Source organism: Triticum urartu, chromosome 6A (assembly GCF_056163025.1).
Source record: "Triticum urartu cultivar PI428250 chromosome 6A, HENAU_Tu73, whole genome shotgun sequence".
NCBI lineage: Eukaryota > Viridiplantae > Streptophyta > Magnoliopsida > Poales > Poaceae > Triticum > Triticum urartu.
The window spans coordinates 593004824-593076912 of record NC_141878.1 but is presented as its reverse complement, the minus strand read 5'-3'; the positions used below and the strand labels follow the sequence as shown (position 1 = coordinate 593076912).

The 72089-nt window shown below is 43.3% G+C and overlaps 1 protein-coding gene, 1 long non-coding RNA gene and 2 pseudogenes across 8 annotated transcripts; 2 read left to right on the top strand and 2 right to left on the bottom strand.

Moving 5' to 3' along the window:
- Window positions 1–25588: 25588 nt before the first annotated feature.
- LOC125528115 (uncharacterized) lies at window positions 25589–28293 on the bottom strand. 4 transcript variants are annotated; one of them, XR_015607867.1, is made up of 5 exons: window positions 27852–28293; window positions 27243–27355; window positions 27042–27149; window positions 26336–26946; window positions 25589–26225 (listed from the first exon to the last, which is right to left on the bottom strand). It is a non-coding gene; the product is annotated as an uncharacterized LOC125528115 (long non-coding RNA). The 4 variants fall into 4 exon arrangements; XR_015607865.1 differs by having other exon boundaries at window positions 25590–26225; window positions 27715–28293; XR_015607866.1 differs by having other exon boundaries at window positions 25591–26225; window positions 26336–26604; window positions 26690–26946; window positions 27243–28293.
- Window positions 28294–31317: 3024 nt separating this feature from the next.
- Window positions 31318–32094, bottom strand: LOC147966898 (receptor-like protein EIX1; annotated as a pseudogene).
- Window positions 32095–32958: 864 nt separating this feature from the next.
- On the top strand, window positions 32959–35139 carry LOC125528114 (uncharacterized; annotated as a pseudogene). Its single transcript, XR_015609090.1, has 2 exons — window positions 32959–33126; window positions 33826–35139. The product of XR_015609090.1 is annotated as an uncharacterized LOC125528114 (transcript).
- Window positions 35140–41670: 6531 nt separating this feature from the next.
- Window positions 41671–44731, top strand: LOC125528113 (uncharacterized). Of its 3 annotated transcripts, XM_087529144.1 has the most exons (3): window positions 41671–41806; window positions 43193–43909; window positions 43994–44731. In XM_087529144.1, the coding sequence occupies exons 2-3, from the start codon at window positions 43198–43200 to the stop codon at window positions 44290–44292; spliced, it is 1011 nt and encodes a 336-aa protein (XP_087385270.1). In that variant the 5' UTR covers window positions 41671–41806; window positions 43193–43197; the 3' UTR covers window positions 44293–44731. The 3 variants fall into 3 exon arrangements, with proteins under 3 accessions (XP_087385270.1, XP_048548583.2, XP_048548584.2); XM_048692626.2 differs by having other exon boundaries at window positions 43193–44731; XM_048692627.2 differs by having other exon boundaries at window positions 41707–41834; window positions 43193–44731.
- The last annotated feature ends 27358 nt before the right edge of the window (window positions 44732–72089 follow it).

Sequence of the window (72089 nt, the reverse complement as noted above, 5' to 3'; positions counted from 1 at the left end):
TCGGCATGATTGGTTGGAAGCCGAAAGTTGAGAACCCCCTATTTGACACCCATGGGTTTCACTGTAGTGGTCCAAACTGTAGCATCCGGTTTACTATATCGGATCAGTTTTTGGTTAGTTTATTAATTTTGAACATTTTAAAGTACACATTGAATTTGTTTTTTCATCCGATGAACATTCTAATAATGTATGACGAACTTTTTTGTATTATACGATAAACTTTTTTAATATGTGATAAACTATTTTGAAAAAAAAGAATATATACGTTGAACATTTTTAATACACGTGGAATATTTTGTAACATACGTTGAATAATTTTTTAATACACATTGAACATTTGTGTAGTATAGGCTGAATAAATTTCAAAAACAAAGTAAACATTTGTATATTCATTGAACAATTTCTAATATACGATGAACATTTTAATAATTCATAATGAACATTTTGTAGTATATTGTGAATATTTTCTTAATATACGATGAACATTTTTGGAAGACGCAATGAATTTTGTATAATAGACAAAGAAAAGGGAAAATAAAAGAAATAGAAAAAGAAAAAAAAGGAAAAAACATCGAAGCAACCGTGGGCGGCCCAAACTGCGGCGTCGGGAGGCCGCGCTTCAGCGAAGCCACACCCGCTTGACGTTCACGGACCTCATATAGGAATCACCCCAAAAATTGGCTAGACAATATTTTGGCGTGCCAAAATATTGCAACTCCCAAGATTTGCCAATTTTTGGCAAATTTTGTGAGATGGTCAAAGTAAGTTGGTGGCTAACCAATTGGTAGCCAAATTTTTGTCTTGCCAAAATGTTGGTTAGCCAATTTTCAGTAAGCAACTAATCATGCTCTTAGCTTCTCCCTCAAAACATAGCCCAAGAAAAAGCATCTACAATTAGGCCCCTTATATTGGCCATATATGTCCGGTCACTAACTGGTCAACAATTCGCGACCAAGCCGCCCCCCTCAAATTGGTCATAGACATCCGAGCTAATCGGCACCCCTCGTATCCATCTCATATCTAGGGCAGATATGACGAGGCCCAGACGCGCGCAGGTGCGTCCATCAATCCCCCCGACCAATATGACCTACGCTTTTCCTCTTCTCTCATCTCCCTCGTCCGCGTTCACCCTCCCCTAGCTTCGCCGCCACCTTAGCTTCATCGCCGTCCAAACCCCACAATGCCGCTAGCACTGCCACAAAAATCCTCCCCACCATTCTCGCCGCCCTGGACATGGTCACGGCCCATACGTCGCAGTGGTATGTCCTTCTCTTCCCGTCATACACCTTGCCTTCTATGTGTTCGACAAAATGTCTGAGTAGTTTTTTGGATTCTGTTGTAGACAAAAAGATGGATTCGTCGGGTTCATCAGATGATGAGTATCAAGACAAAGAGCTTGATGAATTCATTCAAAAAGTGTTCATTGATTCCTCGTATTGGACGGCCAAGATGCTGAGTTGATGATGATGATCAACATCCAGGATGAAATGGAGGGGAGTGGAGCCCATTCTGAACTTCAAGGGCTCGATCAGAGGAAGGAGAATTCGAAACCGGGATAGGGTTGCTGACGCATGACTTTTAATTAATCATGTCCCGTTGCTAGAGGCTCTAAGCCTCACAAATCTCGCCCTTAGTTACAACAGGATGGTTGAGTTAAGTGAGTTTCTTAGCGGTACCTCTATACGAAATCTGAAGTTGGGATTTAATTATGAAAAGGCACGTCAAGATTGTTGCTTTGCGAGCTGTGGCTTCACTTCTTCTCTGCCCATCTCACCATATGCTTATTCGTTGCAAATTTGGGTGTAGCCAGAATGTCTGATGCAATGCATGGCATCTGTCTTCTGCCAACTAAGATTTGTTAATCTAGCTAATCTTCCTAAAGGGTATGATCTCACTTGGACAATGTTTATTCTTGAAGCTACACCCTTACTGAAGGAGCTATACATGACGGTACGTGCTTACCTAAAGATCTCTTTTTCCCCACACAGGCTTAAGACTTAAGGTTTTGCAAGATTTTCTCACCAGATACAAAAGATGTCTGTTGTATTGATAACTCACTTTTTATCTCTTTCCTAATTTCTGGCATGCAGGTATGGGAATGGGATCATGCGTGTTTAACAAAAAGGGATGAGGAGAAGAGGAAAGAAGAATCATATAGTGAACAAGGGTGTAGAGTGGGACTTGGCCGCAGCAGAATTCCAACACCACAGTTTGGTCACACCCTCCAGCATTGGCTTCAATGTTTTAAATAGCGGGCTATATCAAATAGCGGCGGCCCTTCAAATCAGCTATAGTCTACTATTTCACAAGTTTAGCGGGCTATATGGCACGTAGCGGCACCTGCTCAAACCGCCATAGCTGGCTATAGCCGGCTTTTAAAACTTTGATTGGCTTTGAATCTAAAGACTACTTTGTGAGTTATTATGTCGGCCGCATTATGGTGGGGCGGTCAATCTAGCAAACATGTTTCTTTGTTTGCGGGGTAAAGGGAGATTTCTATTACTCAAGGAGGAAAATCAGCCAGAACCAAGTTTACAATGTCACGCATACCCGAACCCAACCATACTGCAATATGGGGGGTACTCCTACCGTAAGTAGCAAGAGCATGGCTAACTTTATTTGCGAACGACTAATAGAAGTAATAGAGATCTCCCTAGTTTCGGCACCCTTCATCCTCTTGATCTCCTCAACGAGCACGCGGTACCTCGAACAATTCCTTATCGGAGGGTTCAGCATGTTCACAGATTCCACACTATCCATCTTGATGAGAATGGGCCAATTAGTACGGTGCAGGGCCAGTTCGAGCCCCTCCCTACACGCCGTGCCAACTTGGCTTCCAGACCATTATTGCATGTGCGATTTCCCTGCAGGCACTGAAAATGAGGCATCGATCCTTTGTTTGACGCAAGACCATGCCCCCTCCAGCTGCTCCTGTTGCCAGTACGTAGTTAGCAGACGTGTTCCTATATAGTAGGTTGGAGTGCGGCAACCGCAAGCACTAGTAGAAAAAGGGCCATTTGTCCCGGTTCATAAGGCCCATCTGTCCCGGTTGGGGAACCAGGACTAAAGGGTCGTTACTAATGCCCTAGACCTTTAGTCCCGGTTCTTATACTAACCGGGACAGATGGGCCTCCACGTGGCCGCTCCGGCGAGCCCAGGCATGAGGGCCTTTGGTCCCGGTTGGTAGCACCAACCGGGACCAATAAGCTTCCACGCGTCAGCATTTCAGGGGCTGTTTGTTTTGAAAGGAGGTGGTTTAGGGGTTTTGGGGGTTAATTTAGGTTGGTATAGGTAGCTAATAGAGAGATGTGTCTTCTCTTATCTTCGTTCTACTGCTATTGCTATGCCTAAACATGACTTAGACTGAAGTGAGGCAACATGTGGTGCATGTCGAAAGTAATACTAATCCTAACTTGATCAAGTTTGGATTGTACTACTTTCGACATGCACCACATGCATGTTGCCTTCACTTCAATCCAATCCATGTTCATTTCACCCGCTGATATATAATAACTCTTCAGGCTCGCATCATGCATCATCATATATAATAACAAGTCTACTAATCATCATCATACAACTTCTACTTGTTATTAATAACAAGTCATACGATCATCATCCTCATAGTCATCGAACCAACCCTACTTAATTGTTCTTAGCACATGATCATCAGTATTAGGTAGGACCTAAATACCCTATTTAAGGTAAAATAGCATAAAACAATATAGACCCTGACTCTCCATTATGGAGAATGGAGATCATCCTGTCTCCAATTCTTGCACTTCGCTTCCTTTTGCTTCCAAGAACCTCCTTACGACTGTCCATACATTTTTTCCATCCTTTGATTTGCATGTCTCCATTCCTTTTAGAAATCTGGTATGGACAGTTGAGATTCGTAGGATGACCTGGCTGTATGTTCAAAACATTAAGGCTACCTTTCTGATACATCAAATGAGGCACACAATTCTCTGGGATTATCTGTTGAAAAACATAGTAATAACTTTATAGTTAGCAATGATGTACTAGTTTTAAAAGTATGCAAAAGATGCACGGATGTCATAATAGTAAAAAATCTTACCAGGGTATCTCCATGGTAGTTACCGTAGTTCAACACTTGCACTAGTGGCACGTATTGACCATAATGTTGAGGAGTTTGATTGTAGATATTGTAATTCTCAATGTCAGTACAAAATCCGACCAAATGATTTTTCTCCTTGTAAGTTAATTCGGAGCCATCGGTGTAGTGGGTTTTGTCTACCATCTCCCGCACATTCTTTGAAGAATGAAAATAAGCTGTCAATGGAAATAAGTTGTCAACTATTTTGAAATAAACAATATAAATTAGCTAATAACTATGTTTGAGAAACTAAACTCACATAGCGGTAGAATTGGAGGCGTATCAACAAGGACCCAAATGTCCATATTGTCTTGCTCGATTTCAGGATCACCAAGATCCATGGTGACAAGCATACCCTCATCAAAACCATACATCTTGCAAAGTGCTTTCCATTTTTTGCAACCAATGAGTTACGCTCTCAGAATTGTATAGCTCTACTTCAATATCCACATCATGATGAGCCCTTAGCTGAATTTTCTTTGTTTCAAAACTTTCATGGGTCTTTAAAACCCATCCTCTCCAAGATATAGTGCCTTGCATGGCATGGTATAAGCTACTCGAATTGTAAAAGATGAAAATTACGCATTGAAATAGTTGTAGTCATGATTAATTACGAAAAAAAACACTTGTCGTCATTGCGTACCATTTCAACATCGAAGGTCTCCTCGAGCTTAATGCTGAAGCGCCGATCATCGTCCAGGTGAGGCATGTCGCACAGACCTCGATCGTCGTGGCACCAGCTGCACTCCCCCGGGAGACTTTCGTCGTCTGATGACGACATTTACTACGTTCATAATTCAAAGATTAAACTTGTACAATTAAATATATGTACTACAAAAACTAAATTAGATCATTATTATTCATCACGGCTTGACTATCGGTTTGTCGAGTCTTTTCTTGAAAACTCTCAGCTCACGTGGTGTATATATCTGACTCTCGGTGATGGTCGCTCCTCACTTTGTCCCCGAGTGCATTACACCAAAATGTCTAGCACACGGGAATGAAGGAGAAGCGACCCCCACGACAACAGTCGGGATTCTTCGTCCTCTCATATATATATGGTGGAACTCTCCCTCACTGATTCCTCTCTGACATTTATGACCGTCGGTGATGGTCGTTACTCCTTCTTCCCCTAGTGCATAACAAAGGTCTAGCACCCGGCGAAGAAGGAGAAACGACCCCCACGACAACAGTCGGGCTTCTTCATCCTCTCATATATGGTGGAGACTCGAGGGACTTAAAGTTAACCCAAAATATCGTTTAATTATCTTTCTAGAAAAGGATTTGGCTGGTCTCACCTCGAGGTCGGAGGGGGTCGGTGACGGGGACGACGGCGGAGATGATGGAGGGGGGCTCCTAGATTTCTGCGAAAACAAAAACCCTATAAGCTATCAACTAATCATATGCATACGCCTTGCATAGTGCTCTCCAATTTTAGCATTCAAAGTAGGAGTAGTTTTCCAATTTGAGCATTCAATAAGCAAAATCAAATCGCAAAATAAAGTAGTATTAAAATTAGGATGCATTCAATTATAAGCAAAACTACATCATCTCTTGCGTCCGCACATCGTCGAATATTATCACTAATACACCTCGAATACTATCATACATATAACATCGCTAGTACAGCTAGAACCGTAGCGCCGGACGGGTATCGGCACGGGCGGTGGACACCCAAAGAGAAGGAACCATCACATGATCGCTCCAGTCAGATCCCTGAAGAACCTGCCAGGTATTGTCGAACCTGCCCTCCAACGCAACCATGTAGCGACGGACGTGCTCGTCCTCCTCGCTGACACGGTGACGTACCACCTCCGCGGTGTCTGGAAGCCTCGGCACCATCACTGGCCCACGCGGCCGCCACCAAACAAGGATCGGGTCAACGACGGGCTGGCTCCTCACCAACCTACGCCCCCCGGAAGGTAGCACATCACAAAACCATCCCGGCGGAGCCCAGTCCCGGACATGGCCCCTCTGATCAAGCCGGCCTCCTCCGCCAAGTCGACGACGAGGATGCGAGATAGGCATCGTCGACGTCGATGAGGGAATAATTGCTTTAACTAAAAAAATAAACTAATTCTATTAATTTTCTTGCTAAAAATAAACTACTTCTATAGTAAAATAAACTAGTTTTATTAAATCAAATAGTTCAACTACTAAGCACTTACTATAAATAGAATAAAGTAGTACTTACTAAAAATAAACTACTTCTATATATAGTAAAATAAAGTAGTTTTATTAAATCAACTAGTTCAACTACTAATTAATTAAGCACTTTCTAAGTAGTACTTACTAAAAGTTATCTGGGAGTGGGGGGTATATCGACAATGACATACCCGATAAAAAAATAAGAAGAGGAAGAAGAAGAGAAAAAAGAGGAGAAAAAGAAAGGAATAGAGGAGGAGATCGAAGAAAAAAAAGAAAAAAAGAGGAGAAGAAGAAGGAATAGAGGAGAAGAAGAAGAAATAGAAATTCTCCTCTTTTTTTCTTCTTTTTCACCTTCTTATTTATTTCTCCTCTTCTTCCTCTCCTCTTCTTCTTCTTCTTCTTCTTCTTCTTCTTCTTCTTCTTCTCCTTCTTCCTCTTCCTATTTTCCATTTTCTCTCATTTTTCTTCTAAATATGAACATATACATAAATGACTTTGATCATACACAATTTTCCTATACATACACAATATGAACATATACATAAATTGACAAAGAAAATTCTATGAACAAAAAAATCATAAAAAATTTATAAAAAAAAATACAACAGAAAAAATCATAAAAATTCTATGAACAAAATTACAATAGAAAAAATCATAAAAATTATATGAAAATTGACATATTCTTTGCATATGAACATACAAACATTTGCATATTCAACAATAATATCACCAAAAAAATCTAAACTACACATCTAAATTAATACAACTAAATTACAACAACTAAATTAACTACACATCTAAACTACACATCCAAATTAATACAACTAAATTAAAACATCTATATATAGGGGGGCGGCGGCGCGGCGGCGGCGGCCATTACAGGGAGGAGGAGGAGGGGATCGGCGAGCAGCGCTCATAGGGTGCACGGCGACGGCGACGAGGAGGCAGGTCCGGTGGCGTCGGGGCAGGGGTGGCGCGGGGCGGCGACGGCGTCGGTCTGGGGCGGGACGGCGTCGAGGTGGCGCGTCGGAGGCAGGGGCGACGACGAGATAGGGGGCAGCCTCGCAGCTTCGCGGCGGGGGAATGAGGACACTAGTAGAAAAAGGGCCTGCAGTCCCGGTTCATAAGGGCCTTTAGTCCCGGTTCTTGAACCGGGACTAAAGGGTCGGTACTAATGCCCTGACTCTTTAGTCCCGGTTCAAACCAGAACCGGGACTAAAGGCCCTCCACGTGGCCGCTGCCTGGAGGTCCACCTTTAGTCCCGGTTGGTAACACCAACCGGTACTAAAGGTAATTTTCTGAAAAAAAATTTGAAATTTTTTTGAAACTTTTTTATTTTCAAATTTCTGATTTATTTTAACCTCTAATCTCTAATCACCCCTCTCATCACTGCTCAATTTAATCTCTAATCACCCCTCATCATTCCAAATCATCTAACTTCCCGGACGGTCACCCATCCTCCCACTCCCCCAGCCTGAGCATGCTTAATTTCCAGGTTCTATTCTCCCTCGTTTCCAAGTCTACACTCGTTGTTTTCCTGACAATAGTAAGATGTTAATCCTATTAACCCTCAGGATTTTAGCTTGAGCATGAAGTCACACATTTCACTGTTTGAGTTTGAAACTATTGTTCTAAAAAACAATAATTATTTAGTAACACTAATATTTCTTGAATAAGTAGTTTGACCATTGTTTGACCACAGTTTGACCATAGTTTGACCAGATTTGACCAAAATTCAAAAAAATGAAATAATTATTTAATAACACTAATATTCTTGAATAATTATTTAGTAACACTAATACTTCTTGAATAAGTAGTTTGACCATAGTTTGACCAGATTTAATGAAAATTTAAAAAAAACTGAAATTTGAGCATAACTTTTTTTCCTTTTGGAATTTGAGGATTCTACAAATTTGCAAACAGGTCGTAGGCGGTCTCCATCGGATGTAACTTTTCAAGTAGATGATTTTTCATATAAAAAACTTTTTAATCCGAGTTCGTATGCAAAAGTTATGCCCATTTTACAAATTCCAGAGAGATTTTGTAAATAAAGTCGAAATTCATATTTGTAAATTTTCCCAACAACTAGACCACATATCACATGGGAAACTTATTTTTTTGACATTTCCATCATTTTCTTTTGTTTTTTCTAAAACTGAAAAGGCGGTCCATGGGGGGGGAGAGTTTGAAAATTGGATCTTTAGTACCGGTTCGTGCCATGAACCGGTACTAATGCCTCAAAGGCCATTAGTCCCGGTTGGTGGCACCAACTGGTACTAAAGGTTAGACCTTTAGTCCCAGTTGGTGCCACCAACCGGGACTAATGGGCATTGCACCCTTTAGTCCCGGTTCGTGGCATGAACCGGGACTAAAGGGCCCAGGTTAACCGAGACTAATGCCTTAGCCGCACGAACCAGGACTAATGCACCCATTGGTCCCGGTTCTGGACTGAACCGGGACTAATGGGGTTACCCGGCCTGGACCAAAGCCCCCCTTTTCTACTAGTGGGAACTGAATGAAAAATTTACAAGTCCTGCTTATATAGACGAGGCATTGGTCCCGGTTTGTGGCGAATGCTCCCTTTAGTCCCAGTTGGTGCCACCAGCCGGGACCAAAGGTCAGTTTTCGGCAGCACAAAAGGCGGGAAGCGGCTGCCTTTGGTCCCGGTTCGTGGCACCAACCGGTACCAAAGGGGGGCATTCATACCGGTTGGTGCCACGAACCGGTTCCAATGTCTCCCTTTAGTCCCGGTTGGTGGCACCAACTGGGACCAAAGGCCTCGTTCTGCCCGTGCCCAAATGTTTAGTCCCACCTCGCTAGCTGAGAGGGGCGCGCAGTGGTTTATAAGCCCCACTGTCGCACCCCTCTCGAGCTCCTGTCCATTGCAGGCTTTCGGGCCTAATTGTCACTGGTATGCCCGATGGGCCTATTGGGCCTTCTGCGGGCCTGAATCCTGGCCCATGGATGGGTTTCTAGTCATATTCAGGCCGTGGAGGCCCAATAGGTGTCATATTTTTATTTTTCCCTGTTTTTTGTTTTCTTTTTTCTTTATTTATTTTGTTTTGTTTCTACTTACAACAAAAAACTTATTTTATTTTATTTTGCTATTAAAGTTCTAACAAAAAAAGTTCTTTATGAAAATTCTTTTTGCTTTTAATGATTTTGAACAGAAAATACTTTGATATTTTTAGTTGCATCAATTTTATATGTAACTTTAGTTTCAATAATACTAGAGGTTGCTTATAATGTTTTGAACAGAAAATACTTTGATAATTTTAGTTTCATAAATTTTATTTATGTTATTAAAGTTTATTTTATTTTATTTTATTTTGTTTCTACTTATATATTTTATTAAAGTTTATATTGTTTTGTTTCTAATTACTTATTTAATTTATTTTATGATAATTCTTTTTGCTATTAAAGTTTGTAACAAAAAAGTTCTTTATGAAAATTCTATATAATTTTAGTTGCATAAATTCTATATAATTTTAGTTTCAATAATACTAGAGGTTTATAAAATGCAACATTCAAAGCATTTCAACAACACATTCAAAGCATTTCAACAAAACGGACAATCTTTTTCGAGATATCAGGGGTAAATACGGAAACTCGTCTGTTACAACATGCATTTCAAATGAACTAGGAAAATGTTGAAAGTTGACATGGTATCATCATAATAGTTATGGACAGAAAGTCTTCACTTTTTCTTCGATTGTGTGCTTTGCTTATTGCGCCGTAACCATGGATAATCTTCATCGTTTATCAGGATGCTTGGGTCAGCCTTGACTTTGAACGGGGGAATTTCATGAAACTTTTCATAATCTTCGGACATGTCTGTCTTGCCCTCCACTCCCACAATGTCCCTTTTTCCTGAAAGAATTATGTGGCGCTTTGGCTCATCGTATGATGTATTCGCTTCCTTATCTTTTTTTTCTCGGTTTAGTAGACATGTCCTTCACATAGATAACCTGTGCCATATCATTGGCTAGGACGAACGGTTCGCCAGTGTACCCAAGGTTGTTCAAATCCACTGTTGTCATTCCGTACTGTGGGTCTACCTGTACCCCGCCTCCTGACAGATTGACCCATTTGCACTTAAACAAAGGGACCATAAAATCATGTCTGTAGTCAAGTTCCCATATGTCCATTATGTAGCCATAATATGTGTCATTTCCCCTCTCGGTTGCTGCATCAAAGCGGACACCGCTGTTTTGGTTGGTGCTCTTTTGATCTTGGGCAATCGTGTAAAATATATTCCCATTTATCTCGTATCCTTTATAAGTCAATACAGTCGAAGATGGTCCCCTAAACAACGAGTACAACTCATCACAAACAGTGTTGTCACCTCTGAGATGTGTTTCCAACCAACTGCTGAAAGTCATGATGTGTTCACATGTAATCCAGTCGTCACACTGCTCCGGGTGTTTGGAGCACAGACTGTTCTTGTGTTCATCAATATACGGGGTCACCAAGGTAGAGTTCTGTAGAACTGTGTAGTGTGCTTGAGACCAAGAATGCCCGTCCCTGCATATTATTGAGTCCGCTCCTAGCGTGCCTTTTCCAGTCAGTCTCCCATCATACCGCGATTTAGGGAGACATATCTTATTAAGGCCAGGAATGAAGTCAAGACAAAACCCAATGACATCCTCTGTTTGATGGCCCATGGAGATGCTTCCTTCTGGCCTAGCACGGTTACAGACATATTTCTTTAGGACTCCCATGAACCTCTCAAAGGGGAACATATTGTGTAGAAATACGGGGCCCAGAATGACAATCTCGTCGACTAGATGAACTAGGACGTGTGTCATGATATTGAAGAAGGATGGTGGGAACACCAGCTCAAAACTGACAAGACATTGCGCCACATCACTCTTTAGCCTTTGTATGATATCTGGATCGATCACCTTCTGAGAGATTGCATTGAGGAATGCACATAGCTTCACAATGGCTAATCGAACGTTTTCCGGTAGAAGCCCCCTCAATGCAACCGGAAGCAGTTGCGTCATAATCACGTGGCAGTCATGAGACTTTAGGTTCTGGAACTTTTTATCTGGAATATTTATTATTCCCTTTATATTCGACGAGAAGCCAGTCGGGACCTTCATACTGAGCAGGCATTCAAAAAAGATTTCCTTCTTTTCTTTGGTAAGAGCGTAGCTGGCAGGACCTTCATACTGCTTTGGAGGCATGCCGTCTTTTTCGTGCAAATGTTGCAGGTCCTTCCGTGCCTCAGGTGTATCTTTTGTCTTCTCATACACACCCAAGAAGTCTAACAGGTTCACGCAAAGGTTCTTCGTCACGTGCATCACGTCGATTGAAGAGCGTACCTCTAGCTCTTTCCAGTAGGGTAGGCCCCAAAATATAGATTTCTTCTTCCACATGGGTGCGCGTCCCTCATCGTCATTTGGAACAGCTAGTCCGCCGGGACCCTTTCCAAATATTACGTGTAAATCAGAGACCATATCAAGTACGTCATCACCGGTACGCATGGCGGGCTTCTTCCGGTGATCTGCCTCGCCTTTGAAATGCTTGCCTTTCTTTCGACATTGATGGTTGGTCGGGAGAAATCGACGATGGCCCAGATACACATTCTTCCTGCATTTGTCCAGGTATATACTTTCGGTGTCAGCTAAACAGTGCGTGCATGCGTGATATCCCTTATTTGTCTGTCCTGAAAGGTTACTGAGAGCGGGCCAATCGTTGATGGTTACAAACAGCAATGCATGCAGGTTAAATTCCACATGTTTGTTCTCATCCCACGCACGTACACCGTTTCCATTCCATAGCCGTAAAAGTTCTTCAACTAATGGTCTTAGGTACACATCAATGTCGTTGCCGGGTTGCTTAGGGCCTTGGATGAGAATTGGCATCATAATGAACTCCCGCTTCATGCACATCCAAGGAGGAAGGTTATACATACATAGAGTCACGGGCCAGGTGCTGTGATTGCTGCTCTGCTCCCCGAAAAGATTAATGCCATCCGCGCTTAAACCAAACCATACGTTCCTTGGGTCACCTGCAAACTGAGCCCAGTACTTTCTCTCGATTTTTCTCCACTGCGATCCGTCAGCGGGTGCTCTCAAATTCCCGTCTTTCTTACGGTCCTCACTGTGCCATCGCATCAACTTTGCATGCTCTTCGTTTCTGAACAGTCGTTTCAACCGTGGTATTATAGGAGCATACCACATCACCTTCGTAGGAACCCTCTTCCTCTGGGGCTCTCCCTCAACATCACCAGGGTCATCTCGTTTGATCTTATACCGCAATGCACCGCATACCGGGCATGCGTTCAAATCCTTGTACGCACCGTGGTAGAGGATGCAGTCATTAGGGCATGCATGTATCTTCTCCACCTCCAATCCTAGAGGGCATACGGCCTTCTTTGCTACCTACGTACTGTCGGGCAATTCGTTATCCTTTGGAAGCTTCTTCTTCAATATTTTCAGTAGCTTCTCAAATCCTTTGTCAAGCACAACATTCTCTGCCTTCAACTGCAGCAATTCCAGTACGGTACCGAGCTTTGTGTTGCCATCTTCGCAATTGGGGTACAACCCTTTTTTGTGATCCTCTAACATGCGATCGAACTTCAGCTTCTCCTTTTCACTTTCGCACTTTTCCCTTGCATCAACAATGACCAGGCGGAGATCATCATCTGGTTCCTCTTGATCTTCAGCTTCCTCTTGATCTTCAGCTTCCCCCGTTGCAGCATCACTGTATTCAGGGGGCACATAGTTGTCATCGTCCTCTTCTTCTTCGTTGTCTTCTATCATAACCCCTATTTCTCTGTGCTTCGTCCAAACATTATAGTGTGGCATAAAACCCTTGTAAAGCAGGTGGGTGTGAAGGATTTTCTTGTCAGAGTAAGACCTCGTATTCCCACAATCAGGGCATGGACAACACATAAAACCATTCTGCTTGCTTGCCTCAGCCACTTCGAGAATTTACGCACGCCCTTAATGTACTCGGAGGTGTGTCTGTCACTGTACATCCATTGCCAGTTCATCTGCGTGCATTATATATAATTATGTGTGTCAAAAGCAAGAAAATTAGACAAGTATCTATCTAAAGTAAGATTTTTTTCTTTCAGAAAGAAGATACGAACAAGAGGCTCACCATGGTGGTGCCGGCGACGAGATCGGCGTGGGCGATCGACGGCGTGAAGACGAGGACGGGGCGTGACGGACCGCTAAACCTAGACAAATCTCGGAAAAAATGGAGCTCCGAGGTCGAGCTTCGAGAGGAGAAAGCTTAACTAATGTGGCTCGGGCATTTCATCGAACACCTCACATGCATAAGAGGTGAGCTAGAGCACCCAAATGCCCTTCCTCGCCAGCCAGCAAAAAACAGAGCACTGTGGAGTGCTCTGCTCGCCGGCGGTGGGGTATATATAGGAAACTCATTGGTCCCGGTTTGTGGCTGGAACCGGGACTAAAGCCCAGCCTTCTGTCCCGGTTCGTGCCAAAAACCGGGACCTATGTTCGTGGGCCAGGAGCGAGGCCCATTGGTCCCGGTTCGTGTCAAGAACCAGGACAAATGGGCCCAGACGAACCGGGACCAATGCCCACGAGGCCCCGGCCGGCCCCCTGGGCTCACGAACCGGGACGAATGCATCCATTGGTCCCGGTTTATGGCAGAACCGGGACTAATGGGCTGACCAGGCTCGAACGAAAGCCTCTTTTTCTATTAGTGGAGGAGAAGCCTAACAGGTACCCCTAGACTAAAAGACAGAGGGTCTCGTTGAAGAGGAGATTCATAGCTGGGATTGAGTCGTTTGCCATATTTCACTTTGGTGCGATGAGGGCTGGCCATGTAGCAAAAATGGAGTACCCACAGTGCTCACTGCTTGAGGCAAAAAGATCTTTTACGTGAGGCAAAAAAAGGTGGTTGATTTCAGAGTGCTCACTGCTGTGTTAGAAGTGTTGTTACTTTGGTCGAGAGTTGTTTCAGTCTTTTCATATATTTTGACCGCAAACTGTATTTATTATGTTTTTTCAGGTTCAGTGCATTATTATACTGTAGTGCCGATTGTTCTCGTAATGAGTTTAGAATTAGAAATGTGGTTCTGCCATAAAATCTGGCATAAAATTATACGTAACAGATAAAATTCTGAACATCACAATGTACACATCAGTTGGTATCTACTGTAAAAAGTGGTATCTGTTTGGTACCACAGAGTTGCAGAGCAATTGTTCAGCGTTGTTGAATGTGGTTACTTCCTTTGATTCATCAATCCGTGTTAACTCTTCTATTCAGCATCACACTTGACCACTACGTGTATTTGCAAAGAATCAGTGGTTCTGTTCTGTTCGCATGGTTCTTTACTGTTGCTGTGGGAAATAATTCACACAAGTTCGGTCCATTTTTTTAATTTTTTTTGCTGCATGTGGTTCTTAACCTGCAAACAGATAAATAAATTCCAGGAAAAAAATTCTGATCTAGTCATGGCAGTACAACAAACACTGGAAGTAAAAATTACTTCCAGGTCTGCAAACCACCTAGCGATGACTACAAGCACTCGAGCGAGCCGAAAGTGTGTCACCATCACCGCCCCTCCTTCACCGGATCCGAGCAAACCCTGTTGTAGTAGTTAGTCAGGAAATCGTTGTGCTAAGGCCCTGCAGGACCCGCGCACTAGAGACAACAATTGTCGTCGATGAAAAAAACATAAATCAAAAGGGGTTAGGGTTCTAGCACGGGTAGGACAACAACTGTCCGCACACTCGCGCGGTTGCGCCACCCCCTTCCCAGTCGCTACTCTCTCTCACCCTTCCCTTTACGTTGCCGTCCTGCTTAGGTACCTAGCTGCTGCTTGATCCTCGCCTACCTATGTCATCGCTGCTCCTCGGCACTCAACAGTGGAGGCACAACCATCGCTACCACCATGCAGGCCGGCGACATGGTTCAGTTCATTGCACCGGCATGCAATGGCTGTAGAATGTTACTTAGTTTCCATGTATGTACAATGTTTGATGCCCCAAACGAGGTACATGATTTGTTATTTATGCTTGTTTATCAACCTTTTTTTTCTTGGTGGCAACGGGACTCGGTATAGATTGAATTTATCATGATTTTAAGTAGCGAATATGATGCAAGGAATTTGAAGTACACTGGGTTGGTTAGAGTGAAACAGCTTAATAGCCAAGATGATGGAAGCAACCTATAGGGAGATAGGAATGGTCAAAAAAAATTAGGTACATCTGGTCTAGTTAGAGTGAAGTAGTTTAATAGCCAAGATGAATGGAAGCAACATATATTCTGGCCAAAGTTAGTTCATTAAGGTTTAATTAACTAAGAATGTCGCAAAACTTGAACCATGAGGTTAATTATTTTGGTAAATGGAATCTCTTTCCTGGCAGGGCAATGCCTCAATGATTTCGCTAAATTTTAAACCAGAGTAATAAGCTCTTGGAAATGAAGCCCATTAAATGACGTACCCGAGCCACTCAATTCCCTTTCCTGTGAATGAAAGCAATGAATGTGTGTCTAGGGATGCCCATCAACCAGCCAGGGAGGAAGAGTGTGACTTGCTCCACCTCATTGATCTGCGACACGCGATGAACCACTCAGCTGACTGCACCCCTCCTTGTTCTCTCCACCATGCCGCCACCTTCTCTATATACTAGTGGTTGGGGCGCCCCCTTGTGGCGCCTCATGGGCGGAAGTTGGGGAGGTGCCAGGTGGGAGGCGCTCCTTCTACTCTCCTATTTATATTGTAACAATCATAACTGGTATAAAGATTCAGCCAAGCGATTCAATGAATTTTCACAAAATATTCAAAGCTGATTCAACATTGATCGTTCACTGGTTCAGTAAAGAAATTATACTTTCTAATTAAAATACAACATCTTTTACTAATATTAGGAGCAACTTTAGCACTGATGAATCACTAGCTCAGGAAAAGAACTCTCATTGCTATTTAAACTACTATTGTAAAGAGATTCAAAACTCTACATTTAGTCAACTCTCACCATAGTGCCTCTTTTTTCCTTCCAGTAAGAACATGCAAATTCCTTCGAATCACAACAGCAGGTAGCACACAAACAAGCTTCTAGCATCACCTCCTAATGTTCTCTTCAGCTATTTCAGTTCTTCACTGCCCCACAACGAACCTACAGGAACCCAAAAGAGCAAGCTAGGTGGAGGTGGGCCAAATCAAGAATGGAAGGGAGATAAAAAGAAGTATGGGTTTACTGGTTTGAATGAATGTGTGGTCACCTGAAGATCTGATTCGTTCCCCGCAACAGAAATTCTCCTCACTCAAGGAACTGTGTTCAAGAAACAACTCAATATAAAAAAAGTGCATTACCCTACAGTTTTTACTCCCAAGCAAATCGACCGTCCTTCAGTTTCAATGAAACAATCTAATTTGAGTCTTCTGAGATACCCCAAGTACGATTTTAAATGGATAAACATATATGAACACAAACACGTTGTAGACACTATTTTCTACCGAGTGACAAAGTTAGGAAAATAGTAAATATTACTCTGCATAGTAACATTTCACTTTGAAATTAATACTACCCCATCCTGCAAACAGTTCAGGAAGGCTATTAAGATGAAATAGCTTTACAAAAACAGTTTAATTCTGCTAGAGAATACACACGGAAAGTAACAGTAAGATAGCTACTAAGAAACTGAAGTACCACAATGAATAAATGGGCAGAGGATTGTCCAAACGAAAAGTACAAAAGGACAAATAAAGATATACATATGTATGTATGCATTCGATTATCATTGTCTAAGAGATATGCACTGCGACATGTTAGCTTTGGACAATTAGAACACGAGTAACCTCGTGTCCTCATCAAGCAATAATAGTCAGTTTGTCACCTGTCCTCATCAAGCAATAACAAGCAATAATGGTTAGTTTGTCACCTTATGAAAGCATATTTTAATCAGTAATTATCACTACAATTACCAGCAAAAAGCATATAATCATCCTAGAGAAATAACATGGACCAACCCTTTCAATTGCAGGAAGGTCCCAATTTCTGGCGGTAAAAAACAATTGGCATTGTTAGATGATTGCAACACTGAATCAAGTTGTCCATGTGTTTTGCACAAGTGCAAATGATATATTTTCTTGTTGTCTTTCTGAACCTATACTCAAAGAATTAAGAATCCCTTTTGTTAAATCTACAAATATTACTTTGTCTGCGCTGAATACAAATTTATGAGTACAAAACATTGTTTCCTAGTTGCACAGAACTAAGCTCACTAATTTTCCTAACAACCCTTCCTGGAAGAATTTCAGCAAAACAGAAGTCATACCTATTTAGCTTCTTTAGAGGCTGCAGTTGCTATTCATTGAAATCGAGATTATCCCTATTTAACTATTTAGAATCTAGTCCAACACTTCTTCCCTCGTGCGATTTCTAAGAAAACAAACGAAAATCTCAAGGTACCATACAGACCAAGCATAAGAATGAACACATCACAAGCGTCAATCCACTTACACAGATACGAATCCGAAAACAGCACACAAGCTCTCATGGATACACAAGAACACAGGACGAAACACACCTTGACGATGGAGGAAAGAGAGCCAGGAGGACAGAAAGATGAACAACACAGCCGATCGATGAATGCCCAGAACCTGCGTGCTCACTCCACGAGTACCCGACAATAGATAACACATAAGAACAATAAGTAGGCGAGCAACAGAAGCATGAAAAGGAAAGAACACTGCCGTCGAACGCAGCGAAGCTCACCTCCATATCACCCAACAAGCGGAGCAAAGCAATGGATGAACTGAGAAGGACGGATGGATGAAGAGGCAAGGAGAGCGATGGCTGAATATAAGAGGCTGACTGCAAAGAACGGAGCGATTCGCAGTTGAGCCAGGTTTATGGTAAATTACACAGACATCATAACCAAAAATACTGAAAGAACCAGTGCACGATGTTATAGAAATAACAATTCTTCAAAAAAATTTAATAAAACATATTCATTGATTGTAGAGAGTATCAAAACAATCCTATGGTGAGAACAGCATAGCATGAAACTGTTCCTCCTATGAACAATCATGATCCATAGTTTGTACATAAAGCTGTAAAATTAGAGCAATCCATTACAATTTAACAACTCGAGTTGTTGCTGCACTACAGGAAAAAAATTATAAGCCGAGTGCCCAAAACACTAGGCTTATGCCGTTTTACACTCGGTTTATATATCAGCCGAGTGTTTTTCACGGCTTACAGTACACGGCTTACTAAGGACCGGCTTATCAAGGGTAAGCCGAGAGCCATGGGGAAAACACTCGGTTTATATATAAGCCAAGTACACCTACGTAAGCCGAGGGCCAATAAACACACGGTTTATATATAACGGCAGCCGGACACTAACGGCTGCGCCACGTGTCCATCTCTATAAGCCGAGTGCCAGCAAGCACACGGTTTACATGTAAACCGAGGGCTGAGGAGAGCCGCACGGTTTATATGTAAACCGAGGGCTAAGGCAAGCACACGGTATAAATGTAAACCGAGGGCCTCCGACCCGGCTTATATTTAGCGGGGTCGTCGGATAATGGCTTATAAGCCGGGTGCCAGGCCCTGGGACACACGGCTTACAGCCCATTAGGGACATATACATGCCCGATAAACCGGGTGCTTGCCGTTGGGACACACGGCTTATAGCGCTAGTAGCATTTTATTTGTGTACGTATGCCACTATATGCTGCAATGGCTTCTGGGAGCACCAACAATATATATACAGCAAAGTTCACAGCAACAATGTACTACAAGTTGACAACCATAACAAACCAACCATGAGTAGTCCACAGATGCATACATATTCAAAGAAGGTTCACAAAAACATGTGTACATATGCAACAAGAGTTCACAAATAAAAGGGCCATGAGTTCAAAGTCCACAAGCGTACATATTCAACAAGGGTTCACCTACAGATGCAACAAGAGTCCACAAATGGAATCATGAGTTCCAAGTTCACACCTAGCATGAGTTCAACCTAAAAGATGCAATCAGCTTCCACCACAGCATGTATGCCCACCATCGATGACATCCACGATGCAAACCTATAAGTTTCAAATTGAAGCCAAGTAAGAATTTCCAAAGTAAAATTGCAGATCAGTAAGGCACAAGATTTAACAAGCATCAACATATAAATTTCAAACTGAAGCTAAGAAGTATGAATAATATAAGGATCAACATTTGTGGGCTCTACTATCAACAATGCACAAGTTACAAGTTGAGAGGCACAACCAACGACAAGACACAAGCATCAATAGTGCACAAGCATAGACAACTACCTCGAGTGATCATTGTGGTGTGGAGGTTGAAGCACCATGAGCCGCAGTGGGTGTCACTGGGCTTGCTTGGGTAGGTTAGATCCACATACGGTTAGATCCACATACCACAAAGTTATTGGAGCCTTCTCCCGACCGAGGACACTTCAAGCATGAGACGGTAAGATGGTAAGATGCATGATCTTTAAGCATGATGGTAAGATGCATGATTGAAAAGTTGAAGACTTACAAAGCTAAAAGTAGGAAGCGGCGGAATAGGAGGAAGATCTGGCAAAGTAGAACAATGCATATTAGTATTGAACCGAGCAAACGTCTCCTGCAGGGCTGCCTGCTGTTTAACCATGAATTCCTGCTGCTGAAACAGGGCTTGCTGCATTTTCATGGCTTGCTCCTGTTGAAGTAGGGCATTGGCCTGAGCCTCCAGCCGCAACCTGGTTTCTTCCTGCCGCAACCTGCTTTCTTCCTCTAGGCGAGCCTACAATATGCCATCACAACAAGTTTACCATCGTCGCAATGCAAAGAAGAAACCCGAAGGGAGATCAATGAAGCAAAACATACATGGAATTGATGCATCATGTGCAGCCCAGGCTCTGGGCGACGCTCAATAGCAGGACCTGAGCTCGACGTGGTAGCACGGAGGTCGGCAAGTTTTGGAATGTCCTTCTTACGGATGGAACCGTCACCAACATATAACCGTCCACGCTTCTTGCCTTGTCCTGACTTGAGGGAAACCGTAACATCAATGTCCTGTGAGGCTGGATCAGAGTCGGGCTTGTTGCACTCCTTGAACTTCCCACTATATGCATCAATCCTCAATCCAGCCCCTGGGTTGACCCACCCCCCTTCCGGTTTCTTTGACTTGCGGGAGAGACATAATCCCGTGAAGGTATTGAGCGGCTCTTCACCCTCACCTCTCTCCCTATTCTGCAATAGAAGCAATAATATCCATAAGGGCACAAGTGGAGAAGTTCATAAGCCAAATATATTATTACCTTCTTCTGCATGTAAGCATGGAGGTTGAGGTTGCCTTGAAGGTGTACCGGACCACCCATCAAGGCACGTCGCTCCGAAGCTGCTCTGTATGTGGCCCTCCACTCTGGGTTTATCCACCTGGATATGATTTGCTGGTAGCAAGGAATCTTGTTGTTGCACCACGGGGGAACCGCCTGAAGTATGTCAAATACATCCAACTTAGGAATGAAACTAAGTTGTTTTAATCGAGGCAATCACAAGTAATTAAATGGAAACTACCTTCATGTACATGGAACGGGTGAGATGCACTCTCCGGGCTAGCGGCTTTTTAAGAAGCATCTTGCGTTCATGCGCGAAATACTTGACCACGGCATTGACGCGAGCCTCGTAAGGCATGTCTTGGACAATCTTCTTGGCAATCTCCTCCACGACCTCATTAGCTTCATCCTCCATACCCTCAACGCAAGTAAAGAAGTCCTACCAAAGTGCATAAATTCGCATAAGACAATTATCAATGCAATGATTTGGAATATTGGCAAAGAAATAACTAAGAAAATTGACAAAGAATTTTACCCAAAAATCGTTGACCACCCGCTCAGCAGCACTGCGGTACTCCCTGTCCCAATTGTCTTTCGTATCTGGAGCGCGTTTCCAGTGCTCCCAAGACCAAGCTGGCTCCTCCTCACCGTCTCCTATGGGAAGTAGGCCGGGGTAATAATGCCTACAAAGACATCCAATAATGGTGCTTGGCTGTCGTGGCGGGATTGTGCCTTCTGGAATAACCACCAAGGCCCTGCACAATGGAAAGGCAAGTAAGTTAGTATCTGCAAAAAACTTGAATGTAAAGACATAGTTAAGAGTCCACAGAAGCACTTACCTCACACCAACAGGTTTAACAATGATCCCCTTATGTGGATATGGTCGCGAAGGGAGCGTGGACACCCCACGCAACCAGATTTTGGTCTCCTGAGGAACCGGCCATTCCATGTCCTTTGCCGATTCCTCCACCTCATACTCTCCCTCCTCCAACTCCTCCTCCTGCACATGTTAGTCGATCCAGAAAGTTTACTTAATATCCTGGAAGACAGAGATCCTCACCTCACGTCGGTGCTACGTGCTATGTGGGCTGAGGATAATTGGCCATGAGCAATTTAGTTGGAGGTGTCCCTGGGAGTCTTCTTCCTCCAAACTGACGAAGTTGACAAGAACATCGAGTACCTGTTATATATATGTACTCATTAAAAGCTTTTACTCTGGATGCAAGTTTTTCTTGCTGCCCTGAGTGAAAACTTTTATTAACTAAAAAGTACTCTGTTATTATATCTATCACGGCTGCAAATTGGCAGAATTTAATTTACTTCTGAATTTTTACAAATTTCTGAAACTCACAAAAAATTGATTATGCGAGACAGTGAATCAAAATACTACTTTGACAGTGTCAAACTACGCATATTTGTATTAGACATATACAACAGTGACCATATCTGTTGGTCGGGTAGCTACTTGACCATGGTAATGCTATAAAGCCTTGTACAATTTTTATTTTCGGTTCGTACAACATTGTGCAGTTTCTATTTCTTCAGTCGTATCAGGCCTCGCTTGGTAGCTTTGTTCAGATACGTTTGAGACCCAGCACAACACGAACACAGATGAGGGATAGGAGTTGAGGAGCGCTACCTTGGGCCTCGATGCGTGGTGGCGACCATCGACGAAGCAGAAGAGTTGAAGAGGACGGCGGTGCAGGTGGCCGGCAGCGTCGGAGTCTAAGAGGAACGGGGCGGCGACGCCTGAGGAGAAGGTGCTCGGGGCGCCAGTGTCGGTGAGCTCGGGCCGGGCGGAGACGTTCCCGGCGTTCTTCTCCTCCTCGCCGAGCACCTTGCCGCCGGAGGAGGCCCGACGACCTCAACCCTAGCGAACGGGGGACGGGGGCCGGCGGGCATGCTCGGGGGAGGAAAAGCGCGATGTGTGGGGTGGGCGCGGGGGAGATCTGGAGGAGAGGAACGGCGCCGGAGGAGGGGCGGCGCGGCGGCCGGTGGGTGGGTGGGCGGAGACGGCGGGGCGGACACAGAGGATTTCGGCGGCGCGGGGAATGGGGGGGAAACATAGTGAGCTTGTGGATTTGGGGGGATTTCAGCCGGCGCGGGGAGAGGATTTCAGCTTCGCGCGTGATTTTTGCTAAGTCCCGCGCCTTCGTGAAAATGTAAGCCGTGTGTCAAGTAGTGTTACACGGTTTACATTCTTATTTCATTCCAACTATTTTCTTTGTTTTACTTTACTTTTTTTTCTTTCATATTTTTTGGTATTTTCTTTTCTTAACCGGCTGGACCGGTCGGCTTTTCTAAAAGCCGATCAAACCGGTCGATCTCTGTTTTGTCCGCAGACAAACCCTATCGGGCGCCACCAATCCCCTCCACTACCACACTTATCTGACCGCGCCGCAGCGACGCCGCCCCTCCCTCGTCGCGATCTACACTTCTGTCATGTGTTCTTTCGACCCTCCCTCACACGGTTTTCAGATATGAGCCAATCTGTAGGGCCTGCGCGATCTACGCCTTTGACCGGAGTCGAGAAGGGTTTCACCGGGGTGAACTCATCTTGATTTGTGTTATGGTAGGCCATGCATGGTGACATGCCAGAATAATTTTGAGCACACAACTTCACAAGATTCCCTCCCGACGGTGCAAGTGCGGCATCGGCACTGTAGGTGCATAACCTTTGCACAGGACTATCGTGTTTGTGTGGAAAGTGTCACACCAAAGCTGTGTATTGCATATTTAAACATCACACCATCCTTTAATACATATATTTGGACCACATGGAGATGGGTGTGCTCTTCCAACCCTCACTCGCACGGTTTTCGGGATGAGCCGATACGCAAGGCCTATGCGGTCTACACCTTTGACCGGACTCGAGAGGGGTTTGACCGGGGTGAACTCCTCATGGTTTGTGTTATGGTAGACCATGGTGACATGCTGGAACAAGTATGAGCACATGCCTTCACAAGATTCCCTCCCGCCGGCGCTAAGTGCGACACCGAGACTTTAGGTGCATATCCTTCCCACAAGATTGTCGTGTTTGTGTGGAAAATGTTGCACCAAAGTTTAGTACTGGATGTTTAGGAATCACACCACCCTTTCATGCATATATTTGGACAACATGAAGGTGGGTGTGCTCTTTCGACCTTCCCTCGCATGCTTTTCAGAGATGAGTCAATCCGCAAGGCCCGCGCGATCTACGACTTTGATCGGACTCGAGAGGGGTTTGAACGGGGTTAACTCTACTTGGTTTGTGCTACGGTAGGTCATGTTGACATGCCAGACCAAGTTTGTGCACATACCTTCTCAAGATTCCCCACCGGCGATACTAACTGCAAAACCTCTATTGGTGCAGAACCTTTCTACGATAATGTCGTGTTTGTGAGGCAAGTATCGCATCGAAGTGTTGTATTGGGTATTTAGATGTCACACCGCCCATTTATAAATATAATTGGGCCACATGTTGGTGGATGTGCTCTTCTGACCCTTCCTCACATGGTTTTCGATATGAGCCGATTCATAAGGCCCGCATGGTCTACGCCTTTGACCGGGGTCAAGAGGGATTTGACCGGGGTGAAATCCTCTTGGTTTGTGTTACGGTAGACCATGGTGACATGCTAGAATAATTTTGAGCACACGACTTCACAAGATTCCCTCCCAGCGGTGCCAAGTGCGGCATCAACACTGTAGGTGGATAACCTTCCCGTGGGGTTGTCGTGTTTTATGTGGCAAGTGTTGCAAGAAAGTTGTGTATTGGATATTTAAACATCAAACCACCCTTTAATACATATATTTGGACCACATGCAGGTGGGTGTGTTGTTCCAACCCTCCCTCGCACGGTTTCCGGAGATGAACTGATATGCAAGGCTTGCACGATCTACGCCTTTGACTGGACTCGAGAGGGGTTTGACTGGGGTGAACTCCTCGTGGTTTGTGTTATGATAGACCATGCTAACATTGTAGGTGCATATCCTTCCTACAAGATTGTCGTGTTTGTGTGGCAAATGCCACACCAAAGTTGAGTGTTGGATGTTTAAGCATCACACCACCATTTCATGCGTATATTTGGACCACCTACTGGTGGGTGTGCTCTTACTACCTTCCCTCGCATGGTTTTCAGAGATGAGTCAATCCGCAAGGCCCACGCGATCTACGCCTTTGACCGGACTCGAGAGGGGTTTGACCGGGATGAACTCTACTTGGTTTGCATTACGGTAGGTCATCGTGACATGCCACACCACGTTTGTGCACATACCTTCTCAAGATTCCTCACCGGTAGTGCTAAGTGCGGCACCTCTATAGGTGCAGAACCTTTATGCGGTATTTGTCGTGTTTATGAGGCAAGTTTCGCATCAAGTGTTGTATTGGGTATGTATACATCACACCACACTTTCATGCATATATTTGGGACGCATGCTGGTGGGTGTGCTCTTTTGACTCTCCCTCGCACGGTTTTCAGAGATGAACCGATCTGCAAGGCCTGCGCGATCTCCTTTGACTGGGCTCGAGAGGGGTTTGACCGGGGTTAACTCCTCGTGGTTTGTGTTACAGTAGACCATGATGACATGCCGGAATAATATTCAAGGATAAATGGAGAGAGATGAGAAAATTGAGGGCATGGAAAATAAGGTCATGAAAACTGTCGGGGCAGAATGATTGCGGAAGAGAAGAAAGAAATAATATTTAAATGGTAAATATATATATGCAACCAAAATCATTTTAAAACTTATGTTCTTGCAAATTTTTTGCAAAGGATAAGCCAAGTGTATTCAGGAAGCACTCGGCTTATATTACATGTAAGCCGTGTGTCTGACGAAAGCACTCGATCGGCTTATAAGGCGTATAAGCCGAGAGCCATGATGGGGCGCACGGTTTATAGGCTGCTCCGTGACGACGCCGTCAACGACCTTCATTGTAGACACGTGGCAAATATGTTTGCCGAGTATGCGTTATAAGCCAAGTGCTTTTTTGTATAAATACCGTGTGCATTATGGAAGCCGATGGCTTTTCGAGGCACTCGGCTTACAAGACATTATAAGCCGAGTGCTTTTTGTTTGCCGGGTGTTATTTATCCCACACTCGGTTTAGAGGGAACATAAACCGAGTACCCGATAAATAGCTCACGGTTTATAGGCTAACACACGGGAAAACGGGATTTTCCTGTAGTGCTGGCACTTGATCAGCCGCATACAAACCAATGCTACTATATTATGTGGTTATAAATAGAATTACTTCTGCATTTTAGCGTTGACCAATAGAATATTAGAATGTCAAATTGTCAATATCTAGAATCTGTCGCAACTACATCCACGGAGAACCGAAAGTATAGAAAGAAAATGACCAAACTGTGCAAGGATGCTCCACGGTGACCAGCATGCTGATATCATGTAATGCTTTTGAGATGTGTTCACTCTATGTAAATGGACATTCTACCAAAAACTATCTAACTGCAAGCAGCCAAGCAGCAAGCCATGTTAATGAGGAATGCAGAGTTCAAATGTCAGAAGCAGTACATGATAGAACTTCTGAATAATATATCAGCATTGATGATCCCAAGAGCCTCCTCAGGAGCTATCAGCACGTTCACGATCATCCCCTCGTATCCAACAAGGTTAAGCACTTCCTGAAGAAACTTCTCAGGGATCTTCTGCACCTCCTGAACCTCTTCTCGAGTAAGGGCCAGCTGACAAGCTACAAATTTAATCAATGACCACAATCAGCGCACAACAAACAAGACACTCAATCATAATTTGTGTGTGTGTGTGTGAGGGACTGTGTAATGCATCGATGAAATTCCACACCTGCCGGTCGACTTCGTCCTGGAGGAAGAGCGAGTTGCGGATGCTATCGAGGAGCACCTCGATGGCCTGCGGTATGTACGCCTTGACCGTGTCATAGCTCTACACCATCTGCTACCTGGAAGCGGAGGCGCCGACGTTGCCCACCTCCACTTCCTGGTGCGCCGTGTCCTTCAACGTCAGCTTCTACAGCAGGTGCATCACGCTGGCGGAATCCGGCGACTCGTGGATCGAGCCGTAGCCACGAACACCCCCACGCACACTCAGGGACTCTGACAAACAACCACACAGAGCTTCAGTGGAGAGCGACGACGCAGCAGCAAAAGACGATATGAACTCGCTTCCTGCCGTCAGCACCTGTACACCAAACCCCGCACAACTGTCGTTGATCTGCTCTGCGTCGCCTCGCACAGCCTTCTACTACTCCCAGTCGACAACGACCCTGGGCATCCTGAGTGGTGCTCCGGGCCTGCATCGGCGCGTGGCGGTAGCCGCTGCCTCTGTTTGTGCCACGTGCAACATCCTCGTATGTACTCTGAACACCAATTTGTAAGCAGGTACACCCATAAGATAGCATTTGCCACAGATGAGGCCCGAGGCAATAATCAGGTCTCCTAGAATAAAAAGACCAGTTAGATGTTTCATGGGAAAATCACAGGGAATTTCAAATGTATCAAAGAAGCATGGACAGATGTTGAATGGCCCTTACGTCTCAATTGTCATACCGATACATTTGACTTTGACATCACTATGTTCTGAATAACAAGCCGCCTCCACAACATTAGCAGAAGTACCCAATAAAGCATGGTGCAGATTTCTGATGAAATAACACAATAATCAGCCAACAATGACATGTAAGTCCCACCCATCAGAAATGAACTCAACCTGGAAAAGAATATATTTGAATTACTTTGCGGTTAGAATGCATCAAATATAACTAGATTGAGCATTAAATCACTCAATTGAAGATGTCCGAGCCTTTTAAGCTGATCTATCCTTCTGACCTGAACACACGGATTGTACCTACAATTGCAAATTCAGATCAGTAAATTTGCAAAAGCATATATAGAAAGCAGTAAAAATAATAATAGTACTTGTATATGGCTACATCACTCTACACAACATGTGGCTCTTAGTTTTTCAAGATCATAGATCAAATTGACTGCTAGCCAGCAAGTAGAGAACTTCGTTTGTACTAATAAACAATCAAATTAGAGGTTGCCCCTGACCCGTCTCCGAGTCACATGGGTCTCAATTACAATACAAACTAAATCTTTTCACATTAGATGTCCCTGGTAATCCAGCAAGAACCAGACTCTCAATCGCTTGTAAGAAATATAATGCAGAAATTAAATACCTTGAACGAGCATTCCAATACTCACCTGTGCAGCAGATTTTGCTTATGCAGATAGATCAAACCATTCAAAATCTGTCTCTTTTCCAGCGATCAAGGACATATCTTGACATGATTTCTGAAGATCAGAGTATAAAAAAAGAAAGAGGGTGATGTGAAACAAACCATGGATTAGTCCTGTGTGGTTGGTCGTTCGGGTGGGTAAGGTCGACGACGAGGATGCGAGCGCTGGGACGACCACCTCCAGGCGCGGCTGCTCCCCTCCTCATTTCCAGATGCGGCCACTCCTCTTCCTCACCATGGACAGCGGCCGCGGCGTCGACCTGGGTCTGGCAAATCGAGAGATCCGACGAAGGTGGTCTCACCGTGCTCGTCGGCGGCGTTGCGACCCTCCTTCCGCTGCCGTACTCAGGGAAGAAAGGGAGGGGTGGAGGAGCTGGTGTTCGGGCCGCTGTTGGCACTACAGCGAGGAGCCGGTGGTGGAGGCGGTGGACTCTGGTGCCGGGCGCCGGAGGAGCCGGGATCGCTGATGGGGAAGTGGCGGCGGCAACCTAGGGAGGGAAGAAAGGGGAGGTTGCGTGATGTTGGCGAGAAAGAAGAAAGGGTTGGTTTGCTTCGTGAGGAAGGGAAGGCACCGACTCCCTGGGCTTTTTTACCCATCTTCGTTTTTTTTTGTTCGACACAGTAAAATCAGGACAGGTGGATAGCATGAGGAGTCGCTCCTTACGCGACTCTTATTGTGTTTAACTTTATCTAAGTCAAAGTTTTAAAACTTTCATCAACTTTATAGGGAAACATAGCAGCATTTATGACACTAAATTAGTATCGATAGATTCGTTTTGAAATGTACTTTCATAATATATCAATTTGATATCATATATACTACTACTCTTTTCTATAAAATTGATCAAAAAATTTAATATTTGACTTAGGACAAAAGCTAGATGTACACTTATTCATGGACGGAGGGAGTATACAAAGAATACTCATTCATCCATGTGCGGGGCGCACGTGCAACTTAGGACTTAGGCCTTAAACGATGGTGTTGGTAGAGGGCGATGCTTTCCTTTCTAAATGGAAAGAGATGGGTGAAATAGACTTGCTTTAGGCATGTCCGTTATGTGGTTTTCTTCTTCTGCTTTGCTTCTTGTCGCGTCCATGGAAGACCTGCTCGTCCAGGTCCCTCTTATACTCTGCCCCCCTCCCCTCGCGGTGAGGTTGGTCTGGAATGGAGCAAGTGAGCGCCGGTGGGGGAATCTGTTTGAGAGTGAGAGAAAAGAGACGATGTGGTCCATGAATGAAATATGAATTAATAAAATGTCTACATGCATTGTACAGATGCAGAAGCTGGGGGTATATCTTCCTTTTCTTAAAAAAGAATGAAAGATGAAACACTTGGCGTCACTTTGAAGGTTGAATCTCGCCGCTCCATGCATTTATCTCTTTTCTTTATTTCTTAATAATAAATGAGATGAGAAAACGAAAGAAAGGCAGATCGGTGAAAAATAAATAAACGGTAATGGTAGCTAGCAAACGTTTGCTGTAGGGGAGATAGCAAGTGAACCATCTTTGCTGGCAGTTTTAGTTATAAAACGAGATCAAACGACAACAATTTTTATATGAAAATTGCCTTCTCAGAGAGAAACTGCCATGTGGCCTCAAGAAACTGCCATCTCTCCCCTCTCCCTCGCAACTAAAACTGTCAGCCAAGTGTTTGCAAATGCCACCCTCCCCAACGAACGTCCCAATTATGGGCGTCCAAAAACAAAAACAAGCGCCGCAAACCAACCTATAGTTAAAGGGACAATGGTATCCCCAGCCCACCGGGGTTCAAGTCCTGATGCTTGCATTATTTCGGGATTTTCGGTGATGCGCTTTCAGTACGAGGAGACGTTCCCGCCGCCGACGAGGCGCCTACGGTGACTTTATAAAGTCTCAAGATGATATGCCGGCTCAGTCTCTCGAAAATGCTCATAGGGATAGGGAATACGTGTGTGCGTTCATAGAACTGAGTGTATGAGCGTATATATGAACGCTTGCGTTTGTACTGTGTTAAATAAAAAGCAAGCGCCGTGCGTTTATGATTTTGCTCGGACCCCTAAACAAAAAAGTCCAAGGGTTGGCCGCGCGTGCGTTTATCTATTTTTAGGTTCGTTTATCTCTTTCTTATTAAATGAGAAAAAAGCAGATCAGAAAAAAAAAAACACGAGAGAGACCGAGCGACGAGCGACGCATGCAGACTTAGCCTTGATTTGCCTCGCGTACTACCTACCTTCTTTTAAAGGGAAATATATATATTTTTTGAGCATCAGTACAGACACAGGCGCTCATATACACGCGCATACACTCACCCCTATGAACGCACACACGCACATCCTACCCCTGTGAGCACCACTGAAAGCGTATCGCCGGAAATCCTGAAATAAATCCAGGAATAATGCGAGCACCAGGATTTAAACCCTGGTGGGTTGGGGATACCACTGTCCACCTAACCAACTCAACCACAGATTGATTCGCTAAAGGGAAATATATTAATATCAAGTAGATATCAATTACACCTAGCCTCTGCACCAACATGATGTTTAAAAATATTCAGGATGCACACAACCAAAAAGAAAATAGAAACAGGAACAAAAAAGAAAAAATACCCTGCCATGGTGATCTATCATCCGCAGTAGCAACACTCTAACCACCACCAAAGACAACACCCGAACTAAAAAGAAGGTTCTCCAAAAGCAACGCCTCCAAAAGATGGATTGGCGGAGGGATCGACGGATGTTAGCGCACAAGACTGATCTTGGTCCTTATGCTTGCATCATAGACAAATACTCTTACATGGAGCCTAGAGTGCAGTGGGAGGCAGTCGACAGCAAAAAAAGCTCTAGTTAGCTTGTTCAAAGCTCGTAATAAAGAGGAATTCCTGTACAATGAGGAGGATAGACAGAGCGGCACAATTGATCATGTTGATAGCGACTATGATCACAATGAAGATGGTGTCTGTTACCCTGATGACTTCAGCAACACACCTGATGATATTGATGGCGATAGTGATGACGCTAATGGTGAAAGTGATGACAATGAAGATGGTGTCTGTGAGACTGATGACCTTAGCAACACAATTGATGATGTTGATGGCGACAGTAACTATGATGAAGATGGCGTCTATGAAGCACATGACTTGAGCGACACAACAGATGATGTTTATGCACAAGATGAAGAAGCATATGTGCATGTAGATGAAGATGGCCGATTTGAGTACTCATGGAACTCGGATGAGGACAGCTTCATTGATGTGGATGGAAGTGTCGCCGACCGCGATGACGATGAGTGTGATTACCACCTCATAGGATTACAGCCGCACAAGGACGTGGTGTTCCTACAAACTTCCAACAGCGCGGTTGCAGCATACCATGTCATGACTTCGAGAATGCAATATTTCGGAAATCAGCTTGTTAAAGACCCTTTCACATATTTTCATGGCGTTAGAGATGTGCGAGGTAAAGCTCCTTAATGCCTGTGAGATTCCAAAACCGCGCATGCTTGAGTGAAGTGTTGAAGTTGTTCTCAGACATATCAAAGACTTTTAGATGTGTGAGATTGGAACGTGGTATACTAGTAGACATGGTATTATTTAGACTACAATAGGGCAACATAAGCACTTTAAGAGAAGGAAGCATGTTAACCCTATGAAACAAATCCCTCTCGGAACTAAGATCGGCACCACTCATGTCAAGATGGCTCACCAAAGAGAGACCTGGTGACCATGCAAGATCCATTGTTTGGAAATCATTCCAACTGACATCAAGATAATGCAATTTTGAGAGATTGCCAAGTTGGGAAGGTATTGTCCCACTGAATCCCACGAACGAGAGGTTGAGATACCTAAGGTTATTGAGGGAAGCCAAGAACACAGGGATGCTTGTGCAGTTGAAGTAATTCCCGCTCAGATCAAGATACCTCAGTTGTTGTAAAGTAGCCAAAGTAGAGCTCATCTCGCCTGCTGACAAGCTCAATGATCTGCGCATATTCGGGTAGTTGTATTCGTCCATGTCGATGTTGCGGAGGCTGAGCTTGATGAGATGGCCTCTTCTGTTGCTGCATTGGACTCCCTTCCATTGGCAACAATCCTCACCCGGTCATGACGAGAGACGGTCAGCACGGTCTAGGAGGCTTGCCTTGAGGACAGAAGCGCATATCGGTCGCTGCTGATGCAGGCTCCTGATACACTCGCTTGGCCATGGGAAGTGGACCCTGCTTGGAAGATCAATAGGCAAAGGAGCAGTGCAGTTCCTCTGTCATATTGGTCGGGAAATGGCAGATGGAATTGAGAATGGACAGAGCAGCTTCTTTGTATTCCAATTCCACCACAACAACAACATAGGATAGGAGTATTGGTCTTGCCGTGCATACTTTTCCTATACTCAATTAGCTGTAGTGGCTAGAATTTGCCATGAGTCAGACAGCACGGCAGACAAGTTGGAGTGCCTTCTTAAAAGTTTTGTTTGATGATAAGTCATGCTCGCATTACCAAGTCACCACTCCTCAAGTTTGTTGATCATAAAATAAAGAAATAAATATATTCTTTTTCTACATGCTGCCGCGCGTGATAAAGTGCCGTGAGTGCGTGATAAAGTCAGCACTAAGCCAAGTGGCGTGGTCTATTCTCCTTTTGACTTTTGATAAGGTGCCGTGCGTGAGAATATTTTTGCAGGTGTGAGCAGAGAAAGGCGTTTTGGTGCCCAGGCTCGTCTGCACCCGGTTAAAAAAAATCGCAAACAATTCAAAACAAATTCAAAAAATTCCAAATAAAATTTGTGTGGTAGAAAATTTGATGCGTGAGGCCCGCTCCAAATTTTAAGTCATTTGGACATATGAGCAGCTCTCAGCAAAAAGACAAATTGGGCCAAAAAAGTACATAAACAGTAAACATTTTTACAGACCCCCAATTTGTCTTTTTTGCTGAGAGCTGCTCATATGTCCAAATGACATGAAATTTGGAGCGGGCCTCACGCATCAAATTTTCTACAACACAAAGTTTATTTGGTATTTTTTGAATTTTTATAGTATTTGTTTTGATTTTTTTCGTCGGTGCGGGTGCAGATGAGCTCGGATGCAGAAATGAATTTTCGGTGTGAGCATGGTTTTCTTTTACGAAACTGCTGTGTGAACGACATAGCCTGCACGACAGCTACACTTTAGTGATATGCATGGACGGACCGATATACGCTGTCGTTCACACATGGTCCGGGCATCATCGTGTGCATAGCAACACTCTTTCTTTTAAACCCGTGCAAGCAAAGCAAGCTGAGCGTCGAGCATTCAGCATTCCAACTTCCAACTCAACTCACAGGCTTCACGGCTGACACACCTCATAGCCCGGCCGGCAGCGACAAAACCATGCAGGAGAGGCTGCCGTTCCGTGCGATCCGGCCGAGCAAAGGTACCCTAGCTACCTCTCTCTTGGGCAAAGGTGCCTCCTCCTCCTGATTACTCATTCAAGTACTGCTTCTTCCGTGTGTGTTTTTGTGTGTGTGTTCGGTTGGCTATGTGCATCTTAGTTACGCAGAGGCCGGGTGTGTGCTCAGTGTGTTATGTATCCTCTTGATGCTTCAATTTTGAACCAATAAAATCCGCCTTTTTTGAAAAAAAATATTGCTTCTTCCATCTTGTTTGTTGCCAAACATAAAAATCTCGCAAAAGGCAAAACTAATATTTTTCACATGGATTCTACTTTTAATATTTTCCCTCATCGGACCATGAAACCTATTAGTATTGTTCATGAGAGCAAGCTCACAAAACCTACTAGTATTGTTCATGAGCTACACAGCGCGGAGCTAGGAAAAATCGATTAGGGGGGCCAAATGAGTGATAATATTGATGAGAGGGGCCAAATGATGGTAATCTTCATAAAATTTCTTAAAATCTGGAGGAAAATAGGGGCATTATACTGCACTTCCTGGGTCATGGGGGGAGCGATGGATCCTGCCAGTCCCCCTAGCTCCGCCACTGGACCTACTCATAAGTTTTTTTCCTCTTTGAAAACAAGATACAAGCTTGTGTATCGATTGATGCACACAATGACCAATCTTGCAGTAAACATAGTATGCACAATGTTTTATTCTTTATTCACTCTTTGCAGGTGATAGGGCCCTTAGTCAATCGACAAGGCTCGCCCCAATCTTTATGTTGCTGTCGCTGCTGCTGATTTCTTGTGGAGTCGGCAGCATTCGCTGCTTCTCGATGACTGTCCATGGTAACATCACGAACATGATCTCGCTGCTAGATTTCAAGCGGGACATCACTAACGATTCAAGACAAGCCTTAAGATCTTGGCAAGCCAGTGTCCCTCTTTGCAGTTGGGAGGGCGTCCACTGCAGCTCGGGGCGAGTCACTAAGTTGTACCTCAGCGAACGAGGGTTGTTGGGCCCGATATCCCCCTCACTCGGGAATCTAACATTTCTTAGGGCACTGGACCTGTCCAAAAATGGGTTCACCGGCGAGTTACCACCTCTGAACCGTCTCCACAGATTGGAATACATTGACTTGGGAAACAACTCACTACGAGGGACCATTCCAGATACTCTCACAAACTGCTCCAAGCTATGGATCCTAGACCTATCTGCCAACTTACTAATGGGTGAAAATTCCCCTTGGTATAGGTCGCCTATCCAATCTAAGGAAAGTATGGCTTTCCTCAAATAATCTCACCGGAACAATCCCACCAAGCCTAAAAAACAGCAGTCAGCTTGAAGAAATCGTGCTTACTGATAATAAGCTCACGGGAACTATTCCTGATGAGACGGGAGTTTTCCCATTTCTTGTTTATTTAGGCCTTGGTGGAAATATGCTATCGGGTGGAATCCCAGAAACCCTGTACAAATACAATCAGTCTTCTCTCCAATTTTTATACTTATATTCCAATATGCTTGGGAAAACACTGCCATTGAACTTTGGTGACACCCTCCTGAATCTTAAACATCTCTGTTTGGACAATAACAATTTTGAAGGTCATCTCCCTGCTTCACTAGGCAATATTTCAGGGCTAAGACTGTTAAACTTTTCTTCCAACAATTTCATTGGTCAAGTTCCAGGTTCTTTTGGTAATCTTGTACTGTTAGAATACCTAATCATTCAACGAAACAATTTTTGGGGCTTCCTCCCAATAGAGCTTGGCGGCTTAAAGCAGCTCACCCATCTGGATCTGTCTGATAATAATCTACAAGGTGGTGTGCCATGACACGGAGTGTTTGTTGAAAATAACAGTTCCGTCTCACTTGGAGGCAACATGGACATTTTTTTGGAGGAACACTGGATCTGGCCCCATGTCCCGCCATCTCTTGGAGAGAAGAAACACAGTATGTACTAGCTACCTGATTATTGGACTACTCATTACAATACTTGGTCTGTCATTCATATTGTTTGGCCTATTTTATGCTCACCAAGATGTCAGGAGTGTTAGAATAAATCCGAAGTATACCGTTGATCATCCGAGGACCAAGCAATCATACGAGCACGGCACCGAGATTTGTTAATGAGGTTCACCGATATGGCTACATCCCCGGGGCATGACTATGGGCGCTCCTCCCCGTGATACCGCTACATACCGCACCCGGTCGCCCTGGACACCGGCACATGCCGCCGGCTTCCCCTGCGTTCCGGTGCTATTATGTTGGCATAGGTGACATCGTGTGTTTACCCCCACTATATATGAGAGGCCTAGAATACAAGTGTCCTATTAGGATACGACTCCACATCCTATGTAAACACAATACAACTCCTAGTCCAACTGTAACCTACCTTGTATACTATATTCGACACAACTCCAACAAACTCCACCTTGACGAATATTCTCCACCACTCTGGATTTGTCCATGCGTCAAACTTCCATGTACATTGGACTTGAGCTTATCCCATGAGTACCGCTGCTACTCCAAAGACTCCATATGACTCCATCTGCAACTTGTAGTTCCTTCTTTTCTTGACCACTGTCAACACTCGAGCAAAATTAAGTTCCTCTTTACTCTAGTGTATGCTCCCAACTTCCAGAGCTTCGTTCAACGCCATCACACACTAATCATTGACCTGCGTGAAAGTGAACAACTCACATATTGGGTGTCACACATAAGAGTTACCTGAACTCAACATCACCGCTCCTTTCTTGACCGCCTGTCTGAAACTTGAAGGAATTTCACCCTTGCTTTTAGTCATCCCGAGTCAAATTCGCAGTTGTCTCACCACATGTATGACCACCAGAGCCCTGGCCCGTCTGCGTCGAGCCTCCGCTGTCCCGGTCGAGTCTCAAGGGTCGCGAAACCACACCACTCAACCCCCACTGCAGAGTACCACCGATCATCACCGACCGATGACGAGTTTCACGCTTCCATCAGACCACTGGGCTCTAGTCCGAACTGCATGTCACTCGCTTTTTCCCGCCGAATAGACTTCGATTCTCCGGATCCTTACACCATAGCCCCTCAATCAGCATCGAGTGAAGTCCTCCAGACTCCAGCTCCACCTTCAACATGACTCCATGGTAGATGCTCAGTCCACCCTTGCGCCTCATCGACTTCAAGCTCCGTGTATACACCACCTTGAATCAATCCCGCGCCATAGTCTTGTCGAAGCCACACAAACCTCGGGCATGTGCACCACGTGTTTCCACGCCCAGAAGTCGGTCACCATCAGCATCACGCTCCTATGTCGTCGTCCCCGATCCCACCGCCGTCTTCTGTACCAACCAACCTGCGTTGATCCGTCAGACCATCTAGTCCAACCCAGCCAAACTTGTTCGACTGCAGACACATTCCAGACTCCTCAAGTCGTCACCGTGACCATCTCCATCCAAACACAAATGTGTATCAACAAAGAAAAACAAAGTGAAGTCCACATAGCCTTCCCGTGTGAACACCAAATCAGATCAACAAAGCTAACTAGCTCAAACACCTGATTCATCACACGTGTGTAGCTGGCCTCTCCTTTTCTTTTCTTTTTCCATGACAGCATCACGATCTGACTAAGCCCTTGTGCCGTAATTTTTTTTTCACCAAACAAATCTCACACGTGCAAGTCTGCATGTCCGAGAACACCAACACTTGTCCTCCGGCTGCCTCGTACACGCGCCTCCGCCTTTCCGCTGAACCGACCTGCGCTTGGTCTGCTGCCCCGCATGGGCCATAGCCCAAAATCCAGCCGGGTGCCCCAGCTGCTGCCTCTGTACATGTCCCACTGCTGCACGACTCATATCGATCTGTGAAGACCACCCACGTACATGTCGCCCGCCGACGCAGAGGACCGATGTACGCTGCTGCTGCCACGATACGATTGCTTCTTGAAGATTACAACATGACCAACTCTGCCTCTAACTCGCAACTCGCCGACGATATTGTCCCGTATTACGATCGCTTTCACAGATTTCCGTCGATGTTCTCTTCGTCCTCCTTTCAATCAACAAATCAAGACCTCTGAACAATCTAGCTCATGATATCATTTGTTAGAATAAATCCGACGCATACTGTCAATCGTCCGAGGACCAAGCAATCACACGAGCACGACACCGAGATTTGTTAACGAGGTTCACCGATATGGCTACATTCCCTGGGCATGACTATGGGCGCTCCTCCCCGTGATACCGCTACAATACCGCACCCGGTCGCCCTGGATACCGGCACATGCCGCCGGCTTCCCCGCGTTCCGGTGCTATTATGTTGGCATATGTTACATCGTGTGTTTACCCCCACTATATATGAGAGGCCTAGGATACAAGTGTCCTATTAGGATACGACTCCACATCCTATGTAAACACAATACAACTCCTAGTCCAATTGTAACCTACCTTGTACACTATATTCGACACAACTCCAACAAGGAGCAAACTTATCATTCTTTTTTGGGGGTGCTGTGTGTAATTCACGGGGTTGGGACCTTCCAAACCTCCACTTTGGGAATAAATGATCCGGCGAGACCGTGGCTCTCAGTGCTCAACAATCAGCAAAACGTGTTAAAAGGGCAGTTTCAAATAGACTATGCTGGCCGATTGCCAACCACTCCCATTGTATTGTTTACAAGCTAAGCTAGGCCACGTCTTGGTTTTGTCATGCTGACGTTTTCTGATAATGAACTTATGGAAAAAATTTATAGTGACTTGGACAGTCAGAGCAATCCAACAAGCGGAGGAAAAATTTATAATGACTTGGACAGTCAAGCCTCGGGACAAAAGCTCAATACCCAAAAGTCATCCATTTTTTTGGCAAAGGGTGCCCAGACTTGGTTAGAGCAACAGCGAAAGGTGTACTGGAGATAACAAATGAGTCATTGAATGAAAGATATCTCGGTTTACCATTGGATGTTGGACGTGAGAAAAATGGAACTTCCTCGTATATCAAAGAACGGATATGAAAGCATGTACAAGGATGGATGGAGAAGATGCTACCAGGGAGCAGCAAAGAGGTCCTAATCAAGTCTATTGTGCATGCCACTAGTCTAATTTACTCTTCATTATGACTAGCCTTAGACATAGGCTCCTCCCTGAAGGGACGTCCCGTCTTTGCTCCTTTTTCAATTCGTATTAGCTGTACCAGTGGGGTCTGTAATGAACGTTGGTTTCTGGTAAAAGAAATCGGAGAGAAAACTTGCTTTACAAAAGACACAACAAAGTCTGGCATCTTTTTTCCATGTTTATAATTACTCGTTTGCATCGTAAGCAAGAGTTAGACTTGGCAAAGTCTACACCTATGGCAGCCAAAGCAGGGGGTTCCTTCCTTGAATTAGCTGGTCTCCTGTATCTAACAGCTTTTTTTTTTGAGGGGTTCCTGTATCTAACAGCTAGGTGCTTCTTGTTTGGCAATGATAGATAGCAATTGCCGGTTATATATCATAGCTTAGAAAAGCGACCTTGTTCTCTCCAGTGTAGCAATCTTATATGTTATCGGCTGTTGGCGAGATGTGTACGTCATTTTATTGTGTTGTAGACATGTTGCAAATGATAAGCTCGTGTTACCCGGTAAGATGGGGATGGCCTGGACAGCTACACTTTTTTTTTCTATTTTTCTTTAGCGTTGGGACAATATTGTCTGTTCGAAAGGAAGACTTTGCTTATAAATATAGTGATCAAGTACGTCCTCGGAGTATAGTAGCACTCGCAAAGAAACTTCCACTTGCTCTTTCGTCATTATCTGATCTATAGGTTGTGGAAATTTTCCACCATTTTGAATAAAAAAAATCTCTTCTTAATTCCCGTCCACCTTGCACGCTATACTCCAGCTCGGATCATATCCCTGAACACTGCGTGGGTGGACACCAGCAGGCTTTGGTGTTTCGTCCAGTTAGAGAGAGGCTTCTTGGTCATGGGACGTCTCTATTCTTTTCCTTTTTGTTAGTTGGCCTTAGCTAGGGCCTGTAACGAACACTAAATTTTGGTAAATGAATTCGGGGATGAAACTCTCTCTAAAAAATTGAGCAACGTGGAGTCTTCCTTCTTTCTATGTATGTTGTTACCATTATTGTCAGCTTCGACACAAGAGTAAGACTTGACATAGTCCTCATCTATGGATGCACGATGCAAGATATTCTTTCAATTAGCTGGACTCCTGCGTCTGACATTCATTGGTTGCACCCGTCAATGATGGAGTTTACGCTCTGCACCTTTGTTGGAAGGCATAGATTTCTCAGACGTGCTCTTTAGGGTAAAACCCCAAGATCCGGCATTCAACACCGGGATCATGCTATAGCGGTGCTTGGGCGGTGTTCCTTTTCTGAAGGCGTTGCCTTCGGAGAACCTTGCATGTGGTTCGTCTATTGTCCAGGACATTGGTGGTGGTGTAGTTGTTTAGTTGTGTGTCGTTAGTTGCGTGACTCTTTTAGTTTTTTACCCTTTCTGTTTTATCTTCTTAACTATGTGCATCCTCAATATCTCAACTAATTTTTAATATTGTGTCATTGCAGAGGCTGAATGTAATTACTATCATCTTGATATTATGATTTTTTGTAAAAGCTGGACTCCTTTGTCTAACACCTAAGGCGTTGTTTTACAATGCTGGCTAGCTTGCCAAATGCCGATTATATATCACAGCTTCAGCTTATTAGTCAAGCGACCTTGTTGACTCTAGTGTGGTACTTCTATATGATATACGTATTGTCAGCAAGATGCGTCATTGCATTGTATAGTAATAAACATGTTGCAAATGGTGACAAGATTAAGCCCATCTGACGCGGTGCGATGGGGATGGCCTGGACAATAACACTTTTATTATTTTTCTTGAGAGTTGGGACAATAATGTTTGATCTACTCCAGAAAAGCATTTAGAAACTTCCACTTGATCTTTCCACCTAATCTGATTGGAATCAAAATACCAGAAAATCTGCTAGTAGATATGTAAAAATGTTCTCTAGTGGCCGGCTGCAAGTGGAGTTCTAACATAATATTGTTGCGGGCTGCAAGTGGGCGTAGAGTTAATATTGCAAGCCGATCGCTGTCTCTATTAAGCAATATGTGCTCCATGCGGCGATACATATGCACACAGTATATGCCTATATGCCATGCGAGACGCACAGTGTATGCCATCTGAGGTGCCATAATTTGAATGAATTATGAATAAGCAAAGAAAGATCTTAGATCGGAAAACCAAAAAGGAAACGCCGATCAAAGTAACCGGCGAGAGATAGAAAAAACCGGATCAAAGAATCGAGAAAAAACTCTCTTGGGCACTGGTCAATATGACCGGCAGAAGAACCCTAGGTACGGGCGGCGCAGTCCCTGGCGGCAGTCATGGAGGCCGACCGCCCCGGGGGCAGCACGCGGGGCAGAAGCATTGGAAGGTGGCTAGGGTTTGGACCGGTTAGTCTGATACGATGTTAGAAGGGAATAGAGAGAGATTGGTAGAATATGATGTGTGTTGTATTGAGCCTTCAGGCGTTTTATACAGAGTACAAGGCTTGGAGCACAATAAGTCTTTTCTAAAGATAAGGCAGAAGATGATTATAAATCATAATCTACCATATGCAAATATATGTCTATATACTCTAACAAGCAGTAAGGGCCAAAGGAAAGCATCTCTGTCCGATTCCAGTTGAGGACTGAGCCAAGTGGCGAGCGAGATTATTGAAGGATGGGTTACCCACACGACAAGTGATGAAGTTTAAACATTTGGGAGTGCCGGATGAATGTCCCAGGTGCTGTCGAGGAATAGAAGACAACTTTCATGCTGTTGTGGCGTGCCCTACCTCCAGCGCTGTTTGGGATGCTATGGGGGAAGTCTGGAATATCCCAGCAAAGGAGGTGATTATAAACACAGGCCATGAATGGCTCTTTGATCTGCTAGTTACCCTTGAGGAGGAGGACTGGGCAAAAATCTTGATGATCATATGGAGGAACTGGGACTAAATCATCTAACTTCCCGGATGGTCATCCATCCTCCCACTACCCCAACCTGAGCACGCTTAACTTTCGGATTCTATTCTCCCTCGTTTTCAAGTCTGTACATGTTGTTTTCCTGACAATAGTAAGATGACAATCCTATTAACTCTTAGAAGTTTAGCTTGAGCATGAAGTCACACATTTCACTGTTTGAGTTTGAAACTATAGTAGGTCACCTTGTAATGGAGATTCAGGAGATAATGAGAGAAAGGGAGCTTGTGGACTTGTGGTACGTCGTGTTGGTCGTTTGCAGAATAGAGCTGCAGATCACCTTGCCTGTATGTCGAGAGTGGAGCACATCACCGAGTTGTGGCTGCAGGTGCCTCCAGCTGCTCTTGTGAGCTATCTGGCAAGCGATTGTACAACTATTCCATAATTAATAAAGCCCCTTTTTCAGTCGTAAAAAAAAAGTGGCGAGCGAGGTCTATTCTCCTTTTGACTTTTGATAAGGTGCCGTGCGTGAGAATATTCTTGCAGGTGTGTACGTAACTGTGAGCGTGGTTTCTTTCTTTAAAACACCTGCAAGCAAAGCAAGTTGAGCGTCCAGCATGCATCCAGCGTTCCAACCTCCAACTCAACTCACAGGCTTCACGGCTGGCAGACCTCAGAGCCCGGCCGGCGGCGGCAAAACCATGCAAGAGAGGCTGTCGTTCCGTGCGATTCGGCCGAGCAAAGGTGCCCTAGCTACTCTCTCTTGGGCAAAGCAAAGGTGCCTCCTCCTCCGGATTACTCACTCAGTTAGTACTGCTTCTTCCATCTTCTTTACTGTCAAAAACAAAAATCTCGCAAAAGGCAAAACTAAAAAATTTCACGTGGGTTCTACTACTAGTATTTTCCCTCATCGGATCATGAAACCTAAGGCCTCCTTTGGAATTTCATAGGAATTCTAGAGGATAGGATTCTTATAGGATTTTTTCCTTTAAAGCCCTTTGGTTCATAGGAATGGATTCCTATTCCTACATAGGATTGGTTCCTATCCTCCATATTTCATAGGAAAATAAAAATGAGCCTAGACTCAATGAAAAAATTCCTTTGGTATTAACCAAATGACATCTTGTTTTTTATTTCTACTCATAGGATTTGAGATACATGTCATCTCATTTCCTACAAGATTCCTATTCCTACGATAATCCTATTCTATGAACCAAAAGAGACCCGCTTGGATCGTTGGATTTTCCCTACACCTGTAACTTACCGTTTCCAATTCAATACATGCGACCGAGTTGTATTTGCTTTGTGTGTGTGTGTGTGTGTGTGGGGGGGGGGGGGGGGGTTGTAATGTAATACCATGTCACAAGTATGTGAGGAGGAGGAGCGAGTCCACGTCGGTGGGGGTGACAAACTTGGCCGCACTACGACCGCCGGCGAGGAGTAGGAGAAGTAGGAGCGAGTCGATGTCCACGTCGGTGGGGGTGACAAACTTGGCCGCACTACGACCGCCGGCGAGGAGTAGGAGAAGTAGGAGCGAGTCGATGTCGCCATCGCGGTCAGCTCACCACCGCTGGTGCCTAGCCCCCGTCCCGGCGCCTAACCCCTGTCGTGGTCGCGGGATCCGGAGCCTCACCACGTCCTCGGAGCCGGAGCCTCACCATGTCGCCATCGCTTCGCCCCCTCGCAGACACCGAGCCGGCGCCTCCCCATTCCTTGTGTCTGCGGTGGCGCAGCGCAGCCCTCGGCCTCGTCTTTCCTAGGTCGTGCGGAGCGAGGGATGGGGGGATAAAAACGACCAGTTCAGGTCTGTATCATATACCGGCCTGTTACGGGTGTAAAACGAAAAACCAGTGTAAGTTTTACAGCCCCAAAACGACCATCCAATCACCTATACGAAGCCCACCCGCTTTCTTTCTACAGGGGTATAATTTACAGGTTGTTTGGGCTGCGAAACAACCATCCAAGCGGGGCCTTAGTGTTGTTCATGAGAGCAAAGCTCACAAAACCTATTAGTATTGTTCATGACCTACTCATAAGTTTTTTTTTTCTCTTTGAAAACAAGGTATGCAAGCTGCAGGCTTGTGTATCAATTGATGCACGCAATGACCAAACTTGCAGTAAACATAGTACGCACAATGTTTTATTCTTCATTCAAACTTTGCAGGTGACATGGCCATTAGTCAAGCAGCAAGGCTCGCCACCATGCTTATGCTACTGCCGTTGCTGCTCATTTCTTGCGGAGTCGGGAGCATCCTTTGCTCGTCAATGACGACGGTCCATGATAACAGCACGGATATGATCTCGCTGCTAGATTTCAAGCGGGCCATCACCAACAACTCAAGACAAGCCTTGAGATCTTGGCACGCGAGCGTCCCTCTTTGCAGTTGGGAGGACGTCCACTGCAGCTCGGGGCGAGTCACTAAACTGTACCTCAGCGAACGAGGGTTGTTGGGCCGGATATCCCCCTCCCTTGGCAACCTAACATTCCTTAGGACACTGGACCTGTCCCAAAATGGCTTCACCGGCGAGTTACCTCCTCTCAACCGTCTCCACAGACTGGAATACCTTGACTTGGGACACAATTCATTGCAAGGGACGATTCCAGATACTCTCACAAACTGCTCCAAGCTACGGATCCTAGACCTATCTGCCAACTTACTAATGGGTGAAATTCCCCTTGGTATAGGTCGCCTATCCAATCTAAGGAAAATATGGCTTTCCTCAAATAATCTCACCGGAGCAATCCCACCAAGCCTAAAAAATAACAGTCAGCTTGAAGACATCGTGCTTACTGAAAATAAGCTCACGGGGACCATTCCTGATGAGATGGGAATTTTCCCATCTCTTGTTAATTTAGACCTTGCTGGAAATATGCTATCAGGTGGAATTCCAGAAACCTTGTACAAATACAATCAGTCTTCTCTCCAATATTTATACTTATATTCCAATATGCTTGGGAAAACAGTGCCGTCGAACTTTGGTGACACCCTCCTGAGTCTTAAACATCTCTGTTTGGACAACAACAATTTTGAAGGTCATCTCCCTGCTTCACTAGGCAATATTTCAGAGCTAAGACTGTTAAACTTGTCGTCCAACAATTTCATTGGTCAAGTTCCAGGTTCTTTTGGTAATCTTGCACTGTTAGAATACCTAATCCTTCAGCGAAACAACTTTTGGGGCTTCATCCCAATAGAGCTTGGTGACTTAAAGCAGCTCACCCATCTAGATCTGTCTGATAATAATCTGCAAGGTGGGGTGCCATGACAGAGAGTATATTTGTTGAAAATAACAGTTCCGTCTCACTTGAAGGCAACATGGACTTTTTTTTGGAGGAACACTGGATCTGCTCGCATGTCCCGCCATCTCTCGGAGAGAAGAAACATAGTATGTTCTACCTGATTATTGTACTACGTCATTACAATACTTAGTTGCATGTCACTCATATTCTTTGGCCTATTTTATGCTCACCAAGAAGACGTCAAGAGCAAACCTATCATTGTACTACCTGATTATTGTAATTCACGGGGTTGGGACCTTCCGAACCTTCACTTTGGCAAATAAACGATCCACTGAGATCGTGGCTCTCAGTGCTCAATCAGCAAAACAGATTAAAAGGGGAGTTGCACATAAACAATGCTGGCCGATTGCCAACCACTCCATTGTATTGTTTACAAGCTAAGTTAGGCACGTCTTGATCTTTTCATGCTAACTTTTTCCGATACTAAACTTATGGCAAATTATTATTATTTTGCGGGAAACTTCTAATCTATTCATCTCCAATCATGGTAATACAACGAACACACGAAATAATAAAAATTGCATCCAGATTCGAAGGCGCGCCGACTTTGTTTTTGAAAAGGAGGGTCATCCCTGGCCTCTACATCAGACTGATACATGCATCCACATTATCAAGCAAAAGTACCAAAATGTCCGCGAATCAGTACAAGCTCACATGGAGCTAAAAAGATGAAGTATTGCCTCTTGAACCGGAGAGTGGCGCAGCTCAAGAAAATGTTCCTGAGGTGCCTGCACCGACTAGAGAGGAAGTTAATGATGATGATCATGAAACTTCAGATCAAGTTGCTACTGAACTTCTAGGTCCACAAGGACATGTTCCACACCAGAGTGGTACGGCAACCCTGTCCTGGAAATCATGTTGTTAGACAATGGTGAACCTTCGAACTATGAAGAAGCGATGGCGGGCCCAGATTCCGACAAATGGCTGGAAGCCATGAAATCCGAGATAGGATCCATGTATGAAAACGAAGTATGGACTTTGACTGACTTGCCCGATGATCGGCGAGCCATAGAAAACAAATGGATCTTTAAGAAGAAGACAGACGCGGATGGTAATGTGACCATCTATAAGGCTCGGCTTGTCGCTAAGGGTTATCGACAAGTTCAAGGGGTTGACTACGATGAGACTTTCTCACCCGTAGCGAAGCTGAAGTCCATCTGAATCATGTTAGCAATTGCCGCATTCTATGATTATGAGATATGGCAAATGGACGTCAAAACAACATTCCTTAATGGTTTCCTAAGGAAGAATTGTATCTGATGCAGCCGGAAGGTTTTGTCGATCCTAAGAATGCTGACAAGGTGTGCAAGCTCCAACGCTCAATCTATGGGCTGGTGCAAGCCTCTCGGAGTTGGAACATTCGATTTGATGAGATGATCAAAGCGTTTGGGTTTACGCAGACTTATGGAGAAGCATGTGTTTACAAGAAAGTGAGTGGGAGCTCTGTAGCATTTCTCATATTATATGTGAATGACATACTATTGATGGGAAATAATATAGAATTCTTGGAAAGCATAAAGGCCTACTTGAACAAGTGTTTTTCAATGAAGGACCTTGGAGAAGCTGCTTATATATTAGGCATCAAGATCTATAGAGATAGATCGAGACGCCTCATTGGTCTTTCACAAAGTACGTACCTTGACAAGATATTGAAGAAGTTCAATATGGATCAGTCCAAGAAGGGGTTCTTGCCTGTATTGCAATGTATGAGATTGAGTACGGCTCAATGCCCGACCACGGCAGAAGATAGAGAAAAGATGAGTGTCGTCCCCTATGCCTCGGCCATAGGGTCTATTATGTATGCCATGCTGTGTACCAGACCTGATGTAAACCTTGACGTGAGTTTGGTAGGAAGGTACCAAAGTAATCCCGGCATGGAACACTGGACAGCGGTCAAGAATATCCTGAAGTACCTGAAAAGGACTAAGGATATGTTTCTCGTTTATGGAGATGACGAAGAGCTCGTCGTAAAGGGTTACGTCGATGCTAGCTTCGACACAGATCTGGATGACTCCAAGTCTCAAACCGGATACGTGTATATTTTGAATGGTGGGGCAGTCAACTGGTGTAGTTGCAAGCAAAGCGTCGTGGCGGGATCTACATGTGAAGCAGAGTACATGGCAGCCTCGGAGGCAACACAAGAAGCAATCTGGATGAAGGAGTTCATTACCGACCTAGGAGTTATTCCCAATGCGTCGGGTCCGATGACTCTCTTCTGTGAAAACACTGGAGCTATTGCCCTTGCCAAGGAGCCCAGGTTTCACAGGAAGACCAGGCATATCAAGCGTCGCTTCAACTCCATTCGGGAAAATGTTCAAAATGGAGACATAGATATTTGTAAAGTGCATACGGACCTGAATGTCGCAGATCCGTTAACTAAACCTCTTCCTCAAGCAAAACATGATCAACACCAGAACTCTATGGGTGTTCGATTTATCACAATGTAACTAGATTATTGACTCTAGTGCAAGTGGGAGACTGTTGGAAATATGCCCTAGAGGCAATAATAAAATGGTTATTATTATATTTCCTTGTTCATGATAATTGTCTATTGTTCATGCTATAACTGTATTATCCGGAAATCGTGATACATGTGTGAATACATAGACCACAACATGTCCCTAGTGAGCCTCTAGTTGACTAGCTTGGTGATCAACAGATGGTCATGGTTTCCTGACTATGGACATTGGATGTCATTGATAACGGGATCACATCATTAAGGGAAAGATGTGATGGACAAGACCCAATCCTAAGCATAGCACAAGATCGTGTAGTTCGTCTGCTAGAGCTTTTCTAATGTCAAGTATCTTTTCCTTAGACCATGAGATTGTGCAACTCCCGGATACTGTAGGAATACTTTGGGTGTGCCAAACGTCACAACGTAACTGGGTGACTATAAAGGTGCACTACGGGTATCTTTGAAAGTGTCTGTTGGGTTGGCACGAATCGAGAGTGAGATTTGTCACTTCGTATGAAGGAGAGGTATCTCTGGGCCCACTCGGTAAGACATCATCGTAATGAGCTCAATGTGACTAAGGGTTGGTCATGGGATGATGTGTTACGCAACGAGTAAAGTGACTTGCCGGCAACGAGATTGAACGAGGTATTGGGATACCGACGATCGAATCTCGGGCAAGTAAAATACCGATTGACAAAGGGAATTGTATACGTGATTGCTTGAATCCTCGACATCGTGGTTCATCCGATGAGATCATCGTGGAACATGTGGGAGCCAACATGGGTATCCAGATCCCGTTGTTGGTTATTGGCCGGAGAGTTGTCTCGGTCATGTCTGCATGGTTTCCGAACCCGTAGGGTCTACACACTTAAGGTTCGATGACGCTAGGGTTATTAGGAAGATTTGTATGTGATTACTGAATGTTGTTCGGAGTCCCGGATGAGATCTTGGATGTCACGAGGAGTTCCGGAATAGTCCGGAGGTGAAGATTTATATATGGGAAGTCATCATACGGTCACCGGAAATATTCGAGGGTATGCCGGTATTGTACCGGGACCACCGAAGGGGTTCCGGGGGTCCACCTGCCCCGGAGGGCCTTATGGGCTGTAGGTGGAAGGGAACCAGCCCCTAGTGGGCTGGGCACCATCCCACCCAAGGGCCCATGCGCCTAGGGTTTGGGTGGAACCCTAAAGGGGGGCGCCACCCTTGCTTGGGGGGCAAGCCCCCTCCCCCTTGGCCGCCGCCCCCCTCTAGATCTCATCTAGAGGGGCCGACCCCCTTCCCCCTTGTCCCTATAAATAGAGGGGCGAGGGGAGGGCTGCAGCACCACATCCAAGGCGCAGCCCCTCCCCTCCCCAACACCTCTCCTCCTCCGCGCGAGCTTGGCGAAGCCCTGCCGGAGAACTGCCACTCCATCACCATCACGCCGTCGTGCTGCTGTTGGAGCCTTCTTCCTCAACCTCTCCCTCCTCCTTGCTGGATCAAGGCGCGGGAGATGTCACCGGGCTGCACGTGTGTTGAACGCGGAGGCACCGTTGTTCGGTGCTTAGATCGGATTCGTCCGCGATCTGAATCGCTACGTGTACGACTCCTCCAACCGCATTCTAGCAACGCTTCCGACTCGCGATCTTCAAGGGTATGAAGATGCACTCCCCTCTCGTTGCTAGTTACTCCATAGATTGATCTTGGTGATGCGTAGAATTTTTTAATTTCTGCAACGATCCCCAACAAAAAGAACTTGCATGACATCTTTTGTCCTACCCTCCCGTGGCAGCGGGATCCTTACAGAAACTAAGGGATATTAAGGCATCCTTTTAATAGAGAACCGGAACAAAGCATTAACACATAGTGAATACATGAACTCCTCAAACTACGGTCATCACCGGTAAGTATCCCGATTATTGTCACTTCGGGGTTAACGGATCATAACACATAATATGTGACTATAGACATGGAAGATAGGATCAAGAACACTCATATATTGATGAAAACATAATAGGTTCAGATCTGAAATCATGGCACTCGGGTCCTAGTGACAAGCATTAAGCATAGCAAAGTCATAGCAACATCAATCTCAGAACATAGTGGACACTAGGGATCAAACCCTAACAAAACTAACTCGGTTACATGATAGATCTCATCCAACCCATCACCGTCCAGCAAGCCTATGATGGAATTACTCACGCACGGCGGTGAGCATCACGAAATTGGTGATGGAGGATGGTTGGTGATGACAATGGCGGCGGATTCCCCTCTCCGGAGCCCCGAACGGACTCCCGATCAGCCCTCCCGAGAGGTTTTAGGGCTTGGCGGCGGCTCCGTATCGTAAAATGCGATGATTTCTTCTCTCTGATTTTTTCTCTCATCGAAACTCAATATATGGAGGTGGAGTTGGAGTCGGAGAGGCAGCAGGGGGCCCACGAGGTAGGGGGCGCCCCCCACCCTCGTGGCAAGACGGTGGGCCCCCTGGCCTTCATCTTTGGCTGGAATTTTTCTTATTTTCTGAAAAGTGTCTCCGTGAAGTTTCAGGTCATTCCGAGAACGTTTGCTCTTGCACATAAATAACACCATGGTAATTCTGATAAAAACAGCGTCAGTCCGGGTTAGTTCTATTCAAATCATGCAAGTTAGAGTCCAAAACAAGGGCAAAAGTGTTTGGAAAAGTAGATACATTGGAGATGTATCAGTGTCGTGTACGAAAACGGAGTCCGGAGAGCACACGAGGTGCCCACGAGGTAGGGGGCGCGCCCTCCACCCTCGTGGAGCCCTCGTGTCCTTCCTGGACTGCTGCTTATTTTTCTATTTTTCTAAATATTCCAAAACGGAGAAATATTGCCTTAAAAACTGTTTTGGAGTCGGTTTACTTACCGTACCACATAACTATTCCTTTTCGGACTCTGAAACGTTCCGAAAAGTGTCCTTTATGTATTCCTTCGGGGTTACAGTTTCAATAACATTGGTTTCAACATTTATGGGATTACCTGAGATATAGTGTTTCATTCTTTGACCATTCACCACCTTCGGATTTGTGCCTTCGAAGTTGTTGATTTTTATGGCACCTGAACGGTAGACCTCCTCGATAACGTACGGACCTTCCCATTTAGAGAGAAGTTTTCCTGCAAAAAATCTTAAACGAGAGTTGTATAGCAATACATAATCACCTACATTAAACTCACGCTTTTGTATCCTTTTGTCATGCCATCTTTTAACTTTTTCTTTAAACAACTTGGCATTTTAGTAGGCTTGGGTTCTCCATTCATCAAGTGAGCTAATATCAAATAACCTCTTCTCACTGGCAATTTTAAAATCATAATTAAGTTCTTTAATAGCCCAATAAGCCTTGTGTTCTAGTTCGAGAGGCAAGTGACATGCTTTTCCATAGACCATTTTATAGGGAGACATACCCATAGGATTTTTATATGTAGTTCTATAGGCCCATAATGCATCATGAAGTTTCTTGGACCAATTCTTTCTAGACCTATTAACAGTCTTTTGCAAAATTAATTTGAGTTCTCTATTACTCAATTCTACTTGACCACTAGATTGAGGGTGATAAGGAGATGCAATTCTATGATTAACATCATATTTAGCAAGCATTTTACGGAAAGCACCATGAATAAAATGTGAACCACCATCAGTCATTAAATATCTAGGGACTCCAAATCTTGGAAAAATAACTTCTTTAAGCATTTTAATAGAGGTGTTATGATCAGCACTACTAGTTGGAATAGCTTCTACTCACTTAGTAACATAATCAACAACAACGAAAATATGTGTATAACCATTAGAGGAAGGAAAAGGTCCCATATAGTCAAAGCCCCAAACATCAAACGGTTCAATAACAAGTGAATAATTCATAGGCATTTCTTGACGTCTACTGATATTACCAATTCTTTGACATTCATCACAAGATAAGACAAACTTACGGGCATCCTTGAAGAGTGTAGGCCAATAAAAACCAGATTGCAGTACCTTATGTGCAGTTCTATCTCCAACATGGTGTCCTCCATAAGCTTCGGAGTGACACTTGCGTAGGATCTGTTCCTGTTCATGCTCAGGTACACAACGTCTAATAACACCATCTACTCCTTCTTTATAAAGATGTGGGTCATCCCAAAAGTAATGCCTCAAATCATAGAAGAACTTTTTCTTTTGCTGGTATGTGAAACTAGGAGGTATAAACTTAGCAACAATGTAATTAGCATAATCAGCATACCATGGAGCAGTATGAGAAGCATTTATGACATTTAATTGCTCATCAGGAAAACTATCATCAATAGGTAGTGGGTCATCGAGCACATTTTCTAACCTAGACAAGTTGTCTGCAACAGGGTTCTCAGCTCCCTTTCTATCAACAATATGCAAATCAAATTCTTGTAGCAAGAGAACCCATCTAATAAGTCTAGGTTTAGCATCTTTCTTTTCCATAAGATATTTAATAGCAGCATGATCAGTGTGAATAGTTACTTTAGAATCAACAATATAAGGTCTAAACTTATCACAAGCAAATACAACTGCTAAGAATCCTTTTTCAGTAGTAGCATAATTTCTTTGAGCACTGTCTAGAGTTTTACTAGCATATTGAATAAAATTTAGTTTCTTATCAACTCTTTGTCCTAGAACAGCACCTACAACATAATCACTAGCATCACACATAATTTCAAAGGGTAAATTCCAATCAGGTGGCTGAACAATAGGTGCAGAGATCAATGCTTTCTTAAGTATTTCAAATGCTTCTACACAATCATCATCAAAAACAAATGGTATATCTTTTTGTAATAAATTATTCAGAGGCCGAGAGATTTTTGAGAAGTCCTTAATGAACCTCCTATAAAATCCAGCATGACCAAGGAAACTTCATATACCTTTGATGTCCTTGGGACATGGCATCTTTTCAATAGCATCAACCTTGGCTTTATCAATTTCAATACCTCTTTCAGAAATTTTATGCCCCAAGACAATACCTTCATTAACCATAAAGTGGCACTTTTGCCAATTCAAGACAAGATTAGTTTCTTCACATCTCTGCAAAACTCGATCAAGGTTGCTCAAGCAATCATCAAAAGAAGATCCATAGACGGAAAAGTCGTCCATGAAAACCTCACAAATCTTTTCACAAAAGTCAGAGAATATAGCCATCATGCATCTTTGAAAGGTATCAGGTGCATTACATAAACCAAAAGGCATACATCTATAAGCAAAAGTACCAAAAGGGCATGTAAAAGTAGTCTTTGATTGATCTTTGGCTAACACAGGTATTTGAGAGAAACCAGAATAACCATCTAGAAAGCAAAAATGTGTATGTTTAGATAATCTTTCTAGCATTTGATCGATAAAAGGTAAGGGGTAATGATCTTTTTTAGTAGCCTTATTTAATTTGAGGAAATCAATTACCATCCTATAACCTGTAATAATTCTTTGAGGAATCAATTCATCTTTATCATTAGGAACAACAGTAATACCTCCCTTCTTAGGGACACAATGGACAGGGCTTACCCACTGACTATCAGCAACAGGATAAATTATACCACTAGTAGAAAAAGAGTCAAATGTGAAGCACATTAGTGCCGGTTTGAATTTGAGCCGGCACTAATGTGACCATTAGTGCTGGTTCCAACGGCTAGGCAGGCGGGCATCATTAGTACCGGTTCGTGGGCAACCATTAGTACCGGTTCATGCCACGAACCGGTACTAATGTGGCCAGTGCGGTTGTGGTCAGGCTGGGGCCCCCACGAAGACCTTTAGTACCGGTTCATGCCATGAACCGTTACTATAGTTTCTTAGTAAGCTGATTTTTAGTCCCACCTCGCCAAGAGAGAGGCAGTATGAGCGGTTTATAAGCCGTGAGTGCAGAGATAATGACGAAGAGGCGCAATGCTCACGTGCACGTCGCTTAGTTTCAAGCCTTTCGGAATAGCATAGATTGCACTGAGCTATGCGCAGTGCAGTCTACACTATTCCGAAAGGCTTGAAGCAAATTAACCAGCATTGCACCTCTTTTTTATGTTTAATAACTTATTTGAACTCCGAACTTCTTTTGTGTTCAGTATGCAGCATTCAAAGCGACGTCATCAATTTCCAACTTGTTCTGACATCATTTGTTGTTTTTCGGTCATTTACCTAATTGTTTAGAGAGCTAAATGACCATGAAATTGAAAATCGCTACAAAATGAATTCTGAAAGAGTAGAGAGGGTCACGGCAAAAACTGGACGCACTTCGTGTACAAACTGGACAAACTCTTTCGGAGTATCAGGGTTTCGGACGAGAACACATCTGTTACACGGGCACTTCAATGTTTTTTAAACTTATTTGAACTCCGGACTTCTTTTGTGTTCAGTATGCAGCATTCAAAGCGACGTCATCAATATCCAACATGTTGTGACATCATTTGTTGTTTTTCGGTCATTTACCTAATTGTTTAGAGAGCTAAATGACCGTGAAATTGAAAATTGCTACAAAATGAATTCTGAAAATGTTGAAACTTGGCATGGTATCATCATTTCACCCGCATAGCATGTGTGAAAGAGTAGAGAGGGTCACGGCAAAAACTGGACGCACTTCGTGTACAAACTGGACAAACTCTTTCGGAGTTTCAGGGTTTCGGACGAGAACTCATCTGTTACACGGGCACTTCAATGTTTTTTAAACTTATTTGAACTCCGGACTTCTTTTGTGTTCAGTATGCAGCATTCAAAGCGACGTCATCAATTTCCAACATGTTCTGACATCATTTGTTGTTTTTCGGTCATTTACCTAATTGTTTAGAGAGCTAAATGATCGTGAAATTGAGAATCACTACAAAATGAACTCTGAAAATGTTGAAACTTGGCATGGTATCATCATTTCACCCGCACAGCATGTGCGAAAGAGTAGAGAGGGTCACCGCAAAAACTGGATGCACTTCGTGTACAAACTGGACAAACTCTTTCGGAGTATCAGGGTTTCGGACGAGAACTCATCTGTTACACGGGCACTTCAATGTTTTTTAAACTTATTTGAACTCCGGACTTCTTTTGTGTTCAGTATGGAGCATTCAAAGCGACGTCATCAATTTCCAACATGTTCTGACATAATTTGTTGTTTTTCGGTCATTACCTAATTGTTTAGAGAGCTAAATGACCGTGAAATTGAAAATCACTACAAAATGAACTCTGAAATTGTTGAAACTTGGCATGGTATCATAATTTCACTCGCATAGCATGTGCGAAAGAGTACAGAGGGTCACGGCAAAAACTGGACGCGCTTCGTGTACAAACTAGACAAACTCTTTCGGAGTATCAGGGTTTCGGACGAGAGCTCATCTGTTACATGGGCACTTCAATGTTTTTTAAACTTATTTGAACTCCGGACTTCTTTTGTGTTCAGTATGCATCATTCAAAGCGACGTCATCAATTTCCAACATGTTCTGACATCATTTGTTGTTTTTTGGTCATTTACCTAATTGTTTAGAGAGCTAAATGACCCTGAAATTGAAAATCACTACAAAATGAACTCTAAAAATGTTGAAACTTGGCATGGTATCATCATTTCACCCGCATAGCATGTGCGAAAGAGTAGAGAGGGTCACGGCAAAAACTGGACGCACTTCGTGTACAAACTGGACAAACCCTTTCGGAGTACCAGGGTTTCGGACGACAACTCATCTGTTACACGTGCACTTCAATGTTTTTTAAACTTATTTGAACTCCGGACTTCTTTTGTGTTTAGTATGTAGCATTCAAAGCGATGTCATCAATTTCCAACATGTTCTGACATCATTGGTTGTTTTTCGGTCATTTACCTAATTGTTTAGAGAGCTAAATGACCGTGAAATTGAAAATCACTACAAAATGAACTCTGAAAATGTTGAAACTTGGCATGGTATCATCATTTCACCCGCATAGCATGTGCGAAAGAGTAGGGAGTGTCACGGCAAAAACTGGACGCACTTCGCGTACAAACTGGACAAACTCTTTCGGAGTATCAGGGTTTGAGACGAGAACTCATCTGTTACACGTGCACTTCAATGTTTTTTAAACTTATTTGAACTCCGGAATTCTTTTGTGTTCAGTATGCAACATTCAAAGCGACGTCATCAATTTCCAACATGTTCTGACATCATTTGTTGTTTTTCGGTCATTTACCTAATTGTTTAGAGAGCTAAATGACCGTGAAATTGAAAATCACTACAAAATGAACTCTGAAAATGTTGAAACTTGGCATGGTATCATCATTTCACTCGCATAGCATGTGCGAAAGAGTAGAGAGGGTCACGGCAAAAACTGGACGCACTTCGTGTACAAACTGGACAAACTCTTTCGGAGTATCACGGTTTCGGACGAGAACTCATCTGTTACACGGGCATTTCAATGTTTTTTAAACTTATTTGAACTCCGGACTTCTTTTGTGTTCAGTATGCAGCATTCAAAGCGACGTCATCAATTTCCAACATGTTCTGACATCATTTGTTGTTTTTCGGTCATTTACCTAATTGTTTAGAGAGCTAAATGACCGTGAAATTGAAAATCACTACAAAATGAACTCTAAAAATGTTGAAACTTGGCATGGTATCATCATTTCACCCGCATAGCATGTGCGAAAGAGTAGAGAGGGTCACCGCAAAAACTGGACGCACTTCGTGTACAAACTGGACAAACTCTTTCGGAGTATCAGGGTTTCGGACGAGAACTCATCTGTTACACAGGCACTTCAATGTTTTTTAAACTTATTTGAACTCCGGCCTTCTTTTGTGTTCGGTATGCATCATTCAAAGCGACGTCATCAATTTCCAACATGTTCTGACATAATTTGTTGTTTTTCGGTCATTACCTAATTGTTTAGAGAGCTAAATGACCGTGAAATTGAAAATCACTACAAAATGAACTCTGAAAATGTTGAAACTTGGCATGGTATCATCATTTCACCCGCATAGCATGTGTGAAAGAGTAGAGAGGGTCACGGCAAAAACTGGATGCACTTCGTGTACAAACTGGACAAACTCTTTCGGAGTATCAGGGTTTCGGACGAGAACTCATCTGTTACACGGGCACTTCAATGTTTTTTAAACTTATTTGAACTCCGGACTTCTTTTGTGTTCAGTGTGCAGCATTCAAAGCGACGTCATCAATTTCCAACATGTTCTGACATCATTTGTTGTTTTTCGGTCATTTACCTAATTGTTTAGAGAGCTAAATGACCATGAAATTGAAAATCACTACAAAATGAACTCTGAAAATGTTGAAACTTGGCATGGTATCATCATTTCACCCGCACAGCATGTGCGAAAGAGTAGAGAGGGTCACCGCAAAAACTGGACGCACTTCGTGTACAAACTGGACAAACTCTTTCGGAGTACCAGGGTTTCGGACGAGAACTCATCTGTTACACGGGCACTTCAATGTTTTTTAAACTTATTTGAACTCTGGACTTCTTTTGTGTTCAGTATGCAGCATTCAAAGTGACGTCATCAATTTCCAACATGTTCTGACATCATTTGTTGTTTTTCGGTCATTTACCTAATTGTTTAGAGAGCTAAATGACCGTGAAATTGAAAATCACTACAAAATGAACTCTGAAAATGTTGAAACTTGGCATGGTATCATCATTTCACCCGCATAGCATGTGCGAAAGAGTAGAGAGGGTCACGGCAAAAACTGGACGCACTTCGTGTACAAACTGGACAAACTCTTTCGGAGTATCAGGGTTTCGGACGAGAACTCATCTGTTACACGTGCACTTCAATGTTTTTTAAACTTATTTGAACTCCAGACTTCTTTTGTGTTCAGTATGCAACATTCAAAGCGACATCATCAATTTCCAACATGTTCTGACATCATTTGTTGTTTTTCGGTCATTTACCTAATTGTTCAGAGAGCTTAATGACCGTGAAATTGAAAATCACTACAAAATGAACTCTGAAAATGTTGAAACTTGGCATGGTATCATCATTTCACCCGCATAGCATGTGCGAAAGAGTAGAGAGGTTCACGGCAAAAACTGGACGCACTTCGTGTACAAACTGGACAAACTCTTTCGGAGTATCAGGGTTTCGGACGAGAACTCATCTGTTACACGGGTACTTCAATGTTTTTTAAACTTATTTGAACTCTGGACTTCTTTTGTGTTCAGTATGCAGCATTCAAAGCGACGTCATCAATTTCCAACATGTTCTGACATCATTTGTTGTTTTTCGGTCATTTACCTAATTGTTTAGAGAGCTAAATGACCGCGAAATTGAAAATCACTACAAAATGTATTCTGAAAATGTTGAAACTTGGCATGGTATCATCATTTCACCCGCATAGCATGTGCGAAAGAGTAGAGAGGGTCACGGCAAAAATTGGACGCACTTCGTGTACAAACTGGACAAACTCTTTCGGAGTATCAGGGTTTCGGACGAGAACTCATCTGTTACACATGCACTTCAATGTTTTTTAAACTTATTTGAACTCCGGCCTTCTTTTGTGTTCGGTATGCATCATTCAAAGCGACGGCATCAATTTCCAACATGTTCTGACATAATTTGTTGTTTTTCGGTCATTACCTAATTGTTTAGAGAGCTAAATGACCGTGAAATTGAAAATCACTACAAAATGTACTCTGAAAATGTTGAAACTTGCAATGGTATTATCATTTCGGAGTATCAGAGTAGAGAGGGTCACAAAAAAACTACTTAGAAATAAATAGAAGAAAATAAATAAAGCAGAAAAGAATAAAACTATACAAAAAAATTACTCAAAAGTAAATAGAAAAAAATAAATAATGCAGAAAAGAAAAAAACTATATAAAAATTACTCAAAAATAAATAGAAGAAAATAAATAATGCAGAAAAGAAAAAAACTATATAAAAAATTTCTTGGCGCGCTGCCCAGTGGGCCTGCCAGACCTAGGGTGTGCAAATGCAGGCCCAAAAGGGCCAGCAGACTCACATGGCAACGCGCCCTAGTTAGGCCAGAAGCCTGCTATATAGAGAAGCTCGAAGGAGCAGCCGCGGCTGGGTTTATAAACCAGTGCGGCTGCCCTTCGCTCGGCGAGGTGGGACTAAACATTGTGCACCGCCGGTGGCAGCGCACAACCATTAGTACCGGTTGGCGGCTCCAACCGGTACTAAAGGGGGGGGGGTCTTTAGTACTGGTTCGTGACACGAACCGGTACTAAAGGGGCCGTTTCCCGCCCCTTGGCCAGGTGAAAATTGGCCTTTAGTACCGGTTGGTAGCTCCAACCGGTACTAAAGACCCCTCCTATATATATGGCACTTACGAAAAAATCAGTTTCATCGACCACCAGTACTTCTTCTCGATCCAACTTCTTCGCCGTGCCCGTCGCCCGTCGCGCGCCGCCCTCGCCGCCCCCGCGTCGTCGCCTTCACCGCCGTCACCCCCGCCACCCGTCGTCGCCGTCACCGCCGTCGCCCCCGCCACCCATCGTCGCCGTCACCACCGTCGCCCCTGCCGCGCCCGTCGCCGACGCCTCTCGCCCGCCGCCCGTCCCCGTCGTCGCCCGCCGCCGCCCGTACGCCGCCGCCCCCCGCTCGTACACACACACACACAGACACACACAGACACACACACACATTGTTTTTACTTATTTTCTATTTTCTATTGTTTAGATTAATGTTAGATAAATTACATAGATAATAATGTTAGAATCTTAATGTTAGATGAATTATATGGAAAATATGTTAAATATTAATCTCAAATATATTTTACATGAATTAGAACAAGTTGAACTAGTTGAATTAGTATAGCTAGATATTAATTAGGTATATATATGAGATTTGAACTAGTTGAATTAATATAACTAGTTTATTTTTAGTATGAAAATTAATAGAACAAGTTTATTTTTAGTAAGAAAATTTAGGTATATGAGATTTGATGATCTAATCAAAATATTACTATATAGAACTACCTACTTTATTTTAGTAAGAAATTAATATACCTAGTTTATTTTTAGTAAATGCTTAGTTGAATTAATAGAACTAGTTTATTTACTTGAATTAATAGAACTAGTAAGTGTTTAATGTTTCACCTATATATGAACATATGTTAGATATTAATGTCAAATGTTAGATGAATTAGATATAAATTATATGTTAGATATATATTTAATTTAGTTATATGAGATTTCATTATCTAATTAACATTTTATTATATAGAACTAGCTACCTTATTTTTAGTAAGAAAATTAATAGAACTCGTTTAGTTGAATTAATTAGTTGAACTAGTTAGTTGAATTAGTTCAATTAATTAGGTATATTTTTTGTAAGTGCTTAGTTGAATTAGTTCAATTAATTAGTTGAACTAGTTGAATTAACAGAATTAGTTGAATTAATAGAACTAATAAGTGTTTAATGTTTCACCTATGAACATAGGAATGTCGTTTAACGACGAACACGATTTCATTATGTGCGAATACTGCGAAGACCAGCACGGCCTGTGCGGCAGAAATTTTCTAGTTGATGATAGACGCTTCAGCATCAAGCTGGATGAGAACTTCGAAGTGGATACAGTAAGTCACAACGACAAGTCTTTTTTCGTAATTAAGCATGACTTATGCTTCATTTGCTTCAAATTTTAATTTTAATTTTTCACTATTCCACTAGCGTATCCCCTGCCATGCAAGAATTTTTGTCTTGGATAAGATAGGTTTCAGTCCTAACAAAACTATGGAGGTAAAAAGAGTTTACTTGAAGATCGAGCATGGTTATACCTTCAACGTCAAATTATACAATGCAGACACATACACCTATTTTGAATGCAAAACTTGGCAAGCACTATGCAAGGCTTATGCATTTGAGCCTAATATGGTTATCACCTTTGATATTCGTCCGGAAGATGATATTGAAGGTAATAGAGACATCTGGGTCGATGTGCAGACGCCTCCAGTTCTACCATTATGTGAGTTTCTCAACCATATTTATGTCTTCGATATGAGATTATTTGAACCAGTTGAATAATTAATAGATCTCAATTTATATTGACAGCTTACTTCCAATCAAGCAAACATGTCCGGCGCTTGGTAGACAGGACCGTCCACTGTCCCAGGGCTGAACTAAACTGCGAGGAGACAAGTCATTATGTTTCATGGCTTGAGAATCTTGATGCTGTTAAGACAAATTTCTTTCCTGCACTTAGAAATGTTAATACTCAAAACGTGCGACCAATAGTGTTCATGCTGAACTACGGTCACATATATTTAGGAAAGATGGTAAGATTTCTACTATTTCTCCTCAGTGCATCTTTTGCATACATTATTTTTTAAGCTAAACTTCATTGCTAAGTATGTTACTATAGGATGTTCTTCAACAGGGACTCCCGATGAATGTTGTGCCTAATTGGATCGAGACTAAAGGTACCATGAATATTGTTAGCTTACGGCCAAGATATCCTACAATGCACTTTAGTGCATTCAGGATTTCTAATAGCGAGGAATGCTTAATAGTAAAAGACTGGAGCAAAATTGTGAATGATCACAGAGAAGTACTAGGGGGCAGCAATCAGAAGCGCAACCCACGATTAGGAGACAGGTTCATCTGCATGCTCCAATATGATGAATCAACAAAGCTATACATGTTCTATGCTATTTTACCTGAGATAGAGCAGCATGAGTGATTAATTAGCTAGTTCATGCTCTTAGTACTTGTCCTCTCATGTTTGTGTTCTTCGTCCTGAACTTAATCTCAAAGAGTGATTTGCTTTTGTGGTGTTATGAATGTTTATAATATCATTACCATGTTGAACTCGATGATATCTTTGCTATGAAAACCGTTGGTGATGATATATATGATGCAAGAGTTTTTATATTAATTAATATGATGATGATGATGAGTTATTATATCATTTATGAAAGAAATTGCATATTAGTTTCAACTGGATGGATTCTAGCTAAGTGATCAAGTATATGCCATATCCATATTACCTCGATCACTTAAGTAGGTGATCAAGTATATATAATATGGATATGACATATACTTGATGACTTAGCTAGGATCCACGCATCCAGTCAAACTAATCCGCGGTACATTTACCTAATGATTTAACAACTCATTATAATGTAAAACAATCACTAAATTAAATTGAAAACACAAAATTAAAGTAAAAAAATAAAATAAAACCAAAACACACCCAAACATTTAGTACCAGTTGGTGTTACCAACCGGTACTAATGTCCTACGCGCCCACGGAGCTGGCTCGTGCCACGTGGTTGCCCTTTAGCACCGGTTCGTGCTGAACCGGTACTAAAGGGGGGGGGCTTTAGTGCCTACAATTTAGTGCCGGTCACCGAACCGGCACTAAAGGGCCTTACGAACCGGTGCTATTGCCTGGTTCTGCACTAGTGTACCTGTCTCAAGGAGCTTTAGTATCTCCTTTCTTAGCACTTCTTTCATTTTAGGATTCAGTCGGCGTTGATGATCACAAACTGGTTTAGCATCTTCTTCCAAATTAATTTTATGTTGACATAGAGTGGGACTAATTCCCTTAAGATCATCAAGAGTATACCCAATAGCAACACGGTGCTTCTTCAGAGTTTTCAATAATCTCTCTTCTTCATGCTCTGAAAGGTTAGCACTAATAATAACAGGATATATCTTTTTCTCATCAAGACAAGCATATTTAAGAGTATCAGGTAACAGTTTAAGCTCAAACACGGGATCACCCTTGGGTGGAGGAGGATCCCCTAGGATTTCAATAGGTGAATTATTTTTCAGCATAGGTTCCTGTTTAAAGAATACCTCATCTAATTCCCTTCTTTCATTCATAAACATATCGTTTTCATGGTCTAGCAAATATTGTTCTAAAGGATCACTAGGAGGTACGGCAATAGAAGCAAGACCAATAATTTCATCCTTACTAGGTAATTCTTCTTCACGGTGTTGTCTACTAAATTTAGAAAAATTAAATTCATGAATAATATCATCTAAACCGACAGTAACAACATCTCTTTTGCAATCTATGGTAGCATTAACAGTATTTAAGAAGGGTCTACCAAATATAATGGGACAAAAGCTATCTTGTGGGTACCAAGAACAAGAAAATCAGCAGGATATTTAGTTTTCCCACACAAGACTTCAACATCTCTAACAATTCCCATTGGTGAAATAGTATCTCTATTGGAAAGTTTAATTGTGACATCAATATCTTCCATCTCAGCAGGTGCAATATCATGCATAACTTCTTTGTATAAGGAATAAGGTATTGCACTAACACTAGCACCCATATCACATAAGCCATGATAACAATGATCTCCTATTTTAACAGAAATAATAGGCATGCCTACTACAAGTCTAGGTTTATCTTTATCACGGGGTTTAGCAATTCTAGCAGTTTCATTACAGAAATAAATAACATGTCCATCAATATTATCGGACAAGAGATCTTTAACAATAGCAATATTAGGTTCGACTTTAACTTGCTAAGGAGGTGTATATGTTTTAATATTGCTTTTACGAACCACAGTTGAAGCTTTAGCATGATCCTTTATCCTAACCGGGAAAGGTGGTTTCTCAACATAAGAAGTAGGAACAATAGGATCATTATAAGTAATAGTCTTTTCTTCAATTTTAATAGGTGCAGCTACTTTTACTTCTATGGGAGGATGATATTTAAACCACTTCTCCTTGGGCAGATCAACATAAGTAGCACAAGATTCACAGAAAGAAGCTACTATCTCAGAGTCAAGTCCATATTTAGTGCTAAATTTACGAAAAATATTGGTATCCATAAAAGATTTAACAAAATCAAAACTAGGTGTCATACCTGACTCCTTACCATTGTCGAGGTCCCAATCTTCAGAGTTGCGTTTAATTCTTTCCAATAAATCCCATTTGAACTCAATAGTCTTCATCATAAAAGAGCCAGCACAAGAAGTATCAAGAATGGTGCGATTGTTACCAGAAAGCCGAGCATAAAAATTTTGAATAATCATTTCTCTTGAGAGCTCATGATTGGGGCATGAATATAACATTGATTTAAGCCTCCCCCATGCTTGAGCGATGATTTCTCCTTCGCGAGGACAAAAATTATATATATAATTGCGATCACGAGGAACAAGATGCATAGGATAAAACTTCTGATGAAATTCCAATTTCAATTGTTTGTAGTTCCAAGACCTCATATCATCACATAGCCTATACCATGTCGATGCATCTCCCCTCAAAGATAAGGGGAAGACCTTCTTCCTAACAACATCTCCGGGTACACCTGCAAGCTTAAATAATCCAGAAACTTGATCCACATATATCAAATGTTCATCAGGATGTTTTGTTCCATCTCCTAGAAAAGGATTAGCTAGCAGTTTCTCTATCATACCCGAAGGAACCTCAAAGCAAGCATTTTCATTTTCAGTAGGTCCAGTAGGTTGAGGAGCAACTCTTTGCTCTACTGGTCAAGGTGAAGATACCCCGAACAAGCCCCTCAGAGGATTACCTTCCATGGTAACAAGTGACAGTAAATTTCAGCACACTATATAAATTTTTCCGTACCAAATTCCACCTACCAATGGCGCTTCACTCCCCGGCAACGGCGCTAGAAAAGAGTCTTGATGACCCACAAGTATAGGGGATCTATCGTAGTCCTTTCGATAAGTAAGAGTGTCGTACCCAACGAGGAGCAGAAAGAAATGATAAGCGGTTTCCAGCAAGATATTCTCTGCAAGTACTGAAATAAGTGCTAACAGATAGTTTTGTGATAAGATAATTTGTAACGAGCAACAAGTAACGAAAGTAAGTAAAGTGCAGCAAGGTGGCCAATCCTTTTGTAGCAAAGGACAAGCCTGGACACACTCTTATATGATGTAAAGCGCTCCCGAGGACACATGGGAATATCGTCAAGCTAGTTTTCATCACGTTCATATGATTTGTGTTCGGTACTTTGATAATTTGGTATGTGGGTGGACCAGTGCTTGGGTGTTGTCCTTACTTGGACAAACATCCCACTTATGATTAACCTCTATTGCAAGCATCCGCAAATACAACAAAAGTATTAAGGTAAACCTAACCATAGCATGGAACATATGGATCCATATCAGCCCCTTACGAAGCAACGCATAAACTAGGGTTTAAGCTTCTGTCACTCTAGCAACCCATCATCTACTTATTACTTCCCAACGCCTTCCTCTAGGCCCAAATAATGGTGAAGTGTCTTGTATTCGACGTTCACATAACACCACTAGAGGAGAGACAACATACATCTCATCAAAATATCGAACGAATACCAAATTCACATGACTACTAATAGCAAGACTTCTCCCATGTCCTCAGGCACAAAAGTAACTACTCACAAAGCATAAATATGTTCATAATCAGAGGGGTATTAATATGCATATAGGATCTGAACATACGATCTTCCACCAATTAAACCAACTAGCATCAACTACAAGGAGTAATTAACACTACTAGCAACCTACTAGCACCAATCCCAGACTTGGAGAGAAGAATTGGATACAAGAGATGAACTAGGGTTTTGAGATGAGATGGTGCTGATGAAGATTTTGATGGAGATTGCCCTCTCCCGATGAGAGGAGCGTTGGTGATGACGATGGCGATGATTTCCCCCTCCGGGAGGGAAGTTTCCCCGGCAGAACAGCTCCGCCAGAGCCCTAGATTGATTCTGCCAAGGTTCCGCCTCGTAGCGGCGGAGTTTCGTCCGAGAAGATGGCTTTTTATTTTTTTTCCCATCGAAAGACTCCATATAGCAGACGATGGCCACCGGAGGGCCACCAGGGGGCCCACGAGGTAGGGAGCGCGCCCAGGGGGTAGGGCGCCCCCCTGCCCTCGTGGGCAGGGTGTGGCCCCCCTGGTGAGGTTCTTGCTCTCATTATTTTTTTTATATATTTGGAAAACATCTTCCGTGAAGTTTCAGGACTTTTGGAGCTGTGCAGAATAGGTCTCTAATATTTGCTCCTTTTCCAGCCCAGAATCCCAGCTGCCAACATTCTCCCTCTTTATGTAAACCTTGTAAAATAAGAGAGAATAGGCATAAGTATTGTGACATAATGTGTAATAACAGCCCATAATGCAATAAATATTGATATAAAAGCATGATGCAAAATGGACGTATCAGCAGTTGCCACATTTTATGAAATCTATCAAATGGATGTCAAAACTGCATTCCTTCATGGATTTCTTAAAAGAAGAGTTGTATATGATGCAAACAGAAGGTTTTGTCGATCCTAAAGGTGCTAACAAAGTGAGCAAGCTCCAGCGATCCATCTATGGACTAGTGCAAGCATCTCGGAGTTGGAATATATGCTTTGATAATGCGATCAAAGCATATGGTTTTATACAGACTTGCGGTGAAGCATGTATTTACAAGAAAGTGAGTGGGAGCACTTCAACATTTCTGATAAGTATATGTAAATGACATATTGTTGATCGGAAATAATGTAGAATTTTCTGGAAAGCATAAAGAGTGTTTGAAAAGAGTTCTTCAAAGAAAGACCTCGATGAAGCTGCTTACACATTGAGCATCAAGATCTATAGAGATAGATTAAGACACTTGATAAGTTTTTTCAATGAGTACATACCTTGACAAGATTTTGAAGTAGTTCAAAATGGAACAGTCAAAGAAGGAGTTCTTGCCTGTGTTGCAAGGTGTGAAGTTGAGTAAAGACTCAAGACCCGACCACAGTAGAAAATAGAAAGAGCATGAAAATCCATTCCCTATGCGTCAGTCATAGGTTCTATAAACTATGATATGCTGTTTACCAGTCCTATTGTATACCTTAGCATCTTTCTGGCAAGGGAGTACAATAGTGATCTAGGAGTAGGTCACTGGACAACGGTCTAAATTATCCTTAGAGGACTAAGGAAATATTTCTCGGTTATGGAGGTAAAAGAGTTCGTCGTAAAGAGTTACGTCGATGCAAGCTTTTTACATCGATCTAGATGACTCTAAGTCTCGATCTGGATACATATTGAAAGTGGGAGCAATTAGTTAGAGTAGCTCCGTGCAGAGCGTTGTAGACATAGAAATTTGTGAAATACATACGGATCTGAATATTGCAGACCCGTAGGCTAAACTTCTCTCACAAGCAAAACATGATCACTCTTTGGTTGTTAATCACATAGCGATGTGAACTAGATTATTGACTGTAGTAAACCCTTCGGGTATTAGTCACATGGAGATGTGAACTAATCACATAAAGATGTGAACTAGATTATTGACTCTAGTGCAAGTGAGAGACTCGAGGAAATATGCCCTAGAGGCAATAATAAAGTTATTATTTATTTCCTTATATCATGATAAATGTTTATTATTCATGCTAGAATTGTATTAACTAAAAACTTAGTACATGTGTGAATACATAGACAAACAGAGTGTCACTAGTATGCCTCTACTTGACTAGCTCGTTGAATCAAAGATGGTTAAGTTTCCTAGCCATAGACATGAGTTGTCATTTGATTAACGGGATCACATCATTAGAGAATGATGTGATTGACTTGACCCATTCCGTTAGCTTAGCATGATGATCGTTTAGTTTGTTGCTATTACTTTCTTCATGACTTATACATGTTCCTATGACTATGAGATTATGCAACTCCCGAATACCAGACGAACACTTTGCGTGCTACCAAACGTCACAATGTAACTGGGTGATTATAAAGGTGCTCTACAAGTGTCTCCGATGATACTTGTTGAGTTGGCATAGATCGAGATTAGGATTTGTCACTCCGATTGCCGGAGAGATATCTCCGGGCCTTCTTGGTAATGCACATCATGTTGGGGAACGTAGTAATTTCAAAAAATTTCCTACGCACACGCAAGATCATGGTGATGCACAGCAACGAGAGGGGAGAGTGTTGTCTACGTACCCACGCAGACCGACTGCGGAAGCGTTGACACAACATAGAGGAAGTAGTCGTACGTCTTCCCGATCCGACCGATCCAAGCACCGTTACTCCGGCACCTCTGAGTTCTTAGCACACGTACAGCTCGATGATGATCCCCGGGCTCCGATCCAGCAAAGCGTCGGGGAGGAGTTCCGTCAGCACGACGGCGTGGTGACGATCTTGATGTTCTACCGTCGCAGGGCTTCGCCTAAGCACCGCTACAATATGATCGAGGTGGAATATGGTGGCAGGGGGCACCGCACACGGCTAAGGAACGATCTCAATGATCAACTTGTGTGTCTAGGGGTGCCCCCTGCCTCCGTATATAAAGGAGCCAAGGGGAGGGGGCCGGCCGGCCAAGGAGGGCGCACCAAGGATTCGCTGAGGGGGAAAGAGAGAGAGGGGGGCCGGCCACCTCTCCTTGTCCTAATAGGACTAGGGGAGGGGAAGGCGCGCGGCCCATCTTGGGCTGCCCCTTCTCCTTTCCACTAAAGCCCACTAAGGCCCATACAGCTCCCGGCGGGTTCCGGTAACCTCCCGGTACTCCGGTAAAATACCGATTTCACCCGGAACACTTCCGATATCCAAACATAGGCTTCCAATATATCAATCTTTATGTCTCGACCATTTCGAGACTCCTCGTCATGTCCGTGATCACATCCGGGACTCCGAACTAACTTCGGTACATCAAAATGCATAAACTCATAATAACTGTCATCGTAACGTTAAGCGTGCGGACCCTACGGTTCGAGAATAATGCAGACATGACTGAGACACATCTCCGGTCAATAACCAATAGAGGGACCTGGATGCCCATATTGGCTCCTACATATTCTACGAAGATCTTTATCGGTCAGACCGCATAACAACATACGTTGTTCCCTTTGTCATCGGTATGTTACTTGCCCGAGATTCGATCGTCGGTATCCAATACCTAGTTCAATCCCATTACCGGCAAGTCTCTTTAGTCGTTCCGTAATACATCATCTCGCAACTAACTCATTGGCTGCAATGCTTGCAAGGCTTATGTGATGTGCATTACCGAGAGGGCCCAGAGATACCTCTCCGACAATCGGAGTGACAAATCCCAATCTCGAAATACGCCAACCCAACATCTACCTTTGGAGACACCTGTAGAGCTCCTTTATAATCACCCAGTTACATTGTGACGTTTGGTAGCACACAAAGTGTTCCTCCGGTAAACGGGAGTTGCATAATCTCATAGTCATAGGAACATGTATAAGTCATGAAGAAAGCAATAGCAACATACTAAACAATCGGGTGCTAAGCTAATGGAATGGGTCATGTCAATCAGATCATTCAACTAATGATGTGACCTCGTTAATCAAATAACAACACTTTGTTCATGGTTAGGAAACATAACCATCTTTGATTAACGAGCTAGTTAAGTAGAGGCATACTAGTGACACTAAGTTTGTCTATGTATTCACACATGTATTATGTTTTCGGTTAATACAATTCTAGCATGAATAATAAACATTTATCATGATATAAGGAAATAAATAATAACTTTATTATTGCCTCTAGGGCATATTTCCTTCAGTCTCCCACTTGCACTAGAGTCAATAATCTAGATTACACAGTAATGATTCTAACACCCATGGAGCCTTGGTGCTGATCATGTTTTGCTCGTGGAAGAGGCTTAGTCAACGGGTCTGCAACATTTAGATCCGTATGTATCTTGCAAATCTCTATGTCTCCCACCTGGACTAGATCCCGGATGGAATTGAAGCGTCTCTTGATGTGCTTGGTCCTCTTGTGAAATCTGGATTCCTTTGCCAAGGCAATTGCACCAGTATTGTCACAAAAGATTTTCATTGGACCCGATGCACTAGGTATGACACCTAGATCGGATATGAACTCCTTCATCCAGACTCCTTCGTTCGCTGCTTCCGAAGCAGCTATGTACTCCGCTTCACATGTAGATCCCACTACAACACTTTGTTTAGAACTGCACCAACTGACAGCTCCACCGTTTAATGTAAACACGTATCCGGTTTGCGATTTAGAATCGTCCGGATCAGTGTCAAAGCTTGCATCAACGTAACCTTTTACGGTGAGCTCTTTGTCACCTCCATATATGAGAAACATATCCTTAGTCCTTTTTAGGTATTTCAGGATGTTCTTGACCGCTGTCCAGTGATCCACTCCTGGATTACTTTGGTACCTCCCTGCTAAACTTATAGCAAGGCACACATCAGGTCTGGTACACAGCATTGCATACATGATAGAGCCTATGGCTGAAGCATAGGGAACATCTTTCATTTTCTCTCTATCTTCTGCAGCGGTCGGGCATTGAGTCTTACTCAACTTCACACCTTGTAACACAGGCAAGAACCCTTTCTTTGCTTGATCCATTTTGAACTTCTTCAAAACTTTCTTGTAAATACAGGCTTCACCGAAAGTCTGTATAAAACCTAATGCTTTGATCACACTATCAAAGCGTTTATTCCAACTCCGAGAGGCTTGCACCAGTCCATAAATGGATCGCTGGAGCTTGCACACTTTGTTAGCTCCCTTTGGATCGACAAAACCTTCTGGTTGCATCATATACAACTCTTCTTCCAGAAATCCATTCAGGAATGCAGTTTTGACATCCATCTGCCAAATTTCATAATCATAAAATGCGGCAATTGCTAACATGATTCGGACAGACTTAAGCATCGCTACGGGTGAGAAGGTCTCATCATAGTCAACCCCTTGAACTTGTCGAAAACCTTTTTGCGACAAGTCGAGCTTTGTAGACAGTAACATTACTATCAGCGTCAGTCTTCTTCTTGATCATCGGGCAAGTCAACCAAAGTCCATACTTTGTTCTCATACATGGATGCCATCTCAGATTTCATGGCTTCAAGCCATTTTGCGGAATCTGGGCTCACCATCGCTTCTTCATAGTTTGTAGGTTCATCATGATCTAGCAGCATGATTTCCAGAACAGGATTACCGTACCACTCTGGTGCGGATCTCGCTCTGGTTGATCTACGAGGTTTAGTAGTATCTTGTCCTGAAGTTTCATGATCATCATCATTAGTTTCCTCACTAATTGGTATAGGTGTCGCAAAAACAGTTTTCTGTGATGTACTACTTTCCAATAAGGGAGCAGGTACAGTTACCTCGTCAAGTTCTACTTTCCTCCCACTCACTTCTTTCGAGAGAAACTCCTTCTCTAGAAAGGATCCATTCTTAGCAACAAATACCTTGCCTTCGGATCTGTGATAGAAGGTGTACCCAACAGTCTCCTTTGGGTATCCTATGAAGACACATTTCTCCGATTTGGGTTCGAGCTTATCTGGTTGAAGCTTTTTCACATAAGCATCGCAGCCCCAAACTTTAAGAAACGACAACTTTGGTTTCTTGCCAAACCACAGTTCATAAGGCGTCGTCTCAACGGATTTTGATGGTGCCCTATTTAACGTGAATGCGGCCGTCTCTAAAGCATAACCCCAAAACGATAGCGGTGAATGAGTAAGAGGCATCATAGATAGCACCATATCTAGTAAAGTACGATTACGACGTTCGGACACACCATTACGCTGTGGTGTTCCGGGTGGCGTGAGTTGCGAAACTATTCCATAATTTTTCAAATGTACACCAAACTCGTAACTCAAATATTCTCCTCCACGATCAGATCGTAGAAACTTTATTTTCTTGTTACGATGATTTTCAACTTCACTCTGAAATTGTTTGAACTTTTCAAATGTTTCAGACTTATGTTTCATTAAGTAGATATACCCATATCTGCTTAAGTCATCTGTGAAGGTGAGAAAATAACGATATCCGCCACGAGCCTCAATATTCATCGGACCACATACATCGGTATGTATGATTTCAAACAAATCTGTTGCTCTCTCCATAGTACCGGAGAACGGTGTTTTAGTCATCTTGCCCAAGAGGCACGGTTCGCAAGTACCAAGTGATCCATAATCAAGTGGTTCCAAAAGTCCATCAGTATGGAGTTTCTTCATGCGCTTTATACCGATATGACCTAAACGGCTGTGCCACAAATAAGTTGCACTGTCATTATCAACTCTGCATCTTTTGGCTTCAACATTATGAATATGTGTGTTACTACTATCGAGATTCATCAAAAATAGACCACTCCTCAAAGGTGCATGACCATAAAAGATATTACTCATATAAATAGAACAACCATTATTCTCTGATTTAAATGAATAACCGTCTCGCTTCAAACAAGATCCAGATATAATGTTCATGCTCAACGCTGGCACCAAATAACAATTATTTAGGTCTAATATTAACCCCGAAGGTAGATGTAGAGGTAGCGTGCCGACCGCGATCACATCGACTTTGGAACCGTTTCCCACGCGCATCGTCACCTCGTCCTTCGCCATTGTTCGCTTAATCCGTAGTCCCTATTTCGAGTTGCAAATATTAGCAACAGAAACAGTATCAAATACCCAGGTGCTACTGCGAGCTCTAGTAAGGTACACATCAATAACATGTATATCACATATAGCTTTGTCACCTTGCCATCCTTCTTATCCGCCAAATACTTGGGGCAGTTCCGCTTCCAGTGACCAGTCTGCTTGCAGTAGAAGCACTCAGTTTCAGGCTTAGGTCCAGACTTGGGTTTCTTCTCCTGAGCAGCAACTTGCTTGCCGTTCTTCTTGAAGTTCCCCTTCTTCTTCCCTTTGCCCTTTTTCTTGAAACTAGTGGTCTTGTTAACCATCAACACTTGATGCTCCTTCTTGATTTCTACCTCCGCAGCTTTCAGCATTGCCAAGAGCTCGGGAATAGTCTTGTTCATCCCTTGCATATTATAGTTCATCACGAAGCTCTTGTAGCTTGGTGGCAGTGATTGGAGAATTCTGTCAATGACGCAATCATCTGGAAGATTAACTCCCATCTGAATCAAGTGATTATTATACCCAGACATTTTGAGTATATGCTCACTGACAGAACTGTTCTCCTCCATCTTGCAGCTATAGAACTTATTGGAGACTTCATATCTCTCAATCCGGGAATTTGCTTGAAATATTAACTTCAACTCCTGGAACATCTCATATGCTCCATGACGTTCAAAACGTCGTTGAAGTCCCGATTCTAAGCCGTAAAGCATGGCACACTGAACTATCGAGTAGTCATCAGCTTTGCTCTGCCAGACGTTCACAACATCTGGTGTTGCTCCAGCAGCAGGCCTGGCACCCAGCGGTGCTTCCAGGACGTAATTCTTCTGAGCAGCAATGAGGATAATCCTCAAGTTATGGACCCAGTCCGTGTAATTGCTACCATCATCTTTCAACTTTGCTTCCTCAAGGAACGCATTAAAATTCAACGGAACAACAGCACGAGCCATCTATCTACAATCAACATAAACAAGCAAGATACTATCAGGTACTAAGTTCATGATAAGTTTAGTTCAATTAATCAAATTACTTAAGAACTCCCACTTAGATAGACATCCCTCTAATCCTCTAAGTGATCACGTGATCCAAATCAACTAAAACCATAACC

What these genes read in the sequence shown, in the direction of transcription:
- LOC125528113 (XM_048692626.2), top strand. Translation starts at nt 43,198, where the DNA reads ATGGCCATTAGTCAAGCAGCAAGGCTCGCCACCATGCTTATGCTACTG.